Genomic DNA, 72,089 nt, shown 5'->3' with positions numbered 1-72,089 from the left:
TCGTACCATCAACAAGTGGTGCCATCTAGTGAGAAATTTTTAAATTATAATTCCGTGTGGACATTTAGTTGATTAATTAGAGCGCAATGGTTTTCAAAATTCAAATGCCTGATTCTTAAATATTGTGTTGTCATTAAAAGCAAGTAAGTTTGCAGAATTTCAAGCCGATGCGATGATGGGAAGTGGGTAAAAAAAAAATTGCAAGATTCCATAGATGAAACTGACAAACATATGAAGCAGGTTAAGAAAAATGGAGTAAAAAAATGTGCTTCTCCCACCACACTAAAATTAATCAACCGTCCACTCAATTTCTTTTTAGCAATAGTTCGACATCGCATACCTCACCTCAGATTCTCTACACGTGCCGAAATACTTCATTCACTTGGATTATTACACCCCAACCACCGCAGATTGACAATAGACATCAAATTTCTTTACAGCATCTTAAATGGGTCCTTCAGATCAGTGATCCCCTATCCTTCTTTTCACTACGCATTCCTGCTCGCAAAACCCGCAATACTGAACTTCTACACCAGCCCAACTTCCGTCTGGCAATATCTCTCTCTTTTCCCGCCTACCTTCTATTTTCAATTCAGTCTCCAATACTTCTTCCTCTCTTGACATCTTCGCCTCCCGCTCTAATTTTAATAACCAAGTGAAAAGTCTATCTTTCTGACTCTGACCTTTTGTATCTGTTGTATAAGCTGAAAATGATTGTTATTTGTGATATTATTTTTTTACATGTTCATTATTATATTTATATAACTTATTTTGTTTATAAGCCCAATGTAAAGGCCTTAGTGCTGTTTTTGGTGTGACATAAATAAATAAATATAGAAGTCCTGCAGAGTTCATCTCGTTTGCTCTCTTCATTTTATCATGTGCTTCCGAAGTTGACCTTCACCAAGAAGCCCTCCACAAGGACATATCCCTCTCCTTCTTCAGCAAACCACACTCCAACATTCCACAACTCAACCCGTCGTTTAACATCCAAGAAAAAAAACTCTTTCTAAACCTTCCCTTATCTACCAATCTGGACTCGTGGAGCACTCCCGAATAGAGACCGTAGCGACAACGGTCAATGGGTCTGTGTTTTTTTCCGTATTTTTTTCTGAACCATGGCAGTGTCGACTCTTGGCAGTGAACGATTTTTTTTCGCACTCGACCCGATGGTCCCGATCTGTACCCACCTAGATTTAGCCGTTCCATTGGGGTAGTATCACTCAACTAAAACCTAAACGGAGAAATTTTTGCCGTTTCAGCTCTGCAAGCGTCCATCTGAATGTATTCTGTGTTTACACATTGTTTTTTAAATTTTTGGGCATCATATTATTACGGGGGCCGTTTTTTTTCAAGCTCCGATGTAAGCGTCCATCTGAATTTATTCTGTGTTTAGACTTTGTTTTTGAAGTTTTTTTAGCACCATATTATTAGGAGAGCCGTGTGTTTTCAAGCTCCGATGGACCATGAACAGAATACGAAGTGATTGATTGAAAATTATTTCATTACTAAATATTGAGCACACATATGGTGTACTTTCGATATACCTATTGGCATCGGCATTTGAGGAGTTGGTTATGCATGTGGACCAGCTTCACTATACATTCTTCATAGGATGTTGCCGCCAATGACTTCCAATGAATTTTGAATTTGTCCTGAAGCCCATCACCGGTTTTTAAATGCTTCTCTCCTAACCAAATCTTCATTTCAGTGTAAAGATGGAATTCACACGGCACTAGGTTGACATTGCACGACGGGTGATAGAAAATGTCCCATTGAAAATGCTCAAGGAGGAGTTGGGCTGCTCAGTGCTGAGATGACGGGCGTTGTCATGATTCAGAACAATTCCAGAAGTCAGCATGTCTCTTTTTTGTTTTCAATGGGAGTGGGCATAATGTTTCACACCAAGCATCTTCATTAACGCGAAAAGTATCTTTTCTCGGCGTAATGGTGAAGACATGTCAATGCTGCCACTATTCGGCGAGTATTCTGGCTGTCGCTCCGAACTGCACACTTGGCGGGAGAATCAATTGAGGCAGTGCAGTTGATGAGATTGCCACCAACCTTTAACTAACAACTTAATGTAACAAATGACTTGAACGTGTGGTGCAGAGCAGAGACGCAGCGAGGGGGTTTTTGGGGGATAAAACCACCCCCCGGAGCTCAGAGAAATGTTTAAGTTTAATCCATTTCACTTAATTGGATTGATATTACTAATTGAATAGTGTGAGGATTAATAAAATATCCCTCAGAGAGCCGTAAAACTCACCATTTTGAACCATTTACCTTAAAATTCCGCAATTTATTAATCTCGTACCTACCACTTATCCTGGTGGGTATTCCATACCCCTATACACCTCGGTATTAGTTGCACCTAAACACCCCCCCCCCCTGCCTTAATTCCTAGCTGCGCCCCTGTTGCAGAGGATGCGCAATTGCCTTATCCGCGCAGTATCAACGCAACCTAACTAGGAATGCTTTTTGTCCTCGTCCTTATCAGCTGCTCATCATCTGGGAAGCGAAACACCGAAACTTTTCCACTGCCCACATAATTTCCTCGGCAATTAGGCACACAATACTTATTCGCCACTGTAGACATTAACGGGGCGACCGTAGTTAGACCCCCTGGTTGGCGCACGATACACTTTTTGAAAAATATGTAAAATTACTGAAAAAATACAATTTAAATACATAATTTTATTTGTACTTACACCAAAAAGAAATATTTAATAAGAAACTTACAATTTTACAGGATAAAACAGTAAATTTGACTTCGATTTTGGACGATGAAACTTTCTTTCATACACCAAACTAACACATACTCGTACTATTGACCGTATACAGGCAACAATGCGAAATATCCGCCAGAATATTTCACCTATTTAAAAAAAATCATCCAAATTCTTCTTAAAATCCACAGATTCCATCGAAATCATGCTCGAACGTTTTATAAATGGGTCACTTCGATAATAAATCTGGGATTTGTCGAAAAAAATAAGTAACCATAAGGCGCGGCGCCAAATTGGCGAATAAGGGGTTCCAACTCCGGTTCACCCATATTAACTTCCGGCGAATATAAAAGAAAACGGGCAACACTGCAATAAGCGACTTCGATTAACTTAAATCAAGGCACAACTAGATCACTTTCAGCCATGTACTCAAGTTATTCCAAGCACGAATATAACATGAAGTCCCCTTGGCGACAAGTAAACATTGGCCTCCGCTCAGTGACGTCACACGACAGAAACTTTGAGGTCCACAGGCCTTTTACTTTAGGTGGCGTTGGCAGTACCCGCCTTTAGCTTGTATGCCGATAGCATTGTTAATTAATATCAGATTTTTTCTTTTTTAATTATTTTAAAACATTGTATTAAACCTCTACTGTCTTATTTGTATCAAAATCATGTACCCATATTCATTCATAGCACTGATGAGGGGTTTATAAGTATACCGAAACCTAGGCATAAGTTGCATGTAGAAAATTTCAACAGTTACACTCTAAGACACTAATATAATAATAAATATCAAGATATAGGTCGAGATAGAGGGAAAAAAACTCAATGAAATAAAACATGTTTCCAGTGGCGCCGACTCCATGGGGCTTGAGGGGGCCCGAGCCCCCTCCAAAATTCGTTATGGGTGCGTGAAAAAAATGTGTCAGGCTTCTCGATTTTCCCCGGAGTGCCCAGATATCGAGATTTGAGTTAACAGGGCTCTAATGTTGATCGTATGAGTCTTCTAAAATTAAAAAAAAACTTACTAATAATAAAATTTCCCGGGGCAAGATCCCCGGTTTGGGCCCCCCCAACATTTTTTGTAAGTCGGCATCCCTGTCTTTTTCTATTATTTTTTCATGCCACAAGTACCAAATTGGCAATTGAAATGCAGTTTGAGAGTTTGCGCAGCCCACGGGATAAATAATATGGAAACACCTGATTTGATGCATCCAAAAATAATCATCCAATGTTGACTGCTCAGCTTCACGGTTTCACGCATTTACGCAATTAAAGTGTCATTCCGACTAACACGCAGAGTCCATAAGCGGAGTTTGCTGCAAATTGAGAATATCGGCACTTTCCTTTCTGGAAAAGGCATTTCGGACCGGAGGAATGCCATGCTTCATTTCAAGAGAGACATTTCTCACTTTCGAATTCATCATTCAGTTTTTCATAGGATTCACACGGGGCAGATATCCTATATCAAATAATTTTTTTACATCCTTAATATAAATAGGATGCTCCACTCCTGCTTGACAGGTCTTTGTTGGAACGAAAAAATTATTTAAAATTTATCATAATAATCTTTGCCATCCTGACCTGTGTGCATGCCAATGAAGAGGGCCTGTATAAAAGACCGATCCATTTATGCACCGATAGTCAGGCTGCTCTAAAGCCCTGAACTCATCTTGGTGTAGGTCTAGGTTGGCGACAACCCGAGGAAAATGGATAGTCAACTCATCATATAGTTCGCTCAGAGGTGATGGGTTGGTGGTGTAGAGTTCAGCCAACCTAAAAACCTTAGTACTGATTTTGTCGGTGAAACTGAATGCTGCATTCAGATGTTATGCTGCAAGAATACCTACACTAACCAAATGCTTCGAAAAAGGGCTATAAGGATTTTCAGAGACGCATTCAAATAGTAATAGCAAGAGCTGAGCAGTCGTTAGAAACTTAATTCGTCCAATATCCTCCTCTTGGGGCATTAAGTTTCCCATAAACCTCCTTTTCTCTTTAACTCAAATGCCGTTCACTTTTAACCAAGTTTCATTAACTAAATCAACTTGAAAAAACTAATCCAGCAGTAATGGCTGATGTTTACAAATAAATAAAAACTTCCCGAGAATAAAATAAATAACAGAAATATGCAAGTTTAGTAATGGGACTTAGAAATTTAAGAGGAATATATTAGGAGAATTTGAAAGTAGAATTAGAGAGGGTGTAGTTGGTGGAAGGGTATTGTGAGGTTAGGGAGTAACTAATTAACTAGTAATTAACTAATTAACTCCGAAGGATGCCCCACAATAAAACAGAAAAATCAGGAGTTAAATGTGCAGAGTTGATGCTTAATGGAGCGGTGGTACAGTTTTTTAATATTGCAAGGTCATTCAGAGGAAGCGGCCAAACATCCCATTTAATGAAGTTATAATTGACTCCTACAAATTTTTTAAATCATTTTCATCCATATCTACAAGCTACCCCGCAACTCACCTTGAAAGGCGCGTGGAGGGGAGTGTTAGGACACCAGTAGTTTACATATTAAAAGGAAATGCTCTAACGATGTTCCGTCCATAGTTTATTAAAGTCCTATACAGTTAGAGGGAAAAATGAATTCCCATATCTATCCTTTTGGCGAAATATCTCTCTTAGTTTATCGTTCCAGTCGGACCTGGAAGTGTAGTGGGACTCAGAGGTCGATTACGTACATAATGAACGAAATGGGGTTCGATTACGATATAGTTTGAAAATGAAGAGATCTATATTTTCCATTTTTCGATCCATCTACTACTTCTCGAGCTATTAGTGGTGAAATATCAAAGGCCACCCTTTTTCTGAAAAGTTAATGACGTCACTGACTCTTACCGAGCGGCTCGCCGCTTCTTCGCTACTTCTCGGCCTTCGCACGGCTCGACTTCTCACATGGATCGTTTTCATAAGCACTCTCATGAGAGATTCTACTAACTAACTAATCACTAACTAACTAACTCGTTGAAATATGTGCAGCAACTTTTTCTAGTTTTAAGAAAAAGGGTGAATAGGGAAGAATTATTATTCGTTATAACTTATCTTATTCATCCACCCACTGAATTGCGAGTTTGGGTATATTTTATTGAATTAAAATAATTATATTGAACAGCAATTTTGGCCAAATTTTATAGACCACAAGTAAATGAACTCAAATAATCATATTGAATTGCGTCTTTGGGTCTGCTTGTATAACTCAATTACTTATAAACATCATAGAGACGCTTTAACAAAATAAATAAGCGTATTAACTCATTTGAGAGCTTACAAAAATGTAATTACTTAAATGAACCTAGGGCTTACTGTTCCTCAAGGTAGATGTGAAGCATAAGTAATATATAAGGAAATATTTCAATTAAAAAAATCTCTCCGGCACAAGACACAAAGATAATGAATAATGAAATAATACATAGAACAATTGGATACAACATTAGCTGAAGTCACTCTCCAAATACTTTCTAAGGGCTAATTAAAGGTAATTATCTGGGAGGTAAGGCTTACATGGAACATTTTTCGATTCACTCTGGCCTGCTCCAGTTACCACATTGAGTTTCCTTCTATCATCATCATCACTGGTTAATAATCATAAGATTGGTTTTACGCATCTCTCCACTCAATTCTCGTATCAGCTAATCATTTCCTGCCTACGTATTTTGTTTCTATCATTCTTCTTTACTTGTTTACCTTTATCTGTGTTCCATACATTTTGTGCGAGGCCTTTCTTTTACGTTATTTCCATCCACGCTTTGGGTTCACATCATAATTTAACGCATATTCTAAGAGAGACGTAGATACGACAACAAACGGTTTATTTCGCTCCATAATTCCTCCAGATTTCGAGTGATTGGTTCCCTCAACTCATTTTCTTTTCTTTTCATACCGATTGAGGCCAGAGGTTTCATGGAAAAAGTTTGGAGATGGGAAAGAAGAAAGTTACTACGTGAATGAAATCGATCGCTACCTCTCTGAGAACAGCTGGAAACAGCAACAATGACTGGCTGAAAAACTGGAAGGAAAAAACCCTGAATTTTTTATTTGACATAGTGTTAAATGAGAACAATAAATAAGTATCAATTCTATCATTGAAGTTTCACTGAATATTCATAGTTGAAAAATAATAACTGACTCTATCTTCCGACGAATATATGCTTTTTTCAACTTACTTCCGCGAAAAAAATCAAATTTCAGGATTTAAAATCAGGTGATTTTATCAAAAAACACCAATGGGCTAAGTAAGTATTGAAAGAAAAAGAGATGGCACTTTCCCTCAGGTTTATTGTTGAAACACAACGCGTTTCGACCATCAGGTCATTATCAAGTAGATTACACTTGATAATGACCTGGCGGTCAAAAAGCGTCATACTTTCAACAATAAATCTTTGGAAAAGTGCCATAACTTGTTCTTTCAATACACACAATTATTTATCACTTGTAATTTATCATAAAGATGCCAAAAATGAATTGTTTATAATTGTAATAAAGTTAAAAGATAAATATTTTGAAGGCGATACGTATTTCATTCAGATTGAATCGAACGTGATTAATAATCTTGAATTATCTTACTGTTAGAATTGAAAAAGAGTACGTCAAAACTATGCATATTGCGTACCCATGTCGGAAAAAATTGGCATCATAAACGCTTAAATATGGTACTTTCCTTAGAAGCCAATGAGCAATAAAATCACAAACTTTCCCGGCGAACTATTTGTAGGTATTTTTCCTAAATTTCCCATCAGCTTTGATGACGATGCCCGGGTCGAACATTTAAACCTGACTCAGATGAGAATGAGAGAAGAATTCCTAGATTGAGCAATGCGTAACATATTTTACAGAGCGGGTTATGATCCTCCCATGATTTTTATCGACGGTGAGATAATAACATTATCACATGCGTACTCTTCCATCCTGGAGAATCTGCTGTACAGAGAAAGTTAAAATGAAGACGATTATATATAGTGGAAGATCTTTAGAGGCCTACGATGGAGTACTTGTAGCCTCGTCCACGCTTGATTCGCTTCTACACCCATGAGAATTAGCGTCACAACGTCAGGACACGCTCGACTAAGGCTTCCCCATTCTCATCGGCAGTCACGCATGATGACTTCTATTGAAAGGGAAAAAAAATTCTCTTGGTTCGGTGAGTCGCCAAAGGCGCTGCTGCCACCACTATTGTAGAGCTATACCCTTAAAAAGGCCGCTATACACAGTGAATGATCATGCTGAATGTTCACGTGATCATTCACAGGATCAAATTTCTATGCTAACATATTTTTATTTTGTTCCACTCCAGCTTTTTATTGTTGTCTGAACGATACGACTACTTAATTTTCTAGCCATTGATTAATTTTACGATTATAAAGAGTTCACTTTAAGCATCCATTCGAAGAAATTCCAGGCTTTAAATAAATGCTAAACTTAATCAAGTCAAGTATTAATTGCGGAATATGCATTTTAGGCGACACTTAAATGATTGAATGCATCTTAAATTATCATCAAAATGCTGTTAACTATTAACTTTTGTCCGTCTTTAGAATTGTTTGAAACTATACGGGACGTTTCAGGAGGAATCTGTAATACTTTAGGAAGTGAAAGAGGAAGCAATTTCGAAAATATTTTTGTCCAAAAACATGGGTTTGCAACTCTTTAGTTAATGAGCTATTAGTTTGCAAACGCAAATATTTTTTGGATGCACTACGCACTTTCCATGAGAAAGGTTTTTTCTTGGGTATCCAACCTTTTTTGACGTATCATTTAATACTCTGGATTTTTAATCAAATAGTTAAAGTTGGACGAAAATGGGCGATTATAATCGTCTAAAACAAATAATCTTTGAGCTAAATTAAATAAGAGTTCTAAGCGAGTGTCAACAATGCGTTGGCGCAATCTAACCGACTTTAAGATTACATGTTTAATTTCCAGTAAATTTAAGTAATACAAATGAGGAGATATATCAGAATTGGAACAATAAATATTTTAGGATCTAAATTACTATCTTTTTACATATTTCATCATAATATTCGAATCGTTGCAAAGTTAAATGTTTCAATAGTTTCTAATTCTGTCTTCTACGAAGTATAAATTATTCTTTAAAAATATCCGCGTATATGTTTTCAAGTAGTAAGGCATAAACTAAAGAATATTAGCCAAGATCAAATGAAGTCTGCTGTAAATAAGTGAACCGGTAATTAATAGAAGATTGGAACTTCAGTGTAATCAAATGGCTTTTGAATAACTGAAAAACGCAGCTAATTTTAAGCCTATATTAATGTATCCTATGTGGAGTGAAATAGGGGAAGAATAAAGTAGGGGGATACATCAGTGTAGGTTACATCAAACGGCCAACGTATGAGATAAATGGAGGGTATCTATTTACCGACTAGACAACGATTGCTTGACGGTGGGTGGTGGAAGAGAAGGCAAAAAAATGACGAAAATAATTTTGGACAATACCGGTGGGGGTGTGGAAGACAGAGGTAAAATATTAACATATTTAAATCAAATAAAGACAGAAAAATTTCTCCTTGATGGATTCGTATTCATCTTTATAAATTAGAAATGATAAAGATATAGCATAAGTTGCATTTCGTAGGAAAATCGTAAACTAAACCCCAAAATAAATTAAAATTGTATTTTTATGCGACATTAATAGGATTTAATGAAAACAGTAACTTTGACGAAGTCTAATGCGAAATATAGAGTGCACCTATAAATGATAATCAAACACTCGAAAGATTGAGAATAGATATCTTTCAGAGTGATACGGAGAACATAATATTCGAACGCCACTAAAATTCCACGTCCGACAGAGACGATAAATTAAAAAATATATTTTACCGAACGGATTGATATGGGCATTCGTTTTTCCCCCATATTATAAAGGACTTTATTGAATACTAGCCGTAATTTATATCAGAAGCGGAAATGTCACTGGCTATGAAAATATTTCCTACAATGGCTTGAAGCCACGGAATAGAGTACCTATTCCAAAACCGAGTAACGAAGCTTTTAGAAGGCCTTATTTATATTGTGCTACTAAGATGTTTAACCTTCTACCATTTCTTATCAACTCAATAAAGTCCTTCACGTTGTTTTTACGTGAATTGAAATATGGTTGTTCTCCTATATTGAAGAGTACTTGTTAATATTATCTTTGTACATTATTTGAACATTCTATGTTATTAGTCTGATTTCTGTACAGTGTATGGAATAATTCTATGTATAATGGTAATTAATGTATTTGTTTTCATTTATTTTTACGTTTCAATCTTTCATAATATTCTCAAAGGAACACACGTTAAAGAAAAGCGTACTTTGACTCATTAGTTATGGCATATTCTTTTGTTTTGGCCGCACCAGCCAGCTGTCAGCTTGTTAATTTAAGAGGTGGCAACCCCAACACTGGTCCTTACCACAGGAGTGCCTATATTCCACCTTGTAAAAACTCATGCTTAGGTAAGCTGTTAAAATTTCATGTACCATAATGTGGAATAAAAAAATATATTATTATTAAATATATTGTTATTTCGTTTAAGCATTTGCTTTTTATATGTAAACGCCTAGTGTCCTAACGCTCAGCTCCACACGCCATTTTAGGTGGCTTGCGGGGCAGCTTGTAGATGTAGCTGTCGATGTAGACAATAAGGAATAAAAATCTTGCTTGATCAAGTTTCGCACCTTTACCGTCAAATATCCGGTCGAGACAAAGAAAATCAGCTTGGGAAAAGATGAATGATAGTGCAATTGGTAGCATATATAATTATGAGCTATATGGAGAACCGGGCTCGAATCCCACGGTGAACAAATGATATTTTTACCAGGAAAATGTCATTCATAGATAAATTAATAGTATGTAACCTGGTATAGGAGAGAAATTAGATGAACAAATCAGCGTATGTTACGTCAAAACGTCATAAAGAGAAAATAGAGAGGGGGATATCCATTTACCTACTTGATAACAATTGCTCAACGCTGGGCAGTGGACGAGAAGACAAGAAAACGACGATATTCGATTCTGACAATATCGGGAGAAGGGTTGTAGGCTTTGGGGGTAAATAATAGTATATTTTAATAACATGAAGGCAGAAAAAATTCTTTTGGATGAATTCATATTAATCTAAAAAAATTAATAAATACAAAGCCATTGCATAAGTTGGATTTCATTGGAAAATTGTTCACTAAACCCAAAATAAAAACATATAAAATTGTAATTCGATGTGACATTACTAGCATAAAATTAAAGGAGTAACTTTTCACGAAGTCTCACGAGCAATATATGTTGAGTGCACCAATAAATGAAGATCACCATGAATCAAAATCTGGCTTTATCAACTTTCTAACCCAGATTTTCAATTAGCCGCTCACGACAAAACTTTTCAGCAGGCAGATGGCGGACTGATACTGCAATCAGAATCATATATGATTAGTGCGGTAGGGAGAGCCGGGATCGAACCCAAGTTGGACCAAATTATTTATTTACCAGGCAAATGTCATTCATATGCAGATGAATATATCGTATGTGACGTAAACGAGGATAATATAACAAAGTGGGTTACGTCTAAACGTAGTGAAGGGAGAAAATAGATGAGAAGATATCCATTTACCAGCTAGACAACTCTTGCTCAACGCTGGGTAGCGGACAAGAAGGGAAGAAAACTGCTGATATTCTATTCGGGCAATGTGGGTGGGGAAGGTTTGTGCGCGGTGGAGGTAAAGATTATCATATTTTAACTAAATAAAGACAGAAAAAGTCTCTTTGATAATTTTATATTTATCTATAAAAATCAGTAAAGATTAAGCTATAGTATAAATTGGATTCAATAGGAAAATGAATAAATAAACCCGAAGAAATGAATGAAACCCTACTTCTAAGTGACATTAATGTCACTAAACCCTTAAGTAGGCGTGCTGGGGTCTCCAGAACCCCAACAAATTATTTTGTGCAATAACCTTTTTACTGTACGATGAGCATTATTGATATATTCAGTACCTTTCCGAAATTTTGTATCTAGTCATAAAAAATAAAAATATTTTAGGTAATTAATATTGATTGATTAAGATTTGATAAGAATTGATTAAGTATTATTACACCCAATAGTATTGAATCCCACCAAATATTACGCAAAAATGTTGATATCAAAGAAAACCAAGTTTATTAGGAATCAAATATTAGATATTCTTAAGCAAATATAAATTATGCTTAGAAATGAGGTATTTAAATTGAGTATTTTGGTGCAAAAGTTTCAGAAAATGTTCAAATTCATTAGTAATTACATGTAAACTTTAGGGGTCCACCGACACCCCTCGCGCCTTCTCAAGGGTTTCACAAAGTAACTTTTTATATGCTAAATATGTGCAGTGTGACAATAGGTGAAGATCATTACGTATAACAATCTGGCTGGATCAATTTTCGAACCCAGATCTTCAAATAGCCGGTTAGGACAAAGAAATTCAGCTAGAAAGAAAATGGATTGATAGCAAAATTGGAAATATATCTGGTTGGGATCAATAATAAAGGCCAGACATGAACCCCAGTGGGAACAAACTACATTTTAACCAGTCATTCCTAGATGAATAGATCTCTTATGATGTGAAATGGGGATGAATGAGCAGAATAAATCAGCGTATGCTACGTCAAAACGTCATAAAGAGATTAAATTGATGGAGGGTGTACATTTACCAGCTGGGAAACAATTGATCAACGCTGGACAGCGGACAATAGAATAAGAAAATGGCAATATTCTATTCGGACAATGCCGGTTGGGGAGGGTTGCGGTTGGTGGGGATGAAAGATTAGTGTAGTATTAGTAAATAAAGGCGGAAAAATGTCTCGTTGATGAATTCTTTTTCCCCAATAAAAATTAGCAATGATAAAGTTATAGCACATAGGTTGCATTTCATAGAGAAATCTTTTACGAAACCCAAAAAAAGCAAATAATAACGTACTTTTATGTGGCACTTAAATCAAAACAGTAACTTTTCATGAGGTATCATGCGCAATATATTTGAAGTGCACCATTAAATGTAGATCGCCTCGAACAAATATCTGCCTTGATAAATTTTCGAACCCAGATCTTCAATTAGCACCTCACGACAAAGAAATTTAGCCACAGTTTAGGCCTAACTACTTTAAAACAAAAGTGTACATCATCGCGGGTTACGCCAAAATGTTGTAAAGAGATAAAATTGATGGAGGGTATCAATTTACCAGCTTGACAACGATTGTAACGCTGGACAGCCGACAAGAAGACAAGAAAACGGGGATATTCTATTCGGCCGATGCCGGTTGGGGAGGGTTGCGGTAGGTGGGGATGAAAGATTAGTGTAATATGAGTAAATAAAGGCAGAAAAATTTCTCGTCGATGAATTGTTTTCCCCCTATAAAAATTAGCTATGATAATCTTATAGCAAATAGGTTTCATTTCATACATGCATCTTTTACGAAGCCCCCCCAAAAAAACAAGTAATCACGTATATCTATTAGACAATTATACCATTAAATTAAAATTTGCACGAGGTATCATGGGCAATACATGTTAAGTGCACCAATAAATTAAGATCGCCGCTAACAAATTTGTAAACAAATCCAGATCTTCAATTAACCGCTCACAACAAAGAAATTTAGCCACAGTTTAGGCCTAGCTACTTTTAAACAAAAATATACATCATCGTGGGTTACGTGAAAATGTCGTAAAGAGATAAAATTGATTGAAGATATCCATTTACCAGCTTGACAACGATTGCTCAACGCTGGGCAGCGGTCGAGAAGACAAGAAAACGGCGATATTCTATTCGGACAATGGCGTGGGGGGGGAGGCAACGGAGGGTGGGGGCGGTGGGGAGGACAATTGAGAGGGAAGGGGAAAGGGTTGAGGGGAAGTTAGAGGTTGGAGTGGGGCAGTAAGAGGGGCGGCGCGTACAGTTAGTGAGGAAACTGTAGGGGAGGTATTGGAAGTTGAGTGGGGAACTGGGAGGTATAGTTGGGGATGTAGGGGTAGACTTATAGGGGAGGTAAGGCCTGCCTTCTGTCCGTTCCCACATGAACCAGATTGTCAGATCCCAACAGAAGTCTTCGACGAAAGGATTTCTTCGCCCAGCCATGCCGTTCTCAAGGGAATTACTGTCGATAGGTGAGTACACTCAACGTTCTCCACAATTTTGGACCTTTGCACCACCGTTTCGGTACGAATTTTGGTCCTTAAAGGAGTGTTCAAAGCAGCAAGATTGCAGACAAGTGTGTCTTCCGAAGCATCGGACATCTTTTCTTTTCGTCTGCACCGCATTAGTCTTCCCTCCCCACTCCACCTTCCCACGGATCGACCACATAGAAGCGGCTCTCACCCATCCCAAAGGCGCGGGAGAGTGAAAACGATAGTGGCGACGTCACCGGCTGGACTGTGAAACTCATCTCAAGTCTCGCTTTCATCTATAGCTCTCGGTCGGTGTTGTTCTTTCGTCCTGTTGCCTGGGGGCGCCCTTTTCCAGAAGTTCCATCCGCGTACTGCGCGCGACATTCCTGCCATCGAGTTTTGTCGTTGTTTTACGTTCCGTTCGGAGAGAAGAGTGCTGTGTCCTTGGGTTATTTTTGCTCAAAAGATGTTGCCAACCGGCCGTTCGGGATTTGGCGTTATTTTGCACATCTCAGAGGCAGTTTGTTATTTTATGTTATAAGTACCGATAACTCATGTTTAACCACGTAGTGTCATCATAAAATTAGTCATCTATAAAAATTAGTAATGACTATAGCATATAAATATATAGCACATACATATAGAATAAACTATATCATACGTCGCATTTCATGGGAAAATCTTCTTTACTAAACCGAAAAATAAAATAAAGTCGTACTTCTATGTGACATCAATAGCCCTAAATCAAATCATTAACTCTTTACGAAGTTTCTTGCGCAATATATGTTAAGTGCACCATTATATGAAGATCAACACGATTAAAAATCTGGCACGATCAAATTTCGAACCCAAATCTTCAAATAGCCGGTCAGGGCAAAAAAATTCAGCTTGGCAGAACTGATAGTGAAATTGGATTAATTAATTAATATCTGATTGGAGTAATCGAATTGGGCTATCGATTGGGCTCCTAAAAGCACTATTGGTGCAACTCCGCTTTCAGTTTTTTTTATGTTAGCCATACGATTCTATTTTGAAAAAAAAAATTCATTAGCATCCTTGCCATATAAATTTATTTGGCAATCCTATGATTGGTAAACAGCAGCATTCAGAACTTTTGTATCAGAGACTGATGGGAACTTTATTCTTTAGGAATCTAAAACCAATATCAATTGCATCAATTTTACCATTCCAGTGAATGTGAAAATGGAAAATCTTTCATTAAGACTCCTTTAAGATAACGAAAAATAGTTTTTACATCAGTATTATAAATTATTGCGGGCCATCATCATTCACCACGCCATAAAGTTAAATATTGGTCAAACCTTGCATGTGCTACTCCGCCAACTGGAAGTACCAGATTTAAAGACTTATCACGGTTAAAATTAAGGTTTCCTTCCTTCGATATAATCTGAATTTTGAATCTAAATGTTAAGGTCACTTAATGAGCGTGGCATATATTTACAAATTCAAGCTGATGTCCTTGACGGCAGACCAGAGAAAACTGATGCCTCGTTTTTGATTCTGCCCATGTTTTTTTTATTTGCCATTAGAAAAGAGGTGCTCGGTTTATTTTGCTAAGTAAAAGGGTGTAAACGTAGTGAATAGGTAAAAAAAACAATTTTGTGTCACTTCAGCAAACCCATCCTTCTTATTTAAGTTCATGGTTTTGTGTTTTGTCCATAAGTATAACTTCCTGCTCTCCCAGCTAATAACATGAAGGAAATCTTTTTGGGTTTCCCTGTCAGCCCACGGCTTGAATGACAATTAGGACTGTGGAGCCACTTCCGTTAAATTCCTCTTCGTTAATTGCCAAAATTGGGTGATGTATTCAGGATACTGTTATATCTTATTTGCAGAAAGTGGTCAAATTCTTATCATGCACGCATCTTCGTTAATTGCCAAAATTGGGCGTTGAAATCACTCATTCTGCGGGCGTTGAAGTCACTTATTCTAGTACGCCATAATTCTTCCTTGTACAGAAACTTGTGCAATAATTTAATTAAATTATCCAACTTAGACATTCAATCAACTCAGAAATTACCCTTTACTCATTATCAATTGAAAGTAAAAGTCACCATGTGTAAAAAGGCACGTAACCTTGGATGTTTGGCGGTGCTTTCTCTTTCGCAAAGTTACCTAACAGGCCCTTGAAGCAGCCACACATGTAACCGCCGGAAAGCTTTCGCTTTATTCGCCGTGATTTATAAAGATTTAGTATTACAGATTCGTGATAGAGGGGGCCAGAAAACCATGAAAAAAAAAACAAAAAGGGCTGCCATTAAAATTAAGCCAATTGAACGTCACGATCAAGATTTATGCCTTCAAACCTCTTCGATCTCTCCCTCGCGCTCTCTATTCATATCGATTTCAATTCGATACAATATTTTTTGCTCCCAAGGGAGTGGTCGCTTATTTCTTCTGCTATATTCCCAACCCGTCTCTCGCAGAATCGAAGTTCTGGCAAACGGTTACCTTGGAGACAAGACTCGGCTGCCGGTTTGGTGGATACCCTTCGTGAGGTACAAGGTCCAGTTTTCGTGGAAAAGCGGTAGTCCTTCAGGAAAGGTGGGGCGGTATAATGACGGAAGAAGACATTGACTATGGAAATGTTGAGATGCGAATTTAATGGAAGATAGAGAAGGAAAGAATTTTAAATGGAAGCAAAAGAATTCACTCAATTTACATACCAATATTGAAAAATGTGTGGAGTACATACCCAGGAATTTCAAGGCAATAGATTAAGATTTAGCTTGTAATGGTTCGAAAAAGATGACCTATTGAGTAGGATTGATAGGTTCTCTTAACAATAATATATCTACCTCCTTCCCTAAATGAGAGCGGACAGTAAATCTATAAGGAAGAATGAATCCTATTGAAATAGAAAATTTGAAGCTGATCCTACTGCAGCGTGGATGCATACTCAATGTTGGCTCTCTGATGATTTAACTATGGTATCCTTGCTCTCTTTAAGCAACAGTTAATATTTTTAAACTTATCGGAGGCTAAGTTACGCTTGTTATTCCACATATTTTTAAATTTAAAGGAATGCTTGTAAAATATTAAGTTTAACACTGAGATGTATGGACATATGCTGAAGAATATCAGCATTGGGATTACTTTCATGAAAATGGCTTGAAAAAGGGCCAACTCTGAAATAATCCTCGTTGCATATACAACAAAATGCTATTTGCAGTGATTCCCGGAGTAAATTATGTAAAAGAAGTTGCTTCGATCATACTATCATTTAGGTTGGTGGCTGACAAACGCTGTGTGATACTAAAAGCATAAGGAGTATGTGTGTTATGTTAAGGATAAATTAGGAGAAGAAACGATAAATGAAGGAAATACAGCGCATTGCACATATGTAACAACAAAAAAGTCATCGATAGATCAGAAGTTCATTGAGCCGGCCGAAGGACTTTGCACATGACCTTGAAGTGACCAGCATGGTATCCCAGAATTATATATAGATTAACTTAAGTCCCTATGTTATTTCCAGTATTCTATCAGAGCCTCTTAAGGTTTGAAATATTAAAACAACCAGCTCCAGACACTGATAACTCACCTAATAATCGTAAATTGGTCATATATAAAGAATTCATTTTTAAAATCCTAATTGTTTTTCTGGTTAATTGTTTAACCTGCACTGTCTACTGAATATTTTGTGGCGAAGAGTCTTGTTTGCCCTAAACCTCTCCGTCATAGTGGGAATGGAAGGCCCAAGAGTCATGAGAAAATAAAATTCTATGTTAAGTTCAATGCCATCCTTGTTAACAGTCAGTATGGTTTGAGCAACAAAATTGATGACAGCAGGTTTTCATCAAGGTGACTATAAGGCGCATTCGCTTTCTTTTGCAAAGAATATGGGAACCGAAGGCATTTTAAGAAAAATGGAAGTAAACATAATTTGAAAAGTAGGCTGATGTTTACGATTATAGTAGGTTACTTTAGAAATTATTAAAGGACATTCAAGTTTCCTTGGCCAAATGCCGAAATATCCGGGGTGAAAAATATGCTCCTTCAAAACTAAAACGTTCTTCTTGGATTTTTTGGATAATTTTCCATACTTCAAACTAAAATTAAATTATTTTAATCCTTCTCCATAATGCGTGCCGGTTATTTGCCGGATTTCCAAACCAATTTAAAGGAATAAGATTAATTATTACGTAAAACTATGTGTTTCATACGGATGGATTATTCCGGGCGTTGATTAATAAAACGGACTCGCGCAAAACCTTATACTTTGAACGATAAAATGTACATAATTGGCCCTTTCTCAATCTATTTCCTTGAAAGCAATCGCAATACAGGTATCAACTCGGCGTATGCCCATGCATCTCAGTGATTTTATTTTACATGCATTCCTTTTCAGCGTAAAAATTTGTGTAAGTTCAACTGATTCAGGCGGTATATTGTGGATGTTGGACTCATTGAAATGAAAGTTAGTTCCACTTTTCCACAATTATTTAATGCGCACGCGTTTCGGCTCACAGAGCCATCTTTTGGCACAAGACCTCAATATCCCTTGTCATCTGGTTCAAGACAAAATCATCTCTTGTGCCAGATGGATCTATAGGTCAAAAAATGTCGTTCGAATTAAATTATTGTGGAAAAGTGTAGACATTTTATTTCAGTAAAAAGTTGAAGTATAACCAGCATAATTTAGTACCGAAAAGTTTTATTGAAATATTTACCGTTACTTTAAGAGAGAGAGGATGGAACTTTTAAGTCATTTTTCATAGAGTGAAGATATCAAGAATAAGGAAATCAAATGATAACACGCACTCAGAGATGACTTTGGGTCCTAAATGGATATCTCTGAAACAACCTTTATCGACAGTCTCTACAGGTACTGGCATGATTACTTTTATTAGTATCGTGATAAGAGTTACGTGGCATTGAGATTCTTATAAGAGGAAAGCAAACATTTTCCTCTCGTTGCGTTCCTTGGTATTTAACTCGAATTACACAGTTGAAAATCAATTGTAAGAGCTGAATAAAAAAATATTGGAATTTTATGAAATAAATAGCGATTAATTTATAAAGAAAACCGTATATTTATTCAAAATCATCGTTCAATGGTGAATTTTTAACGACAAAAAACAATGAAATTTTTTCTTTCATCTTTAAATTGATATCTCATACATATGACTAACAGGCATGAAAATAGTTCTGCCGAAAATGGAAATACCCAAGGTTTATAGCAATAAATCTTTGCCATATTTGACTGCCAATTTAGATTATCATTTAAATATACGTAGGAAACCATTTTAACACCTTCACTAACGTACATTAAAATAATTCTCCTTTCAAGGTGAGGCTATTCTTTCCAACAATTCGTCTGAAGCCGCCCTGTTCTAAGATATAATTATTTTCAGATACTTATTACAATCACATAATTTTCAAAATCGTAACGAATAACTACAAAATAATATTTTCTAATTCGACAAAAAACACTTCATGCACAAGATATTGGCTTATTTTGAGGGGCTGCATAAGGGAATTAATTAATTCAAAAATATTTCACTGTCGCAGATGACCGTTGAGATCATAGGGCACGGCATTTACGTAAGAATTTTTCTTTCTATTTATAAATCTCCATAAATAACCCTGTAGTAATTACTTTATAATTTACTTCTCCGTTTTATACTATGACATACCTTACAAAAAATCATAAGTCTCTGAAGTACCAAATAATAAATCTAAAAAATAAAAATTGTCTCAAAATGATGCTTATATGATGGATTTCCCTGAACTCTTTATAAATATTTGTTCACTAGGTTTACAGGCAGAGGAAAAACCTAAGGATTACCGTAATATATATGCTATGAATTAGATTTAAACAAGATATTCAATATAAAAAGCATATGTTCTACTACAAAAGCTTTAGTTCGTTACGTTTTCAACTTCATTTTTTAAAAACCGTGTATGCCTTAATTATGTTTAAACAGTGTAACTTCTTAAATTTCATCTAAAAATAACGAATGATTCTTTGTTGATTCAATGAAAACATACTCTCGGAATACCAACAGCAGGAACGCCTTTACGCTATGGTAGGAACAACTTCCTATTTTCGATTTCAATACGATTCATTCATCCGTATCCATTCTCATCACATAAGAGAAAATCACATCGTCGAGCAAAAAGTGGAAAGCTATCAACTTTCGTGGAAAAATTCCTTTGATCACATTTCTCAACACCCTTCCTCTTACGATTTCCTGAAACTCTATCTATGTCCAATTTTTTCCCTGAAATAGCCAGAATCTCACTGCGATGATAAATAACCTTCGAATGTAAATTTGATTTTTATGGGCTTCAATATCTGGCCTGCTATTAATTTCATTTCTATTACGTATGAAATATAATGAGCTCATGATACATGAAATGTAAAGATAATGTTATGAATTAAAAACCTTTAAGATTAGGGAATATTAATGCTTGACGTATAGTCGGGGCTGAAAAATAAGATATATGATTATTATCCTTCTAATCACCCATGTTAAATAATTCAGTAATAACAGCATAATGATGTATTGAATTGATTGTTTCGTCGTATGTCTCTGTTTTGTAAAAAGTGCATTTGATTTTGTTTACTGTTGGCCTTCTCCTCAATGGGATCCAATTCATAAAGACTTAATCCGCGAACTGAGTAAAACACAAAATAAGGCTGCGTGGCACATAAAAAAATGCTACGGGCGTGCAGACAGTGTTACCCAGATGTTAAGGGAATTAGGCTGGGAGCCGCTGGACACTGGGAGGCTGCGCGCGAGGCTTAGATTACTTGAACAATTGAGAATGGAAATCTTTATGAGCGACACGGAGAACCCCACTATTAGAGCCACATTATATTTCCAGGTCCGAAAGAAGCGATAAATTAAGAGAGATGTTTTGCCGACCTGATAGATATGGGAATTCGTTTTCCCCGAACCATAAAGGATTTCAATAAATGCTAGTCCTAACTTCGTTAGGGCACTTCATTTTTATGTGTGGCTGGTGTCCTAACACCCCTTGCCACACGCTTTTTAGGTGGCTTGCGGGGTTTTTATGTAGGTGTAGATGAATTAAGAACCACATGCTAAAACTGTCAAAACCATATGATTATCCAGCGGTTAACCGATTTATGACTATGCATTTGAAATCAATTGAATGAGAGAGTGAAAATCATGAAAGGGAAAAGAATGATATTGAGGAAATCCAAGATAAAAATTCCATGCAAATACTGAAAGAACGAAAATATTTTAAATGTAGATCTACTAGAAAAAATAACCACCATCAGGATCAATCAACTTTCGACATAATTGTAGAGATCCTTAATTTTTATATTCTATGGCCAATGAACCCTCATTACAGCGACGCAAAGATTGGTACTAATTACGCGACCATTTTTATCGTCCTACACCTGTTCTCGTCATCATATCATAATTTTGAATGCTTGTTTCACGACTAATTTTCGGCCATTCACTTAACCCACAAATCACTTCCCCCTTTCCCTTTGAATTACAGCACCAATATCAACTCTCCCGAAAACAGATATCGTTTTCACTTCCCCCAAATCACTTCCAAAGCGTCACATCCTGAGTATATCGAGGATACCCCATGAATTAGAAGTTCCAAATATAGGTCGGGAATTGTAGCGGTGTCTTTGTAAAATGATAATTTTCAGACTGTAAAGGAAAGTTAAAATTTTTTGTTCATTTAAAAATTATGTTTTTCTTTGAAATTTTTTATCAGATTTGGAATATTTCCACATTTTGAATTGACGACGTGTTTCTTTGCTAAAATGCCCATTTTAAGAGATCTGGAGCATAATTAGACAGATTGTAGAGTAGATAAGGAAAATGCATGAGGTCAGTCTCTAAAGAAAAGTACATAGATGATATGTATGATCTTAGGTTTTCCCGGCGTATCAGTTGCAGAAAGGTTTCTCGGGTTTTCCACCGGTTGATGTCGTCCATGTCTCCCGACGTTTCGATCCGCGACTTGCTGATCATCTTCAGGGGATCTTCCGAATGCCGTTCTTCAAAAATTTTCTGTATATATACACTCCATCCGAGTTCAGGTGTAACCTGATTGGTTCACGCGTGTTGAGGTTTTCCCGCCATTTTCGTTGTATATAATGGACTTCATTATTGGTCTCCAAGCATTGCTGATTTGGAAACCAGTGTCCCTGTTGAGGTTGTTGCGGTTGATGCTGACATAGATGATAAACTACCGGAAATATGTTATTTTTCCGAAGTAACATAATTAAAGAAAAACGTATCTCCTATTTTAGATAAGCACCTCGGGATATGGGCATATAATTCAATTCACTGCAATTAATGTGCTATCTCGTATGAAATTTCAATCGATCGATATTTCTGCATATGAATAAATAATGTTGATAATATTTCTTCAAATAATTTTAAGTTAGTGCTCAATTAACAGGATTTCATGCTTACAAGGGCTACAAAGTTATTTCATTCTTTCTAAGTGAGAACGAGAGTGCTATTAGGTATTATTTGCACTGGAAATAATAATACCAACAAGTTCCCACTAGTTATCAGGTTGGTATTCCATAATCCCTTGTAGCTCCCCTAAGAAAAGCTATTACAACCTCCCTGGCATTGTTATTTCATTACTGATCGATACAAAATCCTATAGTATCATTTCCTTTGGATGTAGGAACTCAATGAATAAATACAGCTTCATTATTGGTATTGAAAACAAAATCAAATCTCCAATCACACATTTTACTTATTTTTCCATTTGAATGCACTGGATCTCCGAATAAGTCTACAAAAATAATTTTTTTTCCCAAAGCAGAAAAGCAGAATGTTGGAATGTTCTTTTTGATATGTTTTATGACTTTCAATATGAACGGTCAAAGATCGACGCATGGATATAAATTACAATTTAGAAGCAAAACTAAAAATAATTCAACAAAGTAAGATGTTTACCGTTCTCTTAATTGCCACATTATTCTAAAACAGGAAACCCGAAAAATTGAGACATTTACATCGCAGAATTTGAATATTTGCTATGGAATAAATGGGATACGGGAAATCCAAATGCCAAAATCAAGTTGGAAGGAAACATTTGCAGTTGGATTTCCAATCTCTAGAAACTAAGGCCAATTAGTTGCACAATTTCATTATTCTATCGACGTATGTAGTTTAATTATTTACGGACAATCATTCACTTGGTACTGTTGTTTAACTGCAATGTCTAGCTCGTAATGCAGGTCCATTCACCAAATTCTCTCGTATTACGCAGAATTAACTTCTCCGTTTTGTACCATGACATTCCTTACCAAAAAATTCATTAGTCTCTAAAGTACCAAATCATAAATCTCAAAAATAAAAAAATGTCACAAAATGATACTTATACGATGGATTTCTCTAAAGTCTTTATACATATTTGTTCACTAGATTTTCAGGCAGAGGAAAAACCAAAGTAAATATATATGCTACGAGTATGAATTAGCATCTAAACAAGACATGTAATCCCTATGTTCGACTACACAATCGTGGTGATCGATCACCCTCTGCCAAACTCCCTAGAGGTGGCTCTCTGGGTATTATGTAGATGTAGATTAAGTAGTTTAGAAGTAAGTTTGCATTCAACGTAAATTTTTAACGTAATTATTAATTTTTACTGCTAATCCAGTAATTATCATCAATAAAATTAGTACATCAATTGTTTAAATCAATTCGGGCCAAAGAAATCATTACATGCATTTTAAATGCTCCCCTGATTTTTATGAACAAAACTCAACTTTGAAAATCGATGAAATCGATTAAAACACATTCGAAATAGCATCCGAAAATGATTTTGCTCCAACTTATTCACATATTAATGACACATATAGACCACTTGAGTGGTTGAGTGCTACAGTGTATGCGCTACTACTCGGCCACAAGGGCTCTTACGGCTATACGGCTATTACGACTATTGCTTCATGTGTATTAAGAAATCAGTTCCTGCTGTAATTGGAGAGGCTCAGAAACCACGCTACGAGTCTTGAAATGCTAATTGAGCATGGATAGAAATGTGTCATAGCGGAACGCCAATCGACAAGTTGTGACGTGACATGAATTCTATTTACCATTCATTCGCTCCGAAATAATCGTGAAAAAAATTAAGTCGATTGATTTGTACGAAAAAAGTGCAAAAAAAAACTGGCTAGATCAAAACCTATATAATGGAGCCACCAAATACTGTTGGTGTGCCAGATCTAATGGAATTGATAGATTTAATGAGCATATATCGTTTCATTAAATGCAGCGAGGGATATTTCCATAAGTAGATGTTTTTTCCTGAAAGTCATCAGTAATCACACAAATTGCCGAAACTATTTCCATATTATACAAAAATGGATTGGAAAAAGTGCTAAGGTACAGTTTATTATTAATACATATAGACAGTTATTCCATCAATAAGCAACAAGTAATACATAATGGATAATCTTCTTGACTTTTTAGGCTTATACAAAGTCGTTCCAGGTCTTAGAAAAGTAGAAAGTAGTCTTCTTTGATTCTTTGAAAAAAATTATACGATCTTAAATTCTAGTGCATGAGTCTATCAGGTCTGCAATAAATTAAAGAGATCAGAAAAAATAATATGCGGGTCAATGTTGACTTGTGTATACTTTATACATCCCGAACATTTTATGGCGAAACTCAAGTTCTAAGAAAGTAATAATTAATTAAATTGAGGCTAATTTCCTCGATATCTTCCCACAAAAAAAATCCCGATTTAAGTTAAAGATGGATACTTATAATGCATGACTTTGATAAAATCGAGTAAAAACGTAACCAGATTTTCATGAGCCCTAAATTCATATTTTTTAATTATTGGTGTTTTCCTCCTTTATTGAAAATTAAATTTGAGTGACGTATAAAAACGAACTGATGTACGTACTTCTCGCTCTGTGCTTAGACGGGACGGTTGTTTTGTACAGGTTAGGGTAGAAATCACCCCTAAACAACCCATGGGCATGTAAGTTTTACACGTTCAAGGTAAGGGGTCCAGTTCCTTCGTGTGAACGTCCTCATAACGTGAGGATTTTGATAGAAATACCAAAAGACTTTACCTAGAATTTCAACCTTGGCCTGTTGGGTCAATAGCCTAACGTTCTGTCGACTTGATTACCACGCTACTCATAAGGTATTGTGTAAAGGATTTATAAGGCGTATGTGCATTATGTAATAAAAATTACTAGTAGACAGCAATTCATAAATTTCTTTTGTAATTCGTTTCATACTTTCTTTTCTTGTCTGACTTTGAAAGGCAAGAATTTTCATTCGGTTTTTCCTGAAATTCCAAGAATATTTTGAACGAACATTCTACAATGGCCTGCTCTAACCGCTAAACCAGCGAGCTACAATGATTAAAGTTTCCACAATAAATATATTACGAGTAAAATGTGATTAAGGCAATTTCCCTCGCAATATTTCGAACTAACAATATGCAGCTTTATTATATGTACATCATATCAGATATAAACAGGAAATATTAATTTCAATCACTTACAGACTAATTTTCTCTTCAAATAATAAATCATTTTCCAGATATGTAGGTTAAGAAAGCAATTATTTTAGATGAACCAAAAGTTTCAATCATTTCGGCAGTTTGCGAATTGTTACATAATTGTGTCAGGGACGAATATGAAACGTACAGCCGCAAGCAAAAAGGCCTCTCCCCATAAACCAAAGTAATCATACAGCTACCAAAATATTAAAGGCGCTGATGAAGTTTCATTAATTGTCAATTCTATAGCACTGCTATACCATATTATTTTCAATCCTTAATTTATATTTTTTCAAGAAGCATCCTTCCCAATGATGATCAGCCGAAGAATGTAATGGATTTAATCACTTAGAATTTATAACACACACAGTTTATACGAGATTAACCTTTAATTGAGAAATGATTGCCACTCAATAAAGAAACAAAAGCCATTATCACGAGGATAAGTATTTTTAGCATGAAAGTTTAGTTAGAAACTAATATTTCCGCAATTATGAAATAAAAACCTCTTGCTTTACCTGCTGGTTATACTACTTGCTGGTTATAATTCATAAGTTAACCATTTGATCTACCGTTCACAACGATCTCGAGGTAATTCAATGCAGCAAATATGCATTGAATTACCTAATGCCTGTTTATTGATAAAATAGCAAATTAAGCAAATAACGAAAAGTAAGCTCCACAGCTTTTGGGTGTCGAAAACGACATAACAAGCTAACGCGCACTAAACTGTTTTAAGAACATTAACCTAACGTACACACTACATAGAAAAAGAATTGAGTTGTTCCTTAGCTGCCTCGATTCCAATTCCCCAGAATATTTATCCTTTTCATCATCATACCCATATTGTATTTCTTCTCAAGATGTCTAATATCGTATTCATGGTTTTAGTTTAAAAAACTGACCAACCTCTCGTGTACCAAATAACTAGTACATGACGTGCTCAAAATAATTATGATTAAGTCACATTCGACCAAACACCACGATAACTTTTGGCGTTAAGTTTACATGGCTGGTAGTATTTTTTCTATCAACGCCGCTATTGACCAAAGTCTTCTAGAATCTAACCATAATTATTCACACAGTAAATTTCGATCTATAAGCTCTTCCAAGAGGGACTTTCTATACTTCAGAAGGTGGTGAAGCTTCTTAGTATTTTTTTTCCATTGGCGGTGACAATTCTAAGGATTTTTTCCATTCACGTGGGATTGCAACTCCTTAGTTACTTCACAATTAATCTTTGAGCTAGGTTAAACGATAGCTTTGAACGAATATTATGACGAATAACTAATTGGTATATCCTCGTCGTAATGGCTTGTGTTGCTTTTTTGGGTGGCAAAATTTCTCTATTAAAGGATAAACTCACATAAACTGTCTGTGTTATAAAGCCTAAGTAATTAAATCCATTATATTCTGCGGCTGATCATCAGCATATTGTTGATACCAGTAACGGATACAGAAAAAACTCAAGGGGGCGCCAAAGATATTTTGAGCTGCCTATATTTTTATCGTAATAAAAAATAATCAAGTTACATACAAAGCTTAAGATAGTTTAATTAAACTTATTACACGCATATACAATAAAATGCTATCTTTTAATATAAAAGAGTTACCATTGTGGTTCTGGAAATGCGGGCAGCCCCGCAACGGAGAGGGGGGGCGGCGCCCCCTGTGCCCCCCATATGTATCCGACACTGGTTGATACTCGCTCAAAGCACTCGTTTAATTAAGCTCAAACAATTCATTGTTTCAGATCATTAAAATCGGACATTTTCGTCCATCCTTAATAATTTACTGTCCTTAAAAATCCAGGGTACTTAATAGAATGTCAATAATGCTGGATACGGAAGAAAAACCGTTTTCATGGTAACTGCAAAGTACATAAAAAAAAATGTTTGCGTTGCCATGGCTCAGTAATAAAGGAGTTGCGACCAAATGTTTATCTAACTAAAAGTGCTTAAAATTATCTCCCGTACCGCCTCCTGAAGTATCGTAGATTCCTCCTCAATTCCTTAAGTGTATTTTTTCGGCACGGCTTTATTTATGACGCACGGTCTGAGGAAACTCAAAAAGTCAGGGGTAAGAGGGGGAAGATAATCTCGTCATAGTAATCTCTCAAGACTTCCGTGTTTCGATAGGAACGGCAATGGAGGGTGGGCAGGTGAGGGGTAGAGTAAGGGGAGGCGGCATCTAATACATACTTCGCCCCCTTCCCCAATCCATTCCCAATATGCAACGCGCCAATCCACCCGCTTCCCTTCCACTCTGCAGTCACAGCGCACTCCGGAGGAAAGAAAGGCTCACCGCCGCCCTCAAATACAGCGACCACACCCATACGGCCATTAACACACGGTTGCCTTTTCTCGTATTTTTTTACTTTAACTACTTGCTCCCACTCCGTCTTTGGAATACGTTTTAAGCCTCGTTCACCGCAACTTCATTTGGTGTGGCTTGAATTATTATCACTACGATACAAAAGCGAAATATTCCGTCAAGAACATCTAATAATCATTCAATAGATTAATGTAGATGATATTATATCTTTGTGATGCCATAAATTACCACCTGAATGCTACCTTATACATTTTTGATGCTCAGCAATATAATTTGAGATTAAAATTTTCTTTGAAAATGCTTCATTTTGAATGCCATAAAAATGGAAAAAGTTGCAATATATTTTGTTTGACAAAAAAGAAAAAGAAAATGATTTTTTCCTTCGTTCCAAATGGTAAGGCCATATCATGCAATCAATTTAAGAAAAATTGTGATATTTTATTGGCTGTAGTACGTTATATTCAAGGCGATTTCAAAATATTCTATTCTAAATACACTTCTACGGCTGATATCCACGTAGAATTAGTTTCCGTGCTGTATTTATGGAAATTACATTTGAAAATGCGCATTTTGATGCAGGCTCGCATACCTGTACGCATCAAAGCTAAGGAAAATCGCTGATTACTTCTCGTACATGTAATCTATACTAACAAAAAGTGCATTTAAAGCTCGCTTTAGACAAACGGTCAAGAAAAAATGAAAGTTATTATCACCATATTTTTTTATTATTAGAAAATGAATAGTGTAAATGCAGCTGGAACCGCCAGCAGTCAAACCGCTGGAAAAAGGTACAAATTTGAAAATGCATGCATTGAAGAATTACCTTACTAGCTCACTACCCTTATCCTGAATCCTTGAATCCTTTAACCGAGATGGTTTTCGTCTTTATTTGATGGGAAAACTGTTAATAAAATACTCTGGCGGGATTTGTGTTGGATTGCGTTGACGTGAAAAAGCTTCCTAAAAGATTGAGAGTCACTGTTAGTCATTAATAGGATTTCATTTACAACTACCGATCCTAATACTTAATTTCAATCCCATATTTTGACGCATCTACTCTAAAAAACATAATTACCAACCAGCACATGCATTTCCCCCATCGTATGATGCCCAGCATAAATAGATTGATTATTTACAATCATTTAATCGATTGATAAAGCTTAAATTCTATTTTTTTGTGATCCACGCTGTTAATATCTGAAAATTGCCTAACATATTTATGATGTACGCAGTTTGAATGCTATCTAATGCATGATGCTCGATGCTTTAATGGTCGCAAATATTACCTGTGTACCATATTTGGTTGCCTTAATTTTTCTGACCCGCACGCGAACCCGAAGAAGTTAAATCGTTTTTAGCTTCGTTCACAACAACTTAACTGGGCGTAAGTTGAATAAATATCAACAAGACACATAAGCGAAATATTCCACCAAGCACAAATAGTACCAGGAATCATTTAATCGATTGATAATAAGAAATTCTATTTTTACGATGCACACTAGAACCACCCGAACATTATCTCATAAATTTGTAGGCTATCTAAATATTATGTATATATTTGCAATGCTCGCTAATATAATCAGAATACCATGTAATCCTAGGATTTTTTTCTTGTTAATTGCAATATTGATGGATTTACTCTCTATGGGTCACTGCGTTTCACAATAAACGAAACGGGATATAATTTTTTCCTTGGTTCCACATGTAAAATTCGTACCTATATAGTCGATCGAGGAGATGAAAAAATGTTCCTAATGGGACCACAGCTAGTATTTCACTCTCTCAATGTATTCAGATGCCCTAATACAGTGTCCTTCTCAGAGGATCGCCTAGCAATTTTATTCCTCTTAGAGGAAGTATAAATAGAGGGCGGGTGACGTCATTATCTTGGCCCCAACATACCTCGACCGTCTCAATGGTAACATGATATTGTGTCACGTGACTTCGGTACGATTAGCGAATTAGTACATTATTGGTGTGCACTGGGGTGCCAAGAAGTACTATTCAAGGGAAGCTCAATGACCTTTCATACGTGATATGGAGGATAATGAGTGGTGCTATTCCGCACTCGTCGGACCACATAATGAATATGCAGCGAGGCTTTGGGATACGGTGCAGACAGACTTAATGCGTGAACAGAATAAAATACAAAGGAAAGCTGAGCGATTCGCCAAAAACTGCTACGGGCGTACAGAAAGCGTTACACAGATGTTAAGCGAATTAGGCTGGGAGCCGCTTTACACAGCGTTACACAGATGTTAAGCGAATTAGACTCGGAGGCTGCGCGCTAGGCTTAGATTGCTTGAGTAATTGAGAATAGATACCTCTAAGAGCGACACGATAACATAATATTAGGGCCCCACTATATTTCCAGGTCCAGCAAAAGCGATAAATTAAGAGAGATGTTTTGCCGAACGGATAGGTATGAGAATTCGTAGCATATTATCAGAGCCGCACTACATTTCCAGGTCCGACAGAAGCGATAAATTAAGAGAGATTTTTTACCGAACGAATAGATATGGGAAAAAAGGACTTTAATAAATGCTAGTAATAATTTCGTTTTAGCATTTGCTATTTATACGCAAACTTCTGGTGTCCAAATACCCCATTTATCCCCTAAATTCCCCCCCAACACGCCTTTTTAGGCGGCTTGCGGGGTGGCATTTAGATGTAGGTATAGGTGAGTAAAATTAAAAATGTTTTAATACATATTGTATTATATTTTGATTTGTGCTTAATTTGTTACCCCTGGGCTCTTTAATGCCTAAATTTCCAAGTCAGGTGAGACTTATGATGGGCCCACGTCTTTGCTGAAGAGGGTGCTACCAACTTGCCCTATACTCTTACTCTTGGATATTCTTGGTCCAGACTGTGTAATGACTATGCGCTCGAGTTTTCGCTTGCGTGCGTACGAGAGCGGTGATCGTAATGGGCGGGAAACCGGTTCAGGGGGAGGCTGAGGCGGGGGGTGGGGAAATGGCGGAGAATCGGTCACTTGTTACTGGGGCAGTGGGTGCCACGGAGGAGGATTGTATTGGTAACGGAGACGTGGCCGGAGGCTGTGTCAAAAGAGACTGTGTGAAGTTAACATGATTTTTGTGGAAATTAAAAAAAAACTCTTCTTGAAGCCGGTTTACAGAAGAAAAATAGCGAAAGAATGTATTATAGTTAATCAAATTTAAATTATAAATACACCTCATTGGCTGATCTCTGCAAAAATTGTTATCCGAGCTGTATTTCTGGAAATTACATTTGAAAATGCGCATTTTAATGCCGATTCTCATCGCTGTACTTATGAAAGCAAAGGGAAAACATTGATTACTGTACACATGTATAAGCTATGCTGACAAAAAACTAATCTCATTGTCTCTATACCCAAACAGTCATGCAAAAATTAAATGTAAGCATATTACCATACTATTTTTTTGAATTATAAGCAAGTAAATACCGTAATTGAGTCAAACCACGTTAGTTACAGGAAAATAGCGCTACGGTCGGATTATATACCTAGAAAAAGACTAAATTGAAAATAAATGCACTGAACAATGCTCATTCAGACCACCCTTGTTTTGAACTGTAACCTAGTTAGTTTTCGTTTTGATGGCAAAAGTGTTAGTGAAAAACTAAATTATAAATTATTTAATGTAAATGCTAAACACACTTCATCGGCTGATCTCCTGAAAAAAATGGTTTCTAATTCTACATTTATGGAAACAAAATTTGAAAATGCACAGTCTAATGCAGGTTCTCACGGTCTTACGAACGAAATCAAAGGTAAAACAGTGATTACTGCTCGAATATATAAGCTCAGTTGACAAAGAGGACTCATTCATGTTTGCTATACCCGAATGGTCATGAAAGAATGTAGTGTAAGGATATCATGTATTCTCTACGGTTTATTCAGATTTATTTTCATCCAGTAATACGGTATTTATATACTGATTGTATTTAATTGTCATCATTATCTCTGGTAAGATTGGTTTGACGCAGCTTTCCACTCAAATCTCCTATAAGCTAAACTTTTCACATCTACGTATTATTTTTTTTCACATCCTTCTCTACCTACTCAACATCTTTTTTAATACTAGAATCACAAACAAAAATTAATAAAACAAATAATTTAATTTATTAAATTAATAAATATTAATTGAATAAATTAAAAAATAATCACTAATTAAAAGTATTATTCAAATAAAATGCTAAAATTCAATTTAATGCTAATATTTTCTACTGGTGCCCACAAAAACATAAGCATTACTTACGATATTTTCTGGATATTTATCTTTTTCTGAAAATATAAAACCAAGTTCATTCCGTAATACTTGATTTTTTTTCTTAAATTTTAAGGCAATTACCTTAATTATTAACGTTATTAATTACATAAACAGTAATGTCTTACATACACATCCCCTTTCATATCTTAGGGTCATACTAACAATTCTTAGGTGATTTAAATTTATTTTACCCTTTAATAAACCTGAAATTTTCTTTTGTGATAAACGGTAAAATAGCTGCTATCTTACTATCCGAATTACATATTTTCCTTGGACACTTCCTTAACATTATGGAGCATAAAATGGATCGGCCGTGAAAGTAACGAGGAAGTGATCAGAAGAGTGGGAGATAAGAGAAATCTTCCTAAAACCTTAGGCAGAAGATGGAACAGTTCAGTTGGCCATATTTTGAGGTACGATGGCCTAATGAAGACAATCTTTGAAGGACAGGTGGAAGGGAAGAAGGGCAAGGAACGGCTCCAAATGAGTCACATAGGACAGGTTATAAAGGATGTAGAAGAGAAAAATACGTAGCTACGAAAAAGCTAGCGGATAGAAGAGAGGAATGGAGAGCTATGTAAAACCAATTTTGACTAATGATGGTGATGTCGTTTCTTTAAGATCCATACGAGCTATTTGAGACTAAAGTGGGTCCTATTTCCTCTCCTTGACAAACTATGTTAGATTGAAAAGCGAAACAGGACCAATATTTTTTATTCGGTTCTAAACGGTGAATTCATGAAAAGGAAACGTCGTATCTTTAAAGATATATTGACCGAGGAGGCATAAAAAGCGATCCTAATGGGAGTAAAGCCAGGTTTTTCATTCTCCCACTGAAGTAGAAGGAGTTTTAATTGTATATTTATCTTCAAAAGTGCGCAACTGAGACCTAAGTTTTTACACGGTAGCGATCGAATAGTTCTTCCATTCTACCAAGGCTTTCATAGAATACAACCTTGCTTTGAATCCTTGCCCAAACCCTTTCTTCTGGGTAACTTTCCAACGTTTTTGCCATTTTTATAGCTTTTCAAATCGTTTTTGGGTTGAGGAAAAACGAGATAGATTTGAGAAAGTTTAGTCGAATGATGGGAAAAAATGTCTTTCTTTTTTTTCATTTCAGAATCCCCATGTCATGTAATTTTTGCCTCCACAAATGCCAAACGCGCCATAAAATATCCTACGTCACCTAAGATGATGCGGTGCGCTATATGCAAGCAACCACTTCTTTGGTCACGACTTAAGGTTATAACTTGCGAATGAAATTAAATATAAAGGAAAGCCATATGATTCGTCACAAAATACTATGAGCGAAACGAGAGCATTGTACAGATTTTACACAATCTTTGCTCGGAAGCCAAGTTAGATTGTTTGTGCATAGTGATGCATTACCCATAGCATACAACAACATATCTTTCAGAGAAACACGGATGATACTACCTATCTTGAAACCTAACAGTATTTCTGTGGAAGGCATGAACGATTAATTAACCCTTAGAAAGATATTTTGCCGCTCGGCATGATGTTATTTGGTATTTTCCCCGAAAAATAAAAGACATAGGTTCTTCTACACTGTACACAGTCCTATTGAGGCAGCTCAGGGAAGTTTTTTTTTCTTTTAGGTATTCTAACTAGAAAGGCAGGTTTCCATGAAGTACAGGGACGCCGACTTATAAAAAATATTGGGGGGGCCCAAACCGGGGATCTTGCCCCGGGAAATTTTCTAAGTAGTGAGTTTTAAGTTTTTTAAGCATTTTATAAGAGTCATATGATCAACATTAGAATCATTATAACTCGAATCTCGATATCTGGACACTCCGGATAAAATCGACAAGCCTGACACATTTTTTCCTCACACCCATAACGGATTTTTGAGGGGGCTCGGGCCCCCTCAAGCCCCATGGAGTCGGCGCCTATGATGAAGTACAAAGAAGAATTCTGGCATCCTCCCATCCCTGCATGGAATTTCCTTTTAAATTCACAAAAAGACCTATTCTCGTTCATTTTAGTAAAAAATACAGTGGAATTTGGATAATTCGAACATCAAGGGTCTAGTTAAAAACATTGAAATATCCAAAAATTCTAATTAAAGAAGTCCTTAATAAATAGGTCCAAAACAATAAAATTCATATTTTCAATCAAAACTCTTTACTAAATTGACAATCTTGAAATGTAAATACTTTGATTAACGCCTATCGACAAGACTAAAGTAACCATAAAACGGTACTATTTATTTCAACAAACTACGAAGTAAAGTATAGTAACATTTTTATTCTAACCTCACGCGGGGGGCAGGAGGGGATCGGTGAGTCAGCAGACTCTAAGCTGGCACGCATTTTGTCTAACAAAAACCTTTTGGCAATAGCGTTGGTAAAGCATATTTTCCGATGGATTCACAATTATTTTGAGTCGCAGATTATAATTTATACCTTGATTTGACACACTAAAAATTCGAATTATCCACGATATTTTTGAATTGTTTGAATACCAAATGCTAGGGACCAAAATAAATATTCTAATTAAAGAATATTTCGAATTGCCCAGGTTCCACTTAATATTCTTTTCCATCCTCTCCATCCTTTACCCAACATTCTACTCTCTAACTCTATTTTCAACATCCACTCTGTAATTCTTCGTTAAAACTTACACGGGTACTCGTCATGTTGACTAAAAAATTTTGGGCTCTGTCGCCGTGTCAATTCTTGGGTGGCCCTTGACTATATGACGATCCTCTCATAAGTCCTTCCTGTCCACGAACGCCTCCCTTGCTAACGTAATTATCTTTCTGATGTGTTCAGAAAAAATGCTTGTAAAATGACATATCTTTAACGTTCTCTTAATTTTGGAAAAAGAAAAAAAGTCACGCGGATTCTCGGATAGTCATGCGAATATAGAGGCTAGGGTATCGTTACAGCATTTTCTTTGCCAAAATTAATTTACTAGTAATGAAATGTGTGCTCAATATCGCCGATCTCATAAATAAACGTCAAATAAGCAGCTGCTGGAGACAAAGTAAATAATAGATATGCCAGACAATTTTATCATACTTCTGGAGCATATATACTTAACTCGCTTTGCTCGCTGGGGGGGCTCTGCCCTCCCTAGGCCCCCCCGAAAAAGGCCTGCGGCCTGTTATGCTCACTGTGGGAGGTCTTACACTTTTTGTTTGCTACTTGTTACTTAAGGATCGTTTACTTTTAAGCTGGCTAGCTTAGGTATAAGCAATAATTCCACTTTCACGTAAAACGAGCGCATGGTACGTAGGCTACAATATGAATGTAAATATTTATAAAGAGAAACGTTTTTCTGAGGGGCTAAAAAAGTAAAATAAATTTCTACGTGTTTCTTTAACTTATTCAATTCAAATACAAAAAACGTTGAGACCACGTTCCACTGTAACACCCAATGCATACGTAATATCATAACATAACGACTTTACGAATTACAATGAAAAACACGTTTATTAATAATTTTCCACAAAACTCAACCAAATTCTTGATATACGAATAAGATGTAACAGCTGTTCCCCTTCGTAAGCGAATTACGTTGGGACTGAATATCAATATCTAGAAACAAATGCGCCTTAGAATGAATTGGGGCTAGTATAACGAATTTTATCGAAATATTATTTATCGTGATCGCGATTAATTTCACTTCAGAAATACCACTATTTAAAGTTTTAATGAATCGGGATACACAAATATCTCAGCTTTAATATCCAACGCAATGCGCAATAAATCTGGTGAGTAACGGATCACAGCCTTTGGTGTACAAGACATTGTGAATGTCAAGATTTCGATAATTTTCACAGTTGAATAACTTAGTCACTCAAGGAAACGTGATTTTCGCAAGACAAATAATTGAATAAGAAATACCTTTATTTGCACGTATCTTACATATTGTATTATTCACTGCCTATTCACTCCTGCAGCTCACTGATAACATTGTACATTAAAAAGGACATTAACGGAAAAAAGAACGTAAACAAAAATAAAAAGTTATCACCATCACAAAAAATGAAAATAAAATCATTTTTACCTACCTATATTATGTAAGACTTGTTTGAAAGTCTTTCTACTACAATCGTGTATCGCCAACAAGATACGAACTATAGTCAACAGCACGAATCATATTTCTAAATTGGCATTTAGTGCACTTGTTAACTTTGATATTAATAACCACCACACTTTCGATGTAGTATATCAAAAACAACAACTAACTTCCTACCTTATATTTCTCCGCTTTTGATTTGAATGCGCTTTGATTTAAACAGATGTTTGTTCTTGCGGAAAGAAGACGCAAAGAAATAGACACTTCAAATATTACTTTCTTAATTTCCTTCCTTATCTTTATCATCCTTTCGTTTTAATTCCTTTGTCTTCTTTCCCAATTTAGCTCCTCTTGTTTGCATAAACAAATATGTTGCTATGATTGTTCGTTTGTATGACTGCCGCGCCGCCATTGGAATTTGGTGGCCATTTTTTGAACTAATCCCCATTCTCAATTTTAGATGAATAGACAGATATATAATTGTAAATTTAGTGTTTTCATAATTTTTCCTGGGGTTTCAGACAATTTTAGATGGGGTCTTCATTAGACTTTCTGCCGTATCTCGTCTCGTTCACCCCAAACATTTGTATAGGTGAGTGAATGAATGAATGAATGAATGAGTGGTCGTTAGGGGATTTTATGATGTATAGAAGATGAAAACATTTTGACAATCGGACTCTCTTCAAACTTTCTTAAATTTCAAACCAGCGAAATTGAAAAATTCCTGTTATTTTCTGAACGCCTTCGCAATATTGTGAAGGTGACAGCATAAATGTGGACGAATAAAAAATTAAAAAACAAAAACTAAAATTCCCCCTATTTTCTGAACACGCCACGCATCTCTTATCCTAGCAACGCATCTACTTTTTTAAAGACCAAAGATGACAATTAATGTCTAGAAATACGCCGACGGCACTGCACGCAAGGGGTATTATTAAAAATTGTACCGTTTGCAAGGTTCGACTTAAAATGCGAGCAGCACACCACCCCAGGCAATTTGACTCTGAACTCGAATAAGTTGGCAAGACTTGTTCCGCTGACCGTAACGTTTACACAGACGAGAAGTCGGGAAGAAGCCATCGTAAACATTCCACTCTGGCAAGGCTTCACGAGAAAACAAATATTTTCATCGGAGAGTAAGAATGACGACTGCTGATGGATGGACGAAAAGGGAATAACTTTTTCTCCCAATGCAGTTGAGGTTTGAGGGTAAATAAACGTGAGAGGTATCTGCAGGGTGAAAGGGAGTAAAGCAAAGAAACTAGACTCAACTTTCATTTCCAACCCGCGTGGAACCTGTGGGTGACGAAATACAAGCAGACTGAAAGGCAATGCGAATTCTTTCACATCTGGGCATTGAAAATCAAGCAAGACGGGGTTCTGAAATCGTCGATTTTTAAGAAATCAATCAATTCTGCTCACGTGACAAGTAAGGGATACGCGATCTAGAGGTTATTGACTTGAACACTTTAAGAATTACGTGCTCAAGCTATTTAATATCGCTGCGTCATTAAAACTAATTGATAGCTAATTCATTACCATGTAATCAACTTGCAATATAATAAAATAATATTTTTTACACGGAGTAAATCCACAAATATGCTTTTCTACGCAATAAATTTATATTTATTTAAAATTTTTACTATTTTCGGTTTCATTCAGGGAGTTATTTCCCTCCGAAGGATAATTAAGATATTTAAAAAAAAAGAGATAATATATGTAAAATCAGGTTATTACCCGCCAATTCGGCTACTAAAAGTGAAAAATGTGAAGTGGTGCCTCACGCAGCCATTTTAGTTGGACTATTCGTTGCCTAAACTCCGTATTTTATATAATTCTGACCCATTACAAGGCCAGAAAATTCTTTAGTTAAACTTTAAACCTCGTCAATAAAATCTGGCATGCTACATTTTCCATTATTTATTGCCAAGTAGTTATATATTCTCCATTGGTGTTTGCCTCTTGATTCAGCGTGAATTTCTGATAAATTTCAAACTTTCGAGCTCGGGCGGCAGTGGTTATTATTATCCGATTTTAAAAAATTCGGACCTGAGACCCTGATATGAGCACTTTCCCGCACAGGTCAAATTTGATCCCCAATAAAAAAGCCAATTTTCAGCCCATCCTAATGAGCATATATTTTTACCTCGGTGTATGCATAGAAAGCAATGAAAAAAACAAGGGTACTCATGTAGACGCCTATCACTCAACGCATTACGAATGGAAATGTTATTACATTTCTGTGTCATGATAGCAATTTATTATTCTATTGTATTGCGACTATTTGTCAAGAAAATATACCAGTGGAAGTTTACTTCTGTAGATATTTAATTTTTCAGCTAAATGCCCGATTTGTAGCCTTGTAAAAAGCTTCAAAGATAATTTATCGTAAGGAATAGAATTTTTTTTTGTTCATTCAGCTATCTTTTAAAAATTCCCGTGGCTCTAATATGCGGGAAAGTACTCCTAACAAGTAGATAATGTAATTGTTCTACTGGACCTAATGCTTAGTTTTTTGATCGCTACGGGGCATGCCTTCTAGGGAAACCTGAGGACCACTTACAACAGAGAGGATATGCCTCCCCCTTGAAAATATGGATAAACGTGGCAAATGTCACGGCGATATGTGAAACAGCGTCGATAATAGTTGATTCTATTGATCTCGGATGTAAAAGCACCAATTTTTCTTCATTTACATTGATATACATGGCATCGTTATTTACGATTCAATAAAATATTGACTTTAATGAAAATTTAAATTTTCTACATTACTACTCTACTTTTTTCATAAGATTCTTCAAACGTTCCAAGGCTTTCTTCGGAAAAGGTTATGCCCGTGATAATAAATAGCATCAAGTTACCGAAAACGTCATAGCACTTTTCCTTCATGACAACAGTGTTCTCTCAGATGATTTGTTCAACATTCTAAAAGCGTAAATAGAATTTCTAGTATGATTAGATTTTATGGGAGGTTGTTCTATGTAATATCAGCAAGAACGAAACGGGAACTTTGATGTAAGAACGAATCATTTAATTGTTATCATCTTATGACACCCATTATTCTCTTAATCAAAAATACTGCCTATTTTTCATTAAATTAGTTAATAGCCACTGATTTTTTCCCACTATAAGCCATCGCATTCCATATTTTTGGGGAATAGGTCGTATGATGTCCTATCTTTGCTTTCTTCTATGATTCGTCAACATATATCTAAAGAGCAATGACCTCTACTGTGAAATAAGATCACTTTTTGGGCAACGAATGCAATAAGAAATGTTGAAAGCTTTGTCCTTTCACGAAAGGAAAAGACTTGAGACAGTAATTGGAGTTCCTTTCACATTCCAACAATCGCGGAGACAAGAGTTGGTCAGAGTCACAAGTCAAAGATGGTGGCGCCCAACGGAAGGCCAAGGAACTAACTTTCGCTGATTGTAAGATCAAGAACATTTAAACGATATCTAGGAATTTGATAAAGGCAAAAATAGGGTGTACAAGTTTGTGAGTCAGTTAGATATTTGTTACCGATGATGTCCCAACACGGTGAAAGGTAAAGAGCCCATGAATTAAAGATGAGACATTCGAATCTCTAAAATCTTGTAGATTTGAAATGCTAATACTCCCCTCTTTGTGCTATTTCCAAAATTTGAATCCAAAAATATGTGTCTAAAAACTTAGGATATAAACACCAGTTACATGATCTTTTTAATATGATATGCCCCATTCGTTTCACCTCTACATCAAATGCATGTGATTTATGCTATGTGTAAAATGCCTGTCTTTCTCTCAAAAAAAAGCATGATTTTCTAATGTTCTATTTCTATTATTTTTAAAGATAAACTGTTATTATTTATTGACATAACGAGAGTGACCTCGAATTAACTTGTAATGTTAAAAAATTAATACATTATTCGTAATTTAACTCTTATTAAATGTAATATTTATATTAATTGACCCAATAATATTAAGAAATGATTCTGAAGATAATATTAAAAGTCATAAAAGAAATGATGCTACTTCTATATTAATTATGAGTTTGTTGAACAATCCAAGTAACTTCGATATTTACATTATTTATAGTATATGATCTATTTTTGTCATTGTAAAAATTACAGAATCCCATCAAGGTCCTCGATGAACGAATGACCAGTGAATAAACCAATACGATTAATGCTTCCTTAGTATTTAAAATTGGAAATAATGCTTTATTAGATTTACCTTCCCCATCAAATATTTGATAAACCTTTGGGTCATTATTAGGATTATGTTTGATTTCGCAAATTGCTACAAGATTTTTCATAGCCATTCATTACACAGGCAACAGGGTGGTTTCCTTTTTTATTTTTATTGCCTAATTCGAAAGATTATTACTCCTGGATTACGTATTTCACGCTTTTAGATTTTTAAATGACGATATCTATTTTTCGCGATTACACGGAGAGTGAAAATTTTCAAACGCGTGAAAACGCGACGGCTAAGTATGAATGCTGGGAAAAGCCAGTGCGACGTCAAACTGGTTCCGGCTGCGCCGTGTGAGGCTATAAGAGCCGCGCCGCTTCGATGCAGGCTGCTAGCAGGTAGCAGAGTACACTGCGAGCAGGTAGCGCTTGGCTTAAATAAGGATTATTAATACCCTAACAAACGAAGATAACTTTCCGACCTTAGGCAATTTTAATAAGTGTTTATTAACAGATGTTTCTCTGTGCTCTGTGCCTCATGCATGCATTGATAATCTCAGACGATGTAAGACTCCTATCTCCTCGTATAGAATCTGGGTCCCATTGACGTCACGCGGAGTGGCATCGCATGGGCGCCAATCTGGCATTTTTCAAATGATGTTAAAATTGACCATCAACAGTCGTCAAAAACTGGGATTTCTAAAACCAAATAATTTGTATATTATGAATACATTAATGGTGGGTAACGAATCGCAATCAATGCCTTTCGTTTTCCTTGATGAAGGATACTAACCTATTATATTTATTTGCAGCGGCCCTCCTGGTGGCCTGCTCTCTGGCCCAGCACTGCCCGGAGCCCTACGGCGAACAGGCCTACCCTCACCCGCAGCTTTGCGACCACTTCATCCGCTGTGAGAACGGCACAGCCAGCGTCGGCGTGTGCGAGAATGGACTTCTGTTCGACGGAAAGGGCAACGTGCACGATCACTGCAACTACCACTGGGCCGTCGACTGCGGCGACAGGCTGGCCGAGCGTAAGTACATGCTAACTCCTTCAAGAACTAACTATTATTCACTTAAGTAAAAATGCCTCTCAATGAACTGCATCTCTTTTCAAAAAGATTAAAGCCACGGAGTTTATGTTTCTATATTTTTATTTTCATTTATTGCCACACCGACGAAAACAGTGCTGCTTGGTCTTTTCATGCTTGCTACCTAGCACTACTTAGGGTTTAAAAACATTAAAAGAGTAAACGTATACGAACATCGAAGCTCTGTTTAAGGGAAACCTAACCAGGTGGGGCTCAAACCCACGAACTTCAGTTTGGCCACGTACATACAAAACATTTGTGCTCTGCAATTATATACAGAACATATGTTACGTATGGATATTGTTTGGAATAAAATTTTTGAGGGAATAATAACAATATCTTGAATTGATGGTAAAGGTGAATAAAAAGAACAAGTACATTAACTTTTTCCTCATTAAATTTTTTATGAACCTTTATTGTATTTTGATTTACAAGTAATCTTCTCCTTTCTTTCCTTAGTTTAATACTCATGGACTATATCTATCTTATTTAGCGTCGATGTCCGTGTACGTTTTCTCTTTTAATGTCTTTAAACCCCAAGTAGCGCAAGGTAGCAAGCATGTAAAGACCAAGTAGGGCTGTTTACTTTACACCGCCACCACCACCGAGGCCGGCAACTCAATTTTATTAGTGCGCGCACTTTTATTATTTAATGATATAATAAATACAACTTATTCTCAACTATGACCCTGTTTATAGGCCTGATTATAATTGAAAGAAATACTAAATAATTGAATATTTCGCTGGCCATTTATTATACATATATATAAACTTCTTTTTGAGGCATTTTCCGTGTATGATTGCATTCTCCTCATGAGGGAAAACGTAGGTGAAAGCGATGCAATAATGCGCCGAAAACATAAAAAAAGTTTATTTATAATTTACTCACTCAGTGCTTCAATCTCAATATTGATTGGTCAGGTTATGGTAGAGCTCACCCTGTACTTAGCCACAGGCTTGTCAACTTGACACATTCTTGGTTGTGGGGCTATTTACTTTCCCTGGGGCTCCGCACTCGGAGGAGTTTGTTTGGAGATGTCCGAAAGCTACACCCGGGACTTGAACCTGGCACCCCTCGAGCCGCAGCCAAGTGCTCTACCCACTGGTCTACCACGCTCCCTACAATTGAAGGATTCAAATTTATTACATTTCACCCTATTGTAAGTTTTGAGAATGAATGTATCACTCTTAGGTCATTGCCGCCAGCCTTAAGACTCTTAAGACATCTGTGAGATATTGTAATATGTACCTCCATGTCCCGTGTTGAACATCCCTGCAACGTTGTTTAGCGGATCCTTTGGATATTGGACAGACATCCATGCAACGTTAATTTGACTAATATTGATATTCCACGGATGTCATACGTTAACGCCGACAATCTCGTAGAATGTTGTTAGGATATAGATTGCTGCTTGCTTAAGACTCATTCTTCAATCTATTTTTCCGCAGTGGTTCCCATCAACGCCCCCGGCTGCGAGTTCAAGTTCGGCCTCTATCCCGAGAGCGCCGCTTGCAGCAGCAACTACATCAAGTGCGCCCACGGCATCCCATACCAGACGCCCTGCGAGCCAGGACTCGTGTACGACCACCGCATCCACGGATGCAACTGGCCCGACGAGATGCTCGAGACCTGCAACCCTGAGGGTTAGTGTGACACGAGCTCTGTCCTCTGCCCCTTACGGAATGGCGTCGTCATTAATGTGGACTCCAAAATATTGGAGAATATTTGTGTGTTTAGCATAGTGAAATCACTCAGTCTAATTTCCACACTGTAGATTATTGAAACTTATGGGTTTATCCGCGTCTTGCGGCTTAAAACTCAACGTTTCCCCTCTGCCGGCGACCTCTTCAGGACTCAGTGGCGTAGCCAGGAGGGGGGTGCGCCCCCCCCCCTGATAGATAAAAACAAAACTTTTTTTCCCCATAGCAAAATATTGAAAAAATCATGCATCTACAAAAATTTGTTTAATAAATGATGTTTTTTCGATTATGACAAGCATTAAAATTAGTTTAAAACCCTATACTTAGTACCCTGTTTTTCAAAAATTTCCCCCCTGATTTTGGACCTCCCCCCGAACGAAATTCTTGGCTACGCCACTGTCAGGACTAATTACCCGAAGAAGTCCCCGACTGTGGGGAAGACACGTTGACTTCTAAGTCACAAGACACGGGTTAACACAAGAGTTTAAATAATTCATAACATATGGGCCGCGTAAGTTTTAACAATTTCATTATTTCCACACTTTTATTTCGAACGACTAAAGTTTCAGCACATAATGCTATTTTCAAGGTAGATGATTCTTGGATGACAGCTTCCTCATACGTTTCAATGTTCGTGGGTTGGAGGTAGAGTTTCGGGAAAGGAGGGTACTGGGGTCGTATTAAGAGGAAAGGGATGAGAGGATTTGCTGAAGAGGGTTTTCGTAATTACAATTCATGATAGCGTAAAATCGCAACGTGTGGGAGGTGGGAGGTAATGTACATACGAGTGGGGTGGAATGGGAACAAATGATTCTTGCTCAATTAAAAATCAGAGGGGTAATTTACAATTTCGAACTGTTCGCGGAAATCAAGTTTCCACCCTTACTTAGTACATGCAAAACTTACGGATCAAAATTGCAACAATGCAAATATGATTTCATTTCAATGTCAGAGTGCTTCCATCATATTAAACATTAATCATTCCCACAGATTCACGACGGAAACAGTATCTTTAATATTTTTGTGTGTTTATAACCATTGACTACTATATCGTTCAAGAGGCTAAAACTTGCTATGATCTGAGCTATATTGGTTTAAGGCTCTCCTTTAATGAATAATGCATTTGAGAAAACACTTCTTTGTCAACGAAAAACCTCTAACAATGCATAAAACGGGACGATTACCAGGAAGTTTAAAATTCCTCACTTCTTTTTAATACCGTGTTCTCACATCCCTAGTCTTTCTCTTGATCATCTTATATCCGATTCTAATCATAATCCTGCAACTTATATCTTTACATTTCATTGTTCCTTTCTTTCTTTTTCCTGATAATGTAAATAATGGAAAATGCTTTAAAAATCTCATTCCCTCGTAGTTACTGTATGTAATATACTTGTAATTATATAACTTATGATACTTTAGCATGCATTATTTTACTTGACTTTTTCGCTTGTTTTCTGGTATGTATTTTCTAATCTCAAGGAATCAGGGGCTTAGCCAGGAATTTCGTTCGGGGGGGGGGGGGGTCCAAAACCAGGGAGGAAAATAAAAAACGGGGTACTAAGTATTAGAGGTTTTAAACTAATTTTATCACTTATCATAATCGTTAAAACTTCATTTTTCAAAGAAATTTGTAGTAATTTCATGATTTTTAAATATTTTGTTTTCTTTTCTGAAGAAAAATCATTGAGTTTTTACATTTCGGGGGGGATCCGGACCCCTTGGATGCCACTGCAAGGAATCAATAATAAAACGTAGAAAAGGATTTCTAGGTATATATTTCATGTTCTCTGAAGTTTTTGAATTAAGTGCCTATAGAGGTTCATTGTAAATAGCAAGCTACTTCTTATCTATTGTATGGGGTAAACAATCCAAGAGAAGAATTGAAATTGGAAATATGTTATCATTTTTAATATAAAAGAGCGTGTACCTTGTATGTATGGAAAAAAAACAGGGGATTAACATGTGCAAGAATATATTATGATTGAAAATATTGATAAAAACAAAGCCAAGTTCTTGCCTTAAATAAAAACGGACTATAGATGGCTCTATCAACATAAAAAATATATAATACAAGAATAAAAATGCAAAGAAATAAAAACCACAAAGTTTAAGGAAGGGTATCGTATTTTAAATTGCTTATGGCTTGGCGTACAGCAAGAGAAAAATATTTAGTTATCATATTGAAATTTTCAAGGTAGAGGGTACAGAGTATTCACAGTTAATTCTAGCGAAAGTCAAATCGCCCTACAAACGCACTCATTAATTTTTTTATCATACCGACAGTTACTTGTGCTCTTTTGACTAGGGGGGTAATATATAGATGCCAGTGAAATGCTTGAATGCTACCCACTCACAATAATGCATCAAGTCAAGACCCATTGTCAGGATTTAACCTATTCACTCCAATGGCTGAGAAATCCAGTAATATTTGCTGAACTGCGCAGTCCAATGTTACACAACGCACTCCCAATTTCTTTGTGACCCTCGCATTTTCTAACGGCCTTGTCCTAACAACTCCCTTAACACGTCTACTGGGGCGGCTAACGCGATAGTACGTAGGAATCGAACACTTCCCAACTTATTCATACCCCTAAACATGTGGACACGCATATTACAATGTAGGATTCTCCAATTAACAACTAGATTTGTTGTCTAGGAGCGCAGCTAAGAATTATGGCTATGGGGGGTTGACTAATACTGGAGGGGCCGAGGGGGTGAAATACCCGCCTGGGTAAACGGGAGGTGCGGGGGCCCTAACCCAAACAAAAATTTTCAGTAAATGCTTCAAAATGGTTAGTTTTACTGGTTTCTGAGGGATATTTTTATTAATCCTTAAACTATTCTATAAGTAATATTCATCCAATTAAGTGAAATGGATAAAACTTAAAAATTTCTCTGAGAGCTTAGGGGGGGGGGGTTTATCCCCCAAACCCCCCTCCTCGCTACGCCAATGGTGTTGTCAACCAGCGCACTTCTTGTGTGTTGAAAAAGTTCCCACTTGGGTCGTTGACGGCAGACTGATATGAATTTTGCGGGAAAGCAAGCTATAATTAGGTCGTTTAACCAGAATTAATACTCAAGATGATGTTTCCTATCGTATTCATAAGTTTTAAATAATATTAATTGCAAATTTAAATATTCTGCTGTATTGCTGAGAGTGGATCGATGGATGGATCGTTTGCGGACATTTTTAAAAGCAGATCAAAATACCATAAAGATTTCTCGGGTATAACACAGGGAAAGGTCCTACATTTGTCCTCCAACGTTTCGATGGGCGAAATGCACTTGTAAGAATAAGAGGTTATTTGCACATCCAAACGTTTGGTGGAGATATGAGCAACTTCACCCGGTCTGGAACCCGAGAAATCTTCACTGGCACTGCTCGCCAGGAGAAAACCAGACATTATATGAGTGGGTGAGAAAGCAACGGTTACAAGTGATTTTGTTTTCTAAACAGTGTTATGTACAGAAATAAGGTATAGAAAATAAACGACATCAATTAGATGTTTAGTAGTGCATTTGATTTTCCACTCGATGTCAGCACAGAACAGAGACTCACATGTATCCATAGGCAACCAAGTTTTTGTATATTCATTCTAACAATTAACTTTACCTAATTCCGTTGAGAAAAAAATCACTTGTAACCCTAGGCTTCTCAACCCCTCATAGCATATAAAAATGTGCCCAAAGTCACAAAATCAACCAAATTCCACGGAACGCACTGGGACCTACTCTTTGTAGATAACCTCTTTGTAGATAATGTAGATAAATAAATAATGCATGTGCATTTAAATAAACAACTAATTTTATGCATATGATGTATAATGAAATTGTTTCTTACCTTCCTTCTCAGCCATCATCGGGTTCCGCTGCCCAGACAAGGTCCCTGCTCACTCTCCTGCCGCCCGCTTCTGGCCTTATCCTCGCTTCCCCGTGCCCGGCGACTGCTCCAAGCTGATCACCTGCGTCAACGGACACCCCAGACTCATCTCATGCGGAGAAGGCAAGGTGTTCGACGCCGAGACGCTCACGTGCGACGACCCAGAGAATGTGCCCAAGTGGTAAGACATCCGATGGGTATACACGCATGCGCGGGCGAGGGAAATAGGGAATGGAAGTATTCAATGAGCGGTTGCGTACGTATCTAATGGCGACTCGCTGTGGCGGCGTTATGGGAGGTAAAATGGACCCCTTGATTGTTGAAAATTTAACTGGAAGCCCTAGTGGAGTGAACATTTTTTTATGACGGAGGAAGATTTTAAGGCTTAGAATTATGGCTAGGGGTTTTAGGGGGGTTTTAGGCGCAATTAATACTGTGGGGGTCTGGGGGATATTTAATACCCGCCAGTGTAAGCGGGCCCTCTCCCAGAAAAAATAAGATAAATGGTTCAAAATGGTGAGTTTTACGGCTTTCTGAGGGATTTTTTTTATTAATCCTTACACTATTCAATAAGTAATACTAATCCAATTAAGTGAAATGGATTAAATTTAGAAATTTCTCTGAGCTCTGGAGGGAAGCGTGTTATCCCCCCCTCGCTGCACCACGGGTGTTATTAATTTAATTCCTGGGGCTTAGGTTGCCTGAGCAACTCTCAATTGATATCTGTAAGATCTATACGGAGTAAATCATTTTAGAACCCCACGGTGTAATAAATGTAATTTAAATAATTTATAACTAGGTAATATATGATGCTTCTCCTTCTTTGTGAGTACCTCCTACAGATAGAGTAGGAGAATTATCAGTATTTAAGTATTTCATTTGCTAATTCTCTCCATTTTCACCAATGATTTTAAAGTCGGGGTTCACTGCTGGCATCAATTTTAAATTTATTTCGCTCCCAAATCAGCCCTCTTAAAAATTGTGAGGGTGCAATGGAATGGAATATGTGATATGGCATGGTATTTTGAGAGGGTGACTAATAGCTAAAGCCATTGGCTGCATGGATAAGTGTGAGGGATATATAAACTGCGTCGGCTTTAGCCCGCTCTAGGTAAGTAGCCAAGGGTTCCCCGACTAAGGGTCCCATCCGACGGACGATGTTCTGTTCTGGCGATGGAGTCATAACCGCACTAAACCAGGTATTCAGCTTTCTCATAAAAATTCCACCTCCGAGATTTGAACAGAATTCAGGTGGAAGGCGAATACTCAAACCAGCACATCAACCCGGTTATGAAAAAAACTCACTTTGATGTAAAAAATTTCTGTTTTGTTGTTTTGGTTTCGTCAAAAATTGCTACGGGCATACAGAAAGCATTACAGAGATATTAAAACGAATTAGGCGGGGAGACGCTAGAGACTTGGAGGCTGCGCACTTGGCTTAGATTTCTTGAGCAATTGAGAATTGATATCTTTAAGAGCGATAAGGTTAACATCTTATTAGAACCCCAATATATTTATTTCCAGGTCCGAAAGAAACGATGTATCAAGAGAGATATTTTGCCAAACGGATAGGTAGGGGAATTTGTTTTTCCTCTGATCAAGAAAGTACTTTAACAAATTATAAGCGAAATTTTTGTGGGACCATATCCTTTTTATTATTAAACGGTCGGTGTCCTGACGCCCCACGCTACAGTCCTATTGAGTCGACTTGTGGTGCATTATGAGGATATAGATGTGAATAAGCTGGAATGAATCATAAAAAGTCTAAGGATACTACTCAGATCTCTTTTCACTTAATGTACATGCGTTACAGTCTTGTAATCGCATTTGCTTTTCTGATTAAATATCATAAAAACGTCCTTAATAGCCTAAAATCCGAAAAATGTGTCAGCAATTAGATGACAATGTAGTGTTTATGATCTTGGAGTATAGGTCATGATTTAAATTAAATACACATTTGGCCAACGTTTCTGAGATTTATTCTCCTTCCTCAGGGCTCTGTGATAGAAAATTTTCGTCACAGAGTAACGAAACGAAATTTTAATTTTTTTTTTTTAATTTTATTAGAGTCAGTAACGAAAATTTTCTATCACAGAGCCCTGAGGAAGGAGAATAAATCTCAGAAACGTTGGCCAAATGTGTATTTAATTTAAATCATGACCTATACTCCAAGATCATAAACACTACATTGTTGTAATAATAAGGAAGGTCAGGAGAAGAAACTGTAGCAATTAGATGATTCAATCCTATGAAAAACTTCTATTTCCCTCAACAGTAGCCAGTTTAACTAAACAAGAGTTGGTTTAGTTAGAGATTTTATTTAAGGCTAAAGTCGAAATTCTGCGTTAAACAATATGAACACTTAATTTTCTTGCAAATTTGCTCAAGTAAATATGTAAGTATTCATAATTTCAGAATCACATTGGTACTACCCATGCCAATATATGCTATCAATGGGAACTAAATGATTTCCAACTTAATAATTTTTTGCTAAATAAATATGTAATGATCATCAGCGGCGCAGGGAGGGGGGTTTTGAGGTATAAAACCCCCCACAGAGTTCAGAAAACTTTTTAAATTTAATCCAATTTACTTAATTGGATTGATATTACTAATAGAATAGTGTAAGGATTAATAAAACATCCCTCAGAAAGCCGTAAAACTCACCATTTTTGAACCATTTATCTTAAAATTCCACAATTTATTAATCTCGCACCTACCGCTTATCCTGGTGGGTATTCCATACCCCCACACACCCCGGTATTATTTGCACCTAAACCCCCCCCCCCCCCAGTCTTAATTCCTAGCTGTGCCACTGATGACAAATATTATCAAATCATTTTCGAAAGACGTCGTTTGCAATATCGAGCAAATTCCTGGAATACAATGGCATATAATTTTTTTCAGTCCCAATAAATTATTTTTTTTTTCTAAACCAAACATTATTTTCATAGGCTTAATTTTTTCCGGTGTCACGAGTTTTCATGGAAAATGAGGTCGTTAGAGGGAACGACATTCTGTACATGGAGATGTGAAAGTGAAAATTTTGATTCAACCGTGGGTGTCACATACTTCTGATAATTTCCTTCATTAAATGCTAATTAAATGTGTTCGTATGCGGAACACGCTATTCATTTATCGTTATTTTCCTCGTCACGCGACTTGTTTCATGCAGAGATTCAATTAGTACTGTTAATAGCAAAATTGTTTACTGTTTTATACTTTTCTTTGCCGTAAAATTCTCTTAACTGATTGTTCTTAAGAAAATATTGTTCATCTTGACAGTTTGTTTCCAGCATAAATTCAATGTGCTAAGGCTGACACGTGTTGATATACGTGCTCTTTGAAAGCTAGAGATGAGAATCTACGGTAATGTTCTCAAATTCCTACAGTATTTTAACACATTATTAATTTCCCCAATTAGTATCTAGAATTTTGTAGAAACTTGATTGCTAAAGAATTATGTTATCTATTAGGAGTTTAGTTTATGTGAGAGTTTCTTGCATGTTAGAATCGGCTTAAATGTTTCAAAATTCCAGAAGTATTTTCTTATGTGGTTCATTTCCCCAATTAATGTCATACATGCTCACATCTAAGTAGAAACATGATGGCTAAAAAATATGATATTTGCTTGGATTTAAGTGTATGTGAAAGTTTTCTTGTGCTTAGTGTCAGATTTGTGTGATAGCAAGACTGCTAGCTAGCCCGTGAGGCCGAGTTCAAATCCCGGCAGAGATTTTTGTCATACATGGGTAGGAATTTTATGGTTGAGATATATGTTATAAATTCGGTTCGCATATTCCAAAAGTACTTTCACATGCTATTAATTTCCCCAACTAATGCCAAGAATGTTGATATCAAAGAGTGGCTAATTTATAATTCTATATGGTCTTTGTATAAGTGAAATTTTTCTTGTGCTCAGTGTCAGATTGGTGTGTTAGCAAGACTGCTTGCTATGAATACACCTCGAATATTTTTAAGATTTTTTAAAATTTTCAAAGAATTTTCTAATCAACATTTTTTTTCTCTCTTTCAGCGGAAACTTCGTGAAGAAATGAAAAGGGAGGAGGTATATTTGCCGGAAGGCAAAGGGAAATGTTCAAAATTTGAGCATCGTACTTGTAATCAGAGTAATATTATTCATTGCATTGTTCTCAAGACTGCGGAAATATATCGAACAACAATATATCAGTCATGGGTTGATTTTTGTAATCTGAACTGGTGAAAGACTTGAAATTGCACTATACTCTGATGAAATGGAAACTTTTTAAATTTGAGCACCAAATATTTATCCAAGCGCGTTTAACTTTCTGCTTTCGATCCATTTTTTTCTTTGGGAGCATAACCGATTATCGGACTTACATCTTACCTCGACAGTTTTTTTGTACTATTTACTGCTGATCACTGTATCTCTGCGTTTGGTTGTGAATACGTAAATAAAAATCTAAAAAAACTTCCGAAATAAATTGTTTATTGAAATCACTTCTTCAAACCTTTTTAGTATGAACTCATATCAGATTCAGCAAATTGAAAAAAAGAAGTTGCTGAAGTTGATGTCAAGAAATCTATTAGGTTCTTTTTAATTAAAAATAAGGTGAAACTGTCATAATTTTGGTCACATAAGATAACTAATTCTATTTTAATAAGACTTTTTTAAATTCCTACCAAGCATAATTTTGAGATATGCTTTGCTTTATAAATTGAGGAAAATTGAATGAATATTTTCACATGAATTTCAAATAAATATTGCATGTTTTACTTACTTTTGGAAAAATTTAAATACTTCCCCTGTAATGATTCTAAATATCTCATGATAGTGGTACAGAATTCTCAAAACACTCTATACCAATGTAATTTTCCCTGTCTGTCCCAATCGGTAAATTATTTTATTGTCAATATTCCAAAATTACCTTTAATTTCTATCTGTAATTGTGGAATTAACCTGTCCCATTGAATTTACTAATATGTTAGAATTCCACCAGATTAAGCCTAAGGCAATTCCCTATTTATTTATTTATTTATTTTATTTATTTATTTATTTATTTATTTCATCACCAAAAACGGCACAAAGGCCTTTACATTGGCTGTTCCTAAATAAATAATATATAAAAGATAACAAACAATAGCACAGTAAATGAAAAGTAACAGTAAACAAAATTTTTAAACGTGAGAAGGGGCACTATTGATTAGACAATGGTGAATTATTGAGATGGTATTTTAAGGTGGCTTTGTAACTAGTAGCAGAGGAAAATAGGTCCAGGGAAGGGATTTTCGAAGCGATGGAGTTAAACAAGGAGGGGATTCGGAAGAACAGAGAGCGTTGAGAGATGGAGAGACGGAATCGCGGAATGTGAAGCAGAGAGTTATTTCGTAAGGGGCGAGGAGGAATATGAAATCGGAAAAGAGGGAGAATTTCGTTTGTCCGTAGAGAACCACTAAAGACTTTATGTAGAAACATGAGATCTGATAAGAAACGGCGGCTTGTTATGTTAGGTATCCTGAGGGAGGAAAGGATAGCGTCACGGGCGTAATATCTGAGTGTGGGGATTCGATGGCGGACTACTGCAAGAAAGAAGTTTAAAGGACGGTTGAGCAAGCTTAGAGTAGTGGGGCAGGCGGTAGACCAGACTGGTGAGCAGTATTCAAGTATGGGGAGAATACAACCGAAAAAAACTGTTCTTAATGCGGTAGGGTCGTGAAGGTCTGTTAGTCTATAAAGCATACCAACAATGGCCATTGCTCTCCTCACGATCAGCGAAATATGATCATGAAATTTTAATTTATCGTCAAAAATCACACCTAGGTCGCAGTGGGAGGTTACAAGGGGGATAGGCTTATTTAAAAGGCAGTAGGAGTGCTTCAGGGGATTGTTTTTCAACGTGAATGTCATCATCACCGATTTGGAGGGGTTGACCCGCATCAGCCAAGTCGAGCACCAATCGGTGATAAAATTGAGTGCCGATTGAAGGGAATGTGAGTCGGTGGGGCGATCCACTCTTTTAAAAATCTTGCAATCGTCCGCGTACAACAGAACATTGCAGCCAAAAGGGCTGATACCATCCGTAATATCGTCAATGAAGAGTGCGAATAGGAGGGGACCGAGGACGCTTCCCTGCGGTACACCAGATTTAACTCGTAAGTAAGAGGATGAGATGCCGTCAATCAATACCCGTTGGTAACGTGAGCTGAGGAAGCTGTTGATCAGAGATAGAAACTTCGAATGTATATTGTAACGGTGTTTAAGTTTATGTATTAGTAATGTGTGGTTAACGGTGTCGAAAGCTTTGGAGAAATCTACGTAGCAAACATCGAGCTGTGAGTTAGACTCGAAAGATTTGGTAATATGGTGGTGCAGTACCGCAAGGTTAGAGAGACACGACCCGCCGGGAAGGAAACCATGCTGATGGGGAGAAATGTAGGGGAGGGAGAAGTGAAGAAGACGGCTATGTATGATTCTCTCAAAAATAATGGACAGAACAGGGAGAATGGAAATCGGACGATAATTTTCCACGATTCCTTTGGGGCCAGATTTTAAAATTGGTGTGACATTTGCGCTCTTCCATTGTTCAGGGAACGCGCCAACGGAGAAGAACCTATTGAAGAGGATGGATATAGGGATGCAAAGGGTATTAGCGGTGCGAGAGAGAAAGAGGGAGCCGATATTGTCGGACCCGGTGGCCTTCGAGGAGGGCAGAGCCGTTAGAAAGGACAGAACTTCTTTAGGATCGGTGGAGATGGATGAAAGGGACTGGTGGCATACGGGTTGAAGCTTCGGGAGAGGGAGTGTTGGAGTGGCAGAGTTAAAGTTTGCACAAAAATACTCATTGAACACCTCCGGGCGTTCATCACTATTAGAAATATTTCCATTGCAGGACACAGAGGCAGGGATTCTGTGTGACTTTCTTTTGGCATTAATGAGCGTCCAGAATCGCTTCGGATTGTCACGAATTCCGACAGAAATGTCCTGTATGTGGGTTTTGTAGTCTCGGCGAATGAGGAAGCTAGCATGGCGCCGTAGCGTAACGAACAAGGCGCGGGACAGGGGGCTGGGGTGTTTTTTCCAATGCTTCCAAGCCTTGAGTTTATTTCTCAGGGTAAGTGTTGTCTCCGGGGACTGCCAGATGGGTCTTTTTTTGGATAGACGGCGAACTGGGACGAAATCCTCAATGGCAGCATGGAGTAGGTCATAAAAGACTTCCGTGCCGTCTTCGGGAGACCCTCCCTCCAAGAGGGCCCAAGGAAGAAGTGAAAGTGCATGGTTAAGCTCTGGCCAAGCGGCTTTGTTCCATGCTCTGAGGACCCTGGGGGGCTGGGATGAATGCGACAGTCGGGGGAGGGGGAGAACAAGGGAGCACTCGAGCGACTCGTGGTCAGATGTAAAAATGTTTCTCCCAACAGTAATTGAGGGAAGTTGGAAAGACGATAGCACTAGGTCCAGTGTTGCCAGATTTCTGGTGGGAGAGGAGTTGCACTGCTCAAGCCCTAGCCCATGGATAAAATGATGAATGAAAAAGTCATCAGCGGGGGTGGCGGTGCGACCATCGGTGCGGGATGTCCACTGAATAGATAGATTGAAGTCCCCAAATAAGATCACATCACATTTAAGATCACATTTACTATTATTTACTACAACAGGGGCGTGAGCAAAATACTTTTTCATTCTGATCCTACGTCATCATTTTTGTCCATTATTGATGGGTGATTTCATTGTTTAAGAATATGAGCTTAGTGACAGGAGTCTCTTTAAATTATTCATCAAAACCAACTGTAAAAAGAATTTTAAGAATGGGTGTGATCGGATTATACGGCTTTAATTAAACTTAAATACATTGCCTAAAGCCCTATCAAATGAAAGTACTCTTAGTAATTGAGGGTGTTTTTTCTAAGTTTTTTTTTTATTTTACTTCCTGAGGGGTAAGTTTAGTCCATTATATCCCTTGAACTGCTATTAAAGGAATGTTTATCAGAGATTACTTATGTATATGCCATTATTATTAAGTTGATTGCATAGTGGGAATTAATTAAAGCCCTATAATCAGTTCACACCCATTCTTAAAATTCTATTTACAGTTGGTTTCGATGAATAATTTAAAGAGATTCCTGTCACTAAGCTCATATTCTTAAACAATGAAATCACCCATCCTCATCCCACCGGAGAACATCCTTTTGGAAAACAAAAGAAAAACGTCATTAATTGCTTACGTAAATCATCGAGGTCTTCATCATGGAGTTAGAGCATGGCTGGGAATTAAAAAGGAGAGAATTTACCCACACATCTTAGGGCAGTTACAGAGGTCACACTCATTTTAGGGCCGAATTTATAATTTCTGGTTACAATTTTGCAGAGTATGAAAGCCTGAGTTGACGACTTATTCCATTTATATTAAAAGTTAATCTGCAATCTTTTGTATACCGAAACTTTAAAATATTTTAAATTTTTAACTACGGCCTCATCATGTTCCGATTAACGCTTACTAGGTATTATAAAATAGACCCTTAAATAATGTATTAAAATGGAATATAAAAGAGGGTTTTACTGATGAGAAAATAAGTTTACCCTACATTACCGCACATTTCAATGAATTTCAATCACTAAAATAGAAAATATTTGTTTAAATATGGAGAGACCATTCCTGTTCTTACACGTAAGTCCTCTAAAAAAATTCACCTTTATAATTCAATATAAATAAACCATTGAGAATGAATTCTCATCAATACAATTATAAAAATGTCCGCAAACAAATTCCCTTGAAAAAGAAAAATGAGCATTTATGCTTCATACTTTTGCACTTACTCATATTTCAGCAACGAATCATGAAACTCGGTGAAAGATACCTTCAAAATAGTGTTTCTATAAACTATAAACCCTCTTCCGACAACTCACTCATACAAATGTTTGGGATGCACGAGATGAGATTCGACAAAGAGTCATGGAATCGATTCCCTCAAAAATCATCTGAAACCATAGGAAATTTTTTTACTATCCAAACTGCGTTGTCGATACAGCTTCAATATAATTTATTTTAAGTATTGCTTTCAACGGAAAAAGTAACTAGCTTATATACACTCACATCAAGGAACTTTATTGCAGAGTAATCTTAGAATTGTAACAGTATGACTGAAATCCATAGACATTGAATCCTATCAGCCTATCGTTGGCTGTAAATTCTTAACTTAATTGTATTTTTTCCACCAAATCTTACCCCACTACGTTCATCAAACATTGAAGATGAGAAACAACTGATCAACACTTTTTAAATACGCATGAAGTTGCTGTGATGAGCCTAATTAAGGTACCAGGTAAGAGTTTTATAAAGGTCAGGCTACAATATTCCACAAGGGAATAATGTTTGTGGCGAATTCTTTTCATAAATTTGGACCATACGAGGATAAATATATGCCTCTCTTGTGCATAAAGGAATAGCATTTGATGCCTGAATTCCCCAGATGAATTTCATTTGGAATACAGGTTAAATCAAATTATTTTTTCCCACACTGATTTTTGCACTCTATAGGCCTGAGGTACCATTAAGACTTGATAAAGGAAAGAACCTGAATTCTGATATCATAAATTGATAGTGTAATTTAAAAATGTATAAATGCATTTTTTCATTTGTTATGTGATTCAATTGAGCCAAGATAGTATCTCACAACAAGGATTACAAATGATAAAGTGTAAACCAAAAAAAACAGTCGGCCCGTAATTAAATCTATCCTTTGATCGAAAATATAATTTCCAATGCTCCATTGACAAACATCCCACCCCAAGTGTCTGATCTACTTTCAACGAAGGATAAATTTTTTACGTGTTATTTCAAATGTCAGCGGAGCAGAAATTTAAAGAGGCTAATTGCCGATATCTCGCCGATTCCAGTGCCAAAATATTGCCAACGGGTTTGGCTGTTGCCAAATATGACTGCTTTTTATGCTAATTCCCAAATCTGGGACGGCAGAAAGACTGCCAGCGGTCTTTAAAATTATAATCGTCTTGAGATTAACAGGTCTTTCGACATGAGTTGGGTGAGACCGTGAGCAGGCCTCGCAGGAAGATAAATATCTTTGCATTCGGATCATGATTTTCAGTAACAAAATGCAATATCTAAGTTGCCACTTTGCATGCATTGTAATTATTTACCATAGCTATTCCGTCGCTTTGTTTCTAGTCATATTTTACTGCAATATGGTTCATCGCTTACCTGAAATCTTTATGACTTCGCCCATTCAATTCTGGCTGATTGAGCAAAAACTATCCTTCTATCAACTCATCTTTGAAACGTATTCTTTAATTTTCCACTTCTCTTACTTAACAAATGATTTTTATAACACTTTATAAAGAAATTTTACAATTTAAAACTCGTGAGCATAAACAACATCAACAAGCCGCCATGACTATTACAATCCCATTTGTACTATCCGTACTACCACTCACTGAACCACTGCCATGAACTGCACCAGTGGGGATCTTGAGTTCTGCCGTATCCCTTTCCTCCGGTCTCTTTCTCTCTCGTAGGCGCCTGCTTTTTCTCTGCGTCCTCTTCTTTCTGCCGATCTTGAATTCTGTCGTATTTCTTCCTCCGGTCTCTCAATACACCACCACTTTAATTTATCTCCCAATCTTTTATAACACGTCTATCTCTTCCTTCTCTCCATACACGACTCCCCGTTTTCTTTTTGCGTCCCTCACTACCATTATTGCCTCCCATTATTGCTTCCTCACTACTATTGTTAATTTTAATTCATTTAAATAAACAACATGGCAGCTTTTTTACAACTTATTATAGACACATGTTCATGTCCGTACCCAGCGGGGGCCGGAGGAGGCAACTGCCCCCCCCCTTTAGAAGCAAAATTAAATTTACTTCAAAGAAAGTTTTGAAAATTTTACTTCAAAACCAAGAAAAGTGATATTAGTAAAGAACATGTAATTAATATAAAAATATTTTTCCGAGCAATTTTTTTAAACGAATACAGCGCTGTTAGAATTTTTTAAAAATTTAGGTTTCCTTAACCTTTTCTGTGTTACAACGTGAAAGACCTCGGCTTGCTCCCCTCTAGTTTTGATCCTGGGCACGCCCTTGCACACATTCACTTATTTACTTCTTAATAAGCATGCTATTGTACAGAATTAGATGCTCGATATAGACAGTGGCAGGATGGATCTCAATTTATGAGAAACATTTACAAAATACCTCTTCAAGAAATGACAATTCAAATAAAAAAGGAAAGTGCAGAAATTTATTTTTAATAATGCTGAACTTTGAAGAATTGTGGTAGTTAGCTAATAAAAAGTAGAATATAGGATTGCAGCATAAAAATGCTCAGATTAATGACAACTATTTATAGCGATGATTTTAGCATCAATTGATAATTAATTGACCTTTCAAAGACTTCTTTAAATAAATAAAAAATTAATACCTCTATGCATTAAAATAGATAAATTTCGCTAATTTACGGAGTAGTGGAACAATTTTTTTTGCTTATTAAAAAGTTCATGGATTGATAAATATTAGTTTTTTGCATATCAGGAAGTGACATAAGTTACGAAATTCAACTAGGCTGACGCCTAAAATTGTTTTTATAGAAGGAAAAATTCGCTAAAAATGCATTCCCTGGTTGAAATAAAATATAATAGGTTCCTTGAATATTTTTCGAATATTTATACCAATTGGAGGCATATCTGATAAATTATACTATGATGTAGTTGAAATAAGGTAGTAATAGGAGTGTTCGATGAATCCCCACTGCCCCACTGGACCATTTCATCATTTTTTACCATAAAAATAATATATGTACATTAAAGGTGATTACAGTGAGGTTCTAAAAATGCCAAGTATCTTGAGCAGTTTTTGTGACACACGATGAATAAATGTACACAAATACTAGGTTTATTTTTTAATCATTTAAATTACAAGATTTATGTTTTGGCATTGATATAAAAACTTAAAAAATATTTCACGATGAATTTTTTACCATGAGGAAAGACCAATTTTAATATCCTTATTCAAAAAAATATAACCTCAACTTTGACGGTGGAATTTACACTCAAATTTGAGGTTACCAAACACGCATGAAATCAAAGGGAATTTTGCTTAAAAATGGCCTTTGCCTTTTCGCCATGAAAGTATAAAATTTACCGTGAAAAATGGTGAAATAACGTTTATAATCCGGGTATGATATCTGATAAGTTATCTTTTAATTCGATAGTACCCCTCAGGAAACGGCCATCTGCTTTTGGGTGATAAAATTTGGATTAAACAGAGTAGAAACAAGTGTGAATAATAGTATTGTTAATGGGTACTTTAGAAACCATTATTCACACAGAAATGCATAGCCAGAAGTGTTTTCATTGTGAACAGGCAACCAACAATGAATCAGTAGGTCCTTGGATTTATTTTCGTGCCAATTAGTGACATTTTTGCTTGCAGAAAAGACTCACTGTGAAACAAGATGCATGAAATAGAATATTGAACTAAGCTAGAATTTTTTACATTGTTTTGAATGAGGTCATACATTTGAGTATGTGAATGTGATCGCGAGAAATATGTCTTGGCAAAGAAGTCAGTCAAGTAAGAAATGTGTCTTGCCCACTCGTGTAGGATTTACTCGGCGTGCTTTGGTTGACATTCCAGCTCCGCAAAGCATTCCATCACGATACAGGGTTCTCGAGACTTTCGATTCCAAAGCTTCGCGTATCTCTGATCGTGAGGAATATCGATTTGGACGTGAAATATTTGGCACGTGTTGACATTTCAGATCAGAGTCGACTTTCTGGGAGTGGCAACAGGAAAGTGATGGACGTGATGGGTTTGGACCTCAGAAATGCCTCGAAATCTCCAGAAGAGGTGAAATCATCTCCAAAAATAGTCTAAAACAGGTAAAAATACGAAGGCCGGATTAAATTTAGTATTTATCAGCAAAGGGTAATGCATATCTGAGCTCTAGATGTAAATCAAGTCTCAATCAGGAGGTATGGAATGAGTAATTCACAGTTTTTAGCTACTAATGAGGCATTTAAAAGCAAAACATACGGCTATTTTACAAAAATATTATTAATACCACCATCAGTTAATACAAATGATGGATTTTAACTGTGAAAAAGACTATTCTTACTTGACATGCCATTAAGAAGAGAGAATGATTTTTTTACTTCCATGAAAATACAATATCAAAACGAAACATCAAAAGATATAAAAAATTGGATGAAAAGAATACGATTTTCCACGTGGACTTCAAAATTCACTGCAAAAAAAATACCAAATAGCCTCTTCAAAATTACGGGCGGGCGTTGCACTATGAATAACCACATTTGGCATTTTGACCGCATGTGGCGAGAAATTTGAATAATGTCCCCATGGGTATAACAACAGATGACACGCATGATGTTTTAGCAGTATATTAACACAAATTAATACATTTACATTCGAATATTAGGTGACCCTGTAAAGGCTGGTTCAGGAAATCAGCAAAGGGAAACTCAGGGGCTCAGGATAATGGGCTGAGAGTCCCATTCAGGGTGCACAGGTTCTGAATCGACAAAACAATTGATTTTGTCTCCTGGCTCACTGTAAGAGCCTATGGTCCATAAAATTATAGTCCACATGTCCATAAAAAACACACATTATTTCACATCTCCTTCTCAAACTGAGTCCAGCGCTCACTGATATAAGTTCGCACTGATATGTATCCTTTTTTTCTCTATTTCTTTTTCTTCTACATTTTCTTTACGGATGAAGGCCGATGATCCATCTGCGACGTTATATCTTAGGGCATGCATCAGTTGGAGGCGGTACGGGTAATCCCTTCAACGTTTGGGATTGTTGCGAGAGCAAGCTGATTCTTGTGACACCAAAGGTAGCATGAGGAGATCGTATAAGATGGCAAAGAGTGACGACAAGGAAATGAAGTAGGTTTGGATCACGCTCTGATAGGCAGGTGTCAAATGAGCTACGAGGATTTAGAATATCTTTACTGCCAGGTGTGAAATTGGGTCATAATAGCAGGACAAGATTTAACAAGTATTTGGATCCACATATCTTTAATATAAGTTAACGAAATATCATCTCACGACTATGCTAGAGACAGGAATCGCATGGTTGGTGATAGATTACATAGCTATACTTGTTATAATACTCTATAGCTTCTCCAAACACCTATGTCCCTGCGATCTACTGTAATCAAGATCTATGAATCTAATTGGTTGACAATTTCGCGGGGTACTGTGGGAAACTTCACTTTCTCTGGTGTCACGCATCAAGGCAATACCTTGCAGCGTCAGTTTCACCTCTAATCTAACGCATTCTCTGAGGTCAACAAAATGAAAGGGAGGGTTGAGTTGGGCGTAGAAAAGGATTGATGGCTAGAACATTAGATGAAGTGGAATGTTTACCTAGTCTGACGTCACAATTGACGAGACATTGCTCTGACAAAACAATTCAATCGTAGTTACGCCTTCACATGCTCTACACGGTTCTGAAAATGATAGGGATGGGTACAGCTCAACGTTAAGATGAAGTGGTACAGCAAGAACTCAACATTCAAATGAAGCGGTATGTTCACCTAGTCTGGCGTCACACTTGAAGATACTGTGCTCTGGCAAAACCTTTCAACCCTGGTCACGCCTCCACGTTCTCTACGAGGTTCTAGGGATGGGTTTATTTGTGGCGTTTGAGAAGGCTGATGTGTCTACAGGACTCAGTTCCTGTTCGAGTTCTGCTTGGGCCTGAGCGGCAGAGGCACTGCTCCCTGCGGGACCTGGAACCCGGCGTTTCCTCCCTGCGTCCTCCTGGGTCCTGGAGACTGGCCCGGTCTCGGGATGTTCTCCTCTTCCTCTTCGAACCTTCCCTGCTGCTGCCCGCGGCCTCTCTGCGGGGCTTCCTCCTCTTCCTCAGGAGGAGGAGTGGTGGGAACCTCGCAGTCATCAGTGGGTGGCACAACACATCTCAGGGAGCGCTTGTCGAAGACCAGGGTGGCCGGGCACCTCTGCAGACGGGGATATCCACCCTGGCACTGCCAGTAGCGGTTGCAGGACTTGCCCAGTGGGACGTTACCGTTGGCGTCGTCGTTGCAGAGAGCTGTGGATATGTTCACATGGGTTAGAATTCGTATTTTAAAGTCTTGTGTTAGCAGTTACCAGTATTAACGTATACATCAGTAAAGTTATAGGGTACTATAGCTAGAAATATTTACACAGAAAACATATAACCATGAAATCAATCGCTTCGGCTTTCACTTTGTGAAAATCCATGTTAAAATGAACAAAAATAAACAACCTTGGTAACTTTTCACTGGACATTTTTATTGGTACGACGCGTTTCAAAGCTGAGGCATCATTTTCAAGTACCGTACGCAAGTGTACGGCATATCTGTACTTGAAAATGACGCCTCAGCGTTGAAACGCGTTGTACCATTAAAATTTTTAGTGAAAAGTTACCAAGGTTGTTTATTTTTCATTTCAACACTTAACCAGTTCAATGTATTTCATTGTGACCGTTACCCAAAAATGAATCGATAGGTCCTTGCATAAATTTTCACGCCAATAACTCTTATTATGCGTATAATATTTTAACGTTATTATTTTTGGTAATATTTATTTTCCTGCTCCATGAATGGCTATGAAATATACCGCCATTTGCGACTTCAGCGCAGGTTTGAGGCTCTCAATCGGTTTTAGAGGTCCTTTCTCCCTCGCGCTACCATCCTTTATGTACATAGCATAGCACCTGTACCATGGCCCTTTGTAAAATTGCCATAAATTGTAAAATTGTGACATTGTGATAGAAATGTCTCACCAACTACAAAGACAGTTAAACCTAATAAATTAAAGTTAGAAGGAAAATCTCCCCGAAACTGTTTTTTCGATTGTCTCAGGCAATCATTGATGGGGGAGAGTAGGAGTTAGCACGTTTAATTTATGTTATTTATTCCAGTATGGACGTGTGGTACACGATCCTTTCGTGAAAATTTAGGGATAAATAACTTGATTAAAGGTGATTACAAGGGAATAAATAAGGCTTTGGAAATTATTGAAAGTTTTAGCCACCAATTAATCTGAAACTGTCCTTATCGACCAAAAAGTATGATCACTTCATGGTGAAACAAAAATACAGTACTATTCCACAAACTTTATTTTAGCTGTCAACTAGTTTCGACGTTTACACCGTCATTATCAAGACTAACTGAGCAATAGCGTACAACGTCCAGCCTTATTTATTCAACAATAGTGTGAGGGAAGGAGGAGGGGAGGGGGGAATAAATGAGGAGGAGCATTGTTGGTTGGGCATTGTTGGTTGGATTGGAGGGTCAAAACACAAAGTATAAAAGCTTGGGGGGGGGGGGGGGCAGGCAGATAGAAAGCCAGGTGGTAACGAGGTTAATGGGAAGGGGAGGAGGAAGGATTGTCAAGGAAGAAGTCAGATTTTAAAACAGTAGATAAAAAAATAGAACATTTGAATACAGTCATATCATCAGTATGATCACACATGGGTAAAATGAATGTAAAATGTTTCTGTCACAATATTGAGCCATTAAAGGAATTCTTTTACATCTTCGCCATCAAATAAAGAATATCTTGCATGCCGAAAGCTGTAATTTACTGTTGACATGGTCAATGATGATTTGTTGATTTTTAAATGCGTTGATTTTTCCTTACTACGTGCAAAATTAATTAAAATTTTAATTATTATTTTGCGGTGTTTATTCCAACCTTATTTGAAACATTAACAACACTGTTCATGTCATGCAATAATTTTTTGAATTCAATATTTTCCAAAGAAAAGTAGTTACCCCATAATTCATGGTCATCACAAAAATACCGAAGTTATTTTTGGAATAAATTTCAAAAGTGTTCGACATTGCAACATTTAGAATTTTCACTGTGAAAGGTATGATTATGCTTGTCCCATTGTACGCTGAATGCCTACTGATAAATTTGATGCATATTTTTTCACTACGTATTGCTTTTTCATTAAGTGGTTGTTTTTATGAAGAAAATTTTCATACTCTTATAGAGTTAAAGGTTATATCATTGCATGGAAAGAAATATTTCCTTAAGTAATTATTACGACTATTTACTTATAACCTATAATGATACAGTAAACCATAAAAAATTAAAACCATATTTTCTGTTTTAAGTAAATCACTGACAAGGATTGGACATAGTTGCATTTCATGTATGCTGCATGCATAAATGATCCATTTTATTCTGTATCAAAGCGAAAATATACGTTAAAAGCTATACTTTAAAAAACTGAGCATGAAAAACTCTTAAGAAATTTTTCAAACCAGAAGCTCATGAGACGAATTTCTTGCTCATTATACGAATCCCTCCTTCGAATCTCGTTACATTAGCATTTGAATCGGTGCCCAGCCAGGTGACCGGATACAAACATGTAAGTAGCGAAGGAGGAAATTCACTGAAAATTTTAAAAATTATGAAAATATCTCAGCCGGAAATCGAACTGTCAATATATATTCATTTTATAATTGGAATTAGTTCTTCTTTTGCTCCATAAATAACTATTAGACACAGTATTAATGTAAATAATGATCTTATTAATCTCAAATTATACACGTCGTTGTTGTCTCTTTGACTCATTGATCTTATCCTGTTACTAATCAACAACTCTTAAACTCATGACAACGCTTTTCCTTATTTCTTTTAATTTAAATTAGCAATTGATTAATTCTTTAACTTCATCTGTTACCAGTTACCTCATCAAGGCATCCACGCTAGATATGAATGTTAACGGTAGAATACCTAACCGGAAATCAGGAGATCCGAGGTCGATTCCCGATCAAGTCTAATATTTTATTTTCGTAGCGATTCGCCTCCTCTACCATTCTGTATTATTGCTCTCATCTGCATTTAAGAGAGGCTGGAACAAAATGTATTTTTTTATGCGGAGTGTAGTGAATGAAGCGCTCAAGGATAAGATATGTCCTTCATACCGCAGCAATGGTAGAATTTATAACCGTCACCTTTCTATTTGTTTTCACCATGGGCACAAGATTATAGCCCTCTTGTATGCTCCTATTGGCATTCGATGAAAATGCATAGTTTATAGACGAGGAAAGTTCAACAAATCAAAATCCCTCTGTAGGAATTGAATGTAATAGAAATCCTCCACATGATTTCCTTGCATACGATACTTTCTGAGAACTATTAAAGGTGAAAATTTAAGCTCGCTATAATAAAATATATAATAATAAAAATATAGCTCGCTCATTTAGAGAAAAAGTATTTGAGCTAGGGAATACGGATAATCTTCATGATTTTTTAAATTTTATTTTCGTTTAAATTCAGAATATTTTTATATTAATTTCAAAATAATTCATGGTATTCACAAATGTATACATTGATTACCATTTTTTTTCTTTTCGTACACCAAATTTATGCTTCGCTGTTTTAATTACCAAAGATGGACTTGAAATTTTGTAAAAAATATTTTCCCTAATTAATTTACGAAGCAACTCTAACTAAATATATGACTAAAAGTGTACAAATGAACATCTAAGTTTTAGACAAACGATTATTGACGCTATGAAAAACATAATGATAGAGTAATGCAAATAATAAGTATAAAAGGCGCCAATATGTAATCATTTCTGTTCCTATTCCGTTTTATATAAACTTTTTACACCTAAAAGAAATTGCCTTTATGCCGTAGGAAGCAGTAACAGGCTGTATCATTACATGAGAATAGAAAATTAAAATCCTTCATATAGCCGTTGAATGGTTAATACAGATGTGCTTTTTTATCAAACATATTTTATCGGTTTTCTTAGCCGAGGGAATCAAAAACTGCCAATAATCTGATATTGCCTGCCCATAAACGTGATTCCGAAATCTGTATTCAAGTTTGAAAAGGCTTCAAATCGGCTCCAGGTGTTTCGTAATTTTTTCTGCCGCAAGTTCTATGCATTTAAGGTGGTAAATTTGACAATCTTTGCAGTTAATAGCAATTGGTAGTTATCAATAGCATCAAACGCGAAAACTTGGATATAATCTTTGTCCAGAAATTTAAAGAAAACGAGAAAGCCTTTAAAAAAAACCTGTAACTCCAAAAGTGGAAAATATTTCATCTAAAAAAGCAAATGATGTCACCGTCAAAATTAGCGGCTACCTTGAAAAAAATGCTGAAAAATTCAGCACGCAGTGACGGAATTTCTTTTTGGAGATTAGTAAATTGATGGCTAATCACCTCTGAACTTTGAATACTATTTTTTGGCGCAACCTTCTACCTTTTTGAAGTGATTTTTCATCAGTTATTGTGCCATATCAAAAATTGCGAACTGAATCGGGTACGGAATTGGTCAGGTCATACCTGAAATTGATATAAAGATGAGTTCCTAACCAAGGAATTGTGGTCTTTAAAACAAACCGGGAATTTTACGCGCTTAATTTTACTCTTTACAAATCAGCTCCTTACTCAATCGTTATACTGGAATGGAATTTTATTCAATTCTATCCCATACTATCCCAACTGTCAAATCCGAAATTTTAAACTTTTTTCCGAAAGGATTAAAGAAAAGAAACGTAAGAACAGGAGGGAATACGTAACAACAAGGTCCTTGACGAACAACGGAGATTGCTGGTTAGGCAAGTAAAAAGACAACAATATATTAGTATTCAAAAGTATTAAAAGTATTCAAAAGTAGTTAAAAATTATTCAAGCAACAATAGTAATCTTTCCACCGTTAAATTCCTATCTCGACGCAAGGTATTTGAAAATTATCGAAACTTACGATGCTTCTGGCATCCATCAACGTTCTCTGGCCAGTCACAGGAGTGAGTGTTCTCGTTGTAGAGGAGTCCACCAATGCAGAGTTGTTCTGTGGCTGTTCCGTTCCAGCACGTCCAATAGCGAGTGCAAGACGTCTCGTGTCCAAAGATTCCATACAGCCAGTCACAATGTTCCGTGGAGATGGGGCCATCTGCATAGCAAAGAGGCAGGCACAAATTTTAATCAATTAAGACAAAAAACTTGCATAAATCTTTGCATTACTTTCTGCAAATCTTACACATACTGCAATGTCAGTCATTCTCTTCGAAGTGATATTCAGAGGAAAGGGTTTCAAGGTATCAAAAGAAAAAACTACAATAATAGCAAAATTTACTAATTCAGAATCCTCAAAAATTTATAATAACGGACAATATTCAGATCTATTGAGCTCAATAACTATAATGAATATTTATGAGAATTCACAGCAAATAATTCTTTAGAAATTTTTCTTTGCACAAAGTAAAATATAAAATTTTGTATAATACACCTATGTGATAAAAACGGATGTTGAGTTAACATTGTTGACAGCAAAAATTGCTCACATACGAGTGCAAAAACTAAGGCAATATAATTTATTGACAGACATAACGGTCGTGTGATGGCAAATTCTTTGCATTCTTATCATAATTTAGACTCATAAGAAATACTAGACACGAAGATAATTTTAATACAAATAGACTGTAGGATTGTGGAGATTAATAAGTGATGAACAATAATGAAAAAATATGGATAGTACCAAAGAAACGATGAGGTGAGATTTTTTACACCTGAAAAATGAAATACTCTCGATTAAATACTCTTAGCTCTTAAAGCTCTTAAAATATCTTCAAGTGAATAATAGTAAAACCAGATGCATATAAGAAGTAGGATGGACCTAGGAGAAACAGCACTAGTGAAGACATCTCGTTGCAAGAGAAAGTTATCAAAAGTTCGATGTTAAAATTATAGGTATAGAATAAGTAATTCTATCTGATAATCATAAAACATATTGCATAATCTCATTTTGCAGTGGTTCCACAGATTGATGCCAGATAGTAACAATTTTATATTGTAGATGTAAGTAAATTTTGAAAAGAATTTAAACAACACACCCGGAATTTTTAAGATGTTACTACGATTGATTTTTTTACACAATTAATCATTCAAAAATAAGAAATGTTTCAAGTGAAGTCCTTCTAAGAAAATGTTTTCAATTAAATAATAGGAACAGGGAAGGCAACAACTAAGAGACGTAAAAACTAGCGGAAACGGCCAGAAACAGGAAAAAATAGTGCACAAATCACAAAAAACATTGGCAAGATAGTACAGGAGCAACAAAAAATACGAGTAATGAAGAACAGGATTGATTAAGAATAGGAACAACAAGAGAATAATTAATAAATACCAGGAGAAAAAAGAACAGAATTAATAAAGAACAGGATTAGCAAAAGAAGACTAATAAAGAATAGGAATGATAAAGATCAGGAGCAACAAAGAACAAGAGCAACAAAGAACAGGTGTAATAAAGATTTGAAATGATAAATAATACGAGCAATTAAAAACAGAAGTTGAAGAACAAGAGTGATAATGAACAGGAGCAGCAAAGAAAAAAAGGAAAAAAGAACAGAAGAAAAAATGAAAATGAGAAATAAAGAATAGTTTCAACAAAAAATTGGAATAAAAAAAGAACAACAAACTCACTGGCAAACTGCTTTCCCTCGCAGTAATTGGCTCTCCATGGGTAATCGCATCCCTCGGTCACTCCCCTGTGCTTTCCAGCGAACACCAGTCCGTTGGGACAGTCGTACAGCTCCGGCTGACCGCTCACGCACTCCCAATACCTGTCGCAGTAGGTGGTGTCTGGTGCCAGGCGACCTTTCACCTTGCACGGGTCAACCTCGGGCTCATCCCTCTTCTGTGCACTCACTGCCGAAAGAGAAAGGACACTCATTAAATTCTGAAGGTTCATTTTAATTTACTGTTTTTTTTTAAGTCATGGCAATTAATCTCTGGTGTGAGAAGTCCTAAAGACATGAATGTAATTAAAATAAATTGTAATAGCACTTTTCCTCAATTATTTTCATTCGTGCGTCTCGTTTCGGCTCACAAAGCCATCATCTAAGAGAAAGGAACCATTTGTGAAGAGGTGGAATTACGTTTCATCCTAAATGTGAAAATTCCACTCAATTTTGCCTCAATCAGTTCAATTTACATGAAATTAAAATAGAAAAATATGAAGATTTTTATTTTTCGTATTTTCACTCAGTACTTCAAATGAAAGTTTATTTGCCTTGTAGAAGGTACCCAGACTAAGCTATTGGCGTATGAATTTCACACACCTCGATGGCAGTGGTATCTAATAATAATGAACTTGATTTACTTTATATAAATTGAGTCCCATAAAGCATAAGAAGAAATATGAATGCCCTAAAACGTTTGTTAACCGTCGTTCACAGATTATTTGGTACCAATAATTGTGGACCCAGGCAGACTCCGCTTACAAACGCTTAGTGAAAAATTTTTACAACCAGCCATAACAAGAGGCATCCATTTCCTTGCACTCATCGCACCGTCCTTAGTCAATTAGGCCTTGCAGTATGGAATTTGCAAGATATCTTTTATTAATTTATATTTTAGACCCCTTAGCTTACCTCAATATTATAATAGATTCGCGTTAAAAATAAATCAAATTTAGCACACTTTTCCTGGGTTTGCGTCGTAATGAAAAAAAAACAGAAGCAACAAATAAAATATATAATGAAAAATAAGCTATAAAGCTTCTCTAAAATAAGAATACAAGAATGAGTGGAGGATAATTTTCTGCAGCAAGCGATGGCTCATTTAAAACTGAGCGATCTCGCTTCGTGTATTTCAAAATATCAAGAGGGTAGCCCATGTTTGAAACAAATTTTATGCCGCAAGGAGGAGAGTTACTTCAGCTGCAAACGCTTAGCAAAAATATTTTACAGCTAGTCATAACATGAGGCTTTCTTTCTCTTGAACTCATCGCACTTAGCCAAATAACTCTTGTAATATTTCATTAATTTACATTTCAGTCCCCTTGACTTACCTCCATATTACATTGGGTTCGCATTGAAAAATAAATCAAATTTAGTTCACGGTCCAAGGGTTTGCGTCATAATGAAAAAAAACAGAGGCAACAAATAAAGTAAATAAGCCATAAAGCTTCTCTAAAATAAGAATACAAGAATGAGTCGAGGATAAGTTCCTGCAGACAGCAATGGTTCATTTAAAACTGAGCTATCTCGCTTCGTATATTTTAAACTATCAAGAGAATGAAAGCCCATGTTTTAAACATATTATGTGCCGCAAATAAAGAAATAAATACGACCGGTTGATCGAGAACGATGTCTCCCCTTGAGCATATAAATCTACTCCAACGCCTGGAATGAGTATGGGGGAGGGGTGGGATGGGAGAAAGGTGGTGGTGATTGCGAAACGACGTTTTGAAAGGGACCATCGGGATCAGGTTGAGGGAACGGAGTAGGCCACAGCCTCTTGTGGGATCAGGAGGCGTGGGAAAGGGCAAGATGGCGAGGTTTGGGTCGTGAGAGAAATGAGCCACCGATATCCATATTCACATTCTCCCCCCAGTTCGCTGTGACGTAACCCATCGGCTCAGGTCCGGACGTGCTTGGAAAAGCAATATGGATTTTCGGACGGTTTGGAATGAAATAATTTAGTACATCTCCACGTGGTGTTATGGTCCTGCACTGGTATCGACGCAGCAAATAGATATTGTTCAGGAGAAAGATATCCATAAGAACAAAAATTATATGGTACAGTTGGCGGGCACATTAATTACAAAAATGATAAAATTTTAATTTTTGAAATAACAAATTCAAGAAACTTAAGTAAAAAACGGAAAATAGAGCTTATATAGAAAGATAGAAAAATATTTATTATTTTGGAAAAAATCCATAAGAACAACAATGATATAGTACAGCTTCCAGGCACATTCATTTCAAAAACCTTTACTTTTTAAAATACTTTTATTTTTGAATTGTCTATGCACAATGTGTTATCTATTTCATTACATAACAAAGCATAGCAAATGCATGGAACCTAATTAGAGACACGGCAAATGGAGCTAAGAAGAAGGAGAAGAAGTTCGACAAGAAAAAGTTTTCAAGAAGTTACAAAAACCTTCTGGTCATCTCTTGTTTATTTCTTGTTATTTTCAACTATTTACCTTTTTGTAACTTCTAACGCAACGAAACAGGTAGAGAACAAAAAAGCCGTGCAGAATAAGTGCATGAAAAATGCATTTATTTCCAAACAGAGAATAATTCCATATGCTAAGCCCGTCGACAGTTTTTTTTTTTTTATTTTGGAATTTTTATATAGCTATTTATATAGCCATAACAGGTTGCCACGGTTGTATTAGCCACTGTTTTATTTATATCATTCTTAAAACATTGTAAGCAGGTTTTTTTAATATGCACTAAATATTTTGAAAATTTTAAAACACACAACACTACTTATATGCTACTCGCAATAAGTCGAAAGAAAAAAACTACTTACATAATTAAATACACAATAATTCAAAATTTATACGCATAAATAGCCGAAGAAAATTCACGATGCATGCTAAATTAAAAAATTCTACATAAAAAAACTTAACCAAGTCAACCTCTCGTTATAAAATTTTAAATTCATTGCTACTATACGAGATTCATTGTAAATACTAAAGGATTACGGAACAGCAGTATGAGAAGTAGAAAATGTGGATAATATATCCTCGTATTAGTCTTATAGTGTCTTCTCAAATTACTTTATCTGTAAAATTTTTGCTCCGAATAAACTTTAAATGTGTGCTGGAAGAGAAACCTTTACAATTCTATGTGCAAGGTAACATCTATTTTTAGCACCCTCATATCCGCGCCAGTACCATCCACCTTGAATTGATGACTAGGGTGCGCCCGAATCGCTTTGAAATCTCAATCTCTTGGCTTATATTAGCAGAGGGTGACTCAACGCGGTGGGCTCCGTGACTTTTTCCCTCCCCCCAGTGAAAGGAAATGCCGGAATGGCCGGAATAATGGATTCTTCGAAGGAAGGAGGCGTCGGATTCTTGGCAGTAGCTCGTCGGGAAGCCACGAAGAATGCCTCCCGAACGCCCTTGGGCGTTGGGTGCCATGCAGACAATCGCTATTTAAAATCTAAAGGCATCTTCGACAGAGAAAGTCACAAAAAGGTCAGCTACAAAAGGGATGGATACCAGGGTGCCTCGTTTTGCCGCGATTTTCTCGCTGCGAACGATATTAGCGGAAAAAATTGCTTCATCATCATCACTGGTCAATAATCCTAGGATTTGTTTGACGCAGCTCTCCACTCAGTTCTCCTATCAGCTAATCTTTTCACACCTACGTATTTCTTCTCTTTCACATCCCTCTTTACTTGTTCCATATATTTTGTTCGGGGTCT

General features: G+C 36.6%; 2 protein-coding genes across 2 annotated transcripts; one reads left to right on the top strand and one right to left on the bottom strand.

Annotated features, from left to right (window-relative positions):
- Positions 1 to 13,760: 13,760 nt before the first annotated feature.
- Positions 13,761 to 51,198, top strand: LOC124169047 (protein obstructor-E-like). Its single transcript, XM_046547517.1, has 5 exons — positions 13,761 to 13,867; positions 41,019 to 41,240; positions 42,747 to 42,941; positions 46,855 to 47,062; positions 50,918 to 51,198. Exons 1-5 carry the CDS (start codon positions 13,777 to 13,779, stop codon positions 50,937 to 50,939), a joined length of 738 nt encoding a protein of 245 aa, XP_046403473.1. The 5' UTR covers positions 13,761 to 13,776; the 3' UTR covers positions 50,940 to 51,198.
- A 9,060-nt stretch (positions 51,199 to 60,258) lies between these two features.
- Positions 60,259 to 68,592, bottom strand: LOC124168963 (protein obstructor-E-like). Its single transcript, XM_046547385.1, has 3 exons — positions 68,343 to 68,592; positions 66,625 to 66,813; positions 60,259 to 61,952 (listed from the first exon to the last, which is right to left on the bottom strand). Exons 1-3 carry the CDS (start codon positions 68,590 to 68,592, stop codon positions 61,573 to 61,575), a joined length of 819 nt encoding a protein of 272 aa, XP_046403341.1. The 3' UTR covers positions 60,259 to 61,572.
- Between the last annotated feature and the right edge of the window lie 3,497 nt (positions 68,593 to 72,089).

Source organism: Ischnura elegans, chromosome 12 (assembly GCF_921293095.1).
Source record: "Ischnura elegans chromosome 12, ioIscEleg1.1, whole genome shotgun sequence".
Classification (NCBI taxonomy): domain Eukaryota; kingdom Metazoa; phylum Arthropoda; class Insecta; order Odonata; family Coenagrionidae; genus Ischnura; species Ischnura elegans.
The sequence above is the reverse complement of the archived record's forward strand: the minus strand, read 5'-3'. Positions and strand labels throughout refer to the sequence as shown.

What these genes read in the sequence shown, in the direction of transcription:
- LOC124169047 (XM_046547517.1), top strand. Translation starts at nt 13,777, where the DNA reads ATGAACCAGATTGTCAGATCCCAACAGAAGTCTTCGACGAAAGGATTT. An exon ending in AAGGGAATTACTGTCGATAG is followed by an intron (nt 13,868 to 41,018) that starts GTGAGTACACTC and finishes ATTTATTTGCAG; the next exon opens with CGGCCCTCCTGGTGGCCTGC. An exon ending in CCAGAGAATGTGCCCAAGTG is followed by an intron (nt 47,063 to 50,917) that starts GTAAGACATCCG and finishes TCTCTCTTTCAG; the next exon opens with CGGAAACTTCGTGAAGAAAT.
- LOC124168963 (XM_046547385.1), bottom strand. Translation starts at nt 68,592, where the DNA reads ATGAGTGTCCTTTCTCTTTCGGCAGTGAGTGCACAGAAGAGGGATGAG. An exon ending in CGAGGGAAAGCAGTTTGCCA is followed by an intron (nt 66,814 to 68,342) that starts GTGAGTTTGTTG and finishes TTTGCTATGCAG; the next exon opens with ATGGCCCCATCTCCACGGAA. An exon ending in TGATGGATGCCAGAAGCATC is followed by an intron (nt 61,953 to 66,624) that starts GTAAGTTTCGAT and finishes ACATATCCACAG; the next exon opens with CTCTCTGCAACGACGACGCC.